This window comes from Lactuca sativa, chromosome 6 (genome assembly GCF_002870075.4).
Source record: "Lactuca sativa cultivar Salinas chromosome 6, Lsat_Salinas_v11, whole genome shotgun sequence".
Lineage (NCBI taxonomy): Eukaryota > Viridiplantae > Streptophyta > Magnoliopsida > Asterales > Asteraceae > Lactuca > Lactuca sativa.
In genome coordinates, this window is record NC_056628.2 from 206,204,887 (window position 1) to 206,276,975 (window position 72,089).

Sequence of the window (72,089 nt, forward strand, 5' to 3'; positions counted from 1 at the left end):
AATTAATTAAAGTGTATAATTAAAAGTGATTTAATAAACCCATAAAGTTTTTGGTTTACATTTAATTAAATTAAAAGTATAATTTACTAAGTTAAACCACCTAGTATTTTAAAAGTGTAAAATACACCCTATACTATATATAACATTAAAAGTCTAATATTATATATGTATGAGTAAACAGTCAGTCTTACCGTTAGTAGGCCTCATTCACGAAGCTGGTCTATAAGGGGTGTTTAAGGAAATTGCCTATAAAATGGCGATTGAATGGGTATCCACTCTTACCCACCGCACTCTTGACTAGTGGAGGGTCGTTAGCCGAACGGGTAGGATAGGACAGAAACATTCCATTATAAGTATAATGAAGTGCAAAGTAACTAAATGCTTTTTCAAATTCCCAAATCATAGTTACTTTAGGAAAAATGTGAAATTGTATGCTAATCCATAGAATTGCACTTCGTACCCCTGTCAAACGTAAGTGGAGCGTGTGTGGTTAACCGGCACACTAATTTGGGGATGACATTGGTAGCGAAGGGTGACTCGATGTTTGTCATAGATCAATGGAGCGTGTGTGGCTAACCGGCACATTGATTAGGTGATAGTAGCATTGAGTGCACCACGTGATTCGTATGGTTATTCACACCTTGTTTGTGATCCTCGGCATCCTAGTAACAAATAGTAGGGCATAATCGAGATTAAACATGCCATTGAAAAGTTCAATGAATCTCAAAAGATCTAGGAGTTTCAATTCATTTAAAACTTAATCTTCCTTTACGTTTTTCATGGTGGAAATTGGTAAATCGTCATTTACCTACCTTCAAATATTCTGCAACTAGATTACGGCATCCCTTTTCTAGGTTGTAGAATATTGTGTTGGATCCTAGCTTGAGGTTTCATTTGGGTGTTACATCAAGAATTCTAATCAACATAACTTGAATTTTCTCCCGTTTTGTAGATGTATGAATCTTACAATGGTCTTCCCAAATCCTTTGGAACAAGCTTTCCAAATGAAGATGACGTTCCGAGATACGATCAAGGAAATGAGAGTCATGCTTCACTTCCTCCACCTCCTCCAATTTTTCTCCCTGACCCACAAGTTCAAAGGCTTGAAAAGTTCAAGCTCACTCAAGCCCTTTTGACAAGTAAACACGAAGATGGGAAACCTGTGTGTGCGCACGTCTTAGAGATGAAGTCACACATTGATAGGTTAAACATGTTGGGTGTCGAGATTTCAAGTGAGTTGGCTGTTGAATGGGTTCTTCAGTCACTTCCTGAATCATATAGTGAGTTCGTTAGAGAGTACTATATGATGGACCACGACGTGACCCTAATTGATCTCACCTATTTGCTTATAGCTGCTGAATCAGCAATGATTTGGCGTGCTAGTCAAGAAAATTTGTCTGGTGAATCAAACTCTCAAACTTCAATGGACACTGGCAACATTGGAAGTCCAGAAAGAACTAAGTCTGTGATTTTCCGATGTGCTGTACCAAAGGAGTCCATTTGTTTTTATTGCCAAGAGAAGGGGCATTGGAGACGAAGCTGCCCTAACTACCTGACAGATCTAAGAGATGGGAGAGTCAAGACGTATGGCTCTGCTTCAGGTAAAATCCATTATCTAACTCTTTTGAGTTCTTATTCTAGATTCTTAATACATGATGTGATAAGATTACATTTTGATGTTTTGTAGGATCGAAGAAAAGAGAGGAAGCTTGAGGAAAGAAGTGAGTTGAATCTAATCATGAAGAAATGGATTTCGATCGCATTACTTGAAGAATGGATTCTTGAGCTACTACTTGGAGTTAGAATAGATTGTTAAGAAATATGTAATAACATAGTTTTTCAATTGAATTGCATTATAAGGACAAAAATTTTTCCGCAATAAAATGAATTTTGATTTTATCTTATTTATTTATCCTTGCAATGGCATGTATGAAAAATTGATGTTTGAATGTTTCTATTATTACCAATAATGGATTTGATTCTTAATTATATTATTTGTGGAAATGTCAAAAGTTTACCAAATAGGGAGAGTTTCTCATCGCCCAAATTTCAATTGGACTGAAACTTGGAATCATGCAATGTGTATTGTATGATGAATGAAAAACTTTCACATTTGGGAAACTTAGACTGATTCTTCGACAAAGTGTCAATTGAAGGACTAGGAGATCAAGTATACTAGGTTGTGCGTTGATCAAGTCCACCACAAGAGTGACAAAAATATTCGTCATGATTTGCTAAAGATTAGTAAATATAAATATACTTATAAGATTAAGTGTAATTCTAAGTTTATTGAAAGAGTTTCAATGAATAGTAGAACGAATAAAGAAGAATCAAGTAGGCAGAAAGATAAAAGTTTCTCTTTTCTAAGAAGAAGGGAGAGTACCTTTTATTGTGAGTCTTAAAGATTAAGAACCATGTCTCAATAGATCCTCTAAGTGAGTCTTAGTGCAATTACATGTCTAAGAAGAGGAATCGAGTATTGGAGAAATGGTTAAATCAATAAGTCAATCATACTTCGTTCCAATATCAAGTCTTAGAGTCAAGATTGTGACATTGAGTGAAAAGTCTTAAGTAGGTTTATAACACTCATCAAATGTGGAATTTGGAAAACTTTTCTTATTCTTGCACATTCGAAATTGGTAAGTTGTGATGTCTTGGATAAGACAAAGACCAACTAGGACCAATTTGTGAAGTGTTTTGTCTTGATAAGAACTACACTAACTCTTGAATATTTGCTTTGTCAAGAAATGTTTCTTGATAAAAGAATCTTATATGTCAAGGAGTCAGTGGGAGTCTTAATGGTCTTGAAAGGTTTCAAGAACAAATCAAGAATAAACCTTATAGATCATCACTAGCACACGACTTGAGGTTTACAACCTGTCGTACTAACATTATCTTGTTTCTATGCCATTCCAATAGAGTTAATTGCGTATATGAGTTCTATGAGTTCTCATTTGAATGCATACTAGAGCCTTAGTCGATGGAAAGTACATTGATATGTAAGGACAAGTTACTAAACTACTTGGAAGACATGGTGGGCACTCGTGTTACCATAGGGTAAGAAATCAAGATTAAGAAAGTTCAGTCCATATGAGTTTGGATTTGTCGCAAACCTTGGTTTTGGCAAATTCACATGGATAGGAACTCATACACCATAAAATCTAAGTGTCGTAAGATTCCCTCCTTCATGAAAATGACTGTGAGGAAATGTTTTCACTAAAAGAGATTTTAAGAAGATAGCGATTGTGAAAATTGTATTCTCAAAATTCGATTATGGTTACGGCATCCCTTTCCATAGTTCGAATTATGAGATTTAGCAATTAGTTTCAACATTTGGAACTTAGTAACATAAGTTCTGAATTGTTTAAACACACATATGAGCTATCTAAGACAAAGGTGTATAAGGTTAAGGAGCCTAGATAAAGGCTTATCGAAGCATCTGGTATTAGAAATATGAATTTCAGAAATTCAATAGGCATTGTTTTCTGAAAGTTCATTTGTTTTCTGAATACATGTCAAAGCTAGTGGGAGCATAAGTGTTATGCTTATATGATAATAATCATCATGATAGTGGGAGCATAAGTTTTATGCTTGTATGATTATTATGGCGAGTATTGCAAGTTAGCAATATTAATTATAGAAAAACAAAGATTCAATTTGCAAAGTTGCATGGGTTGAAAAGTTGTTTTAATATAATTAAGGGAGAGAATATTATACTTCGTTTCAAAATCTAAAGCTTAGATTGAGAAATTTTAATAGTTTCAGTCAAAGGATACATTGTGAGTTCTTAAAATTCGATTATGATTATGGCATCCCTATTCATAATTCGAATTGTGAGAATGTGGCACATAAAATATTATGGAAGAAGATTGATAAAGTATCATATCTTTATGTAAGACATTATGCATCGTGTCCCATACGCTTCGGGTATAGGATCGACTGCAAATGCTATAATATTTTACCATTCTAAAAATTCTCCATATGTCTAGCGCATTAAGAGGGAAAAAGGACTAGAATTGGTTTTGACTAAAATAATTAAACAACTATCAAAGGATGATCCAAAGTTCGCTGAGGATTGGTCGCTTGTGAGTAGTTGGAAGTATGGTATGGGATGGATCATATCGACATTATTATGAATAGATAAGATTCTATTAAGAATGAGTTGTCATATGGCAAATGTGGAAATGTTTCTATATTGGGAGTTGGATATTGAGAGTCTATGCCTAGATTAGAAACTTTTATGCAAGAAGGATATTCAAAGAAATGTACTTTGAATGTGAGACTTCACGTCTATGGAATTGTCTTGTAACAATTTCTGATAGAGTACTTTGTAGTTTCATTAGCCAAGTCTTGGTGACTTTTGTGCTATGACTTTACGAAAGGATCGTTACGTAAAATGTTAGAATCTAGCATATTCTAGTAGTGGCGAGAACCTTGTATTCTTACACTAATAATAGGGATTAAGGAATTGTGAAATGAGCATCGTTGAAAAGGTTTTTCAATTGATCTATTTCGCAAAGCATGGACCATAGGAAACAAAGTGTGCATGCTTAGATCATGGGACAATTGTTGTTGTAATTCAAGTAATGAGTTGACTATCCGAAACGTTAAACGATAATAATAAGTAATCAATATGGTGGTTAAATAGAAGTGTTTTACTTACTCTCACACGTTTGAGGCCATATAGAATTAAGTATTATTGTTATGTTTCAATTTGCATGTTTTGACTTCCAGAATAACTAGGTTATTCAAACATCCACAGTTGGTCATACGTTGGGAGTAGGTATGAATAAAGACTATCATGAATCTGTCTGTAGATTGTCTGAAGTGTTTAGACATGGCACAAGTTTGCTGCAGAGTTCGTGAGTGCTTTGATAAGATTAGAGTATTGGATTAAACCCACGCTCACTTGGATCACTTCATGGTTTTATCACGAGTGATTAGTGAGACGATAATATTATATATTCTTAAAACCGAGACGTGTGAGTTGTTATTTGTTGGTCGGTTGCACATTGATAATAAGTAAACGCACCAGTAACTTGGTATTATAAAACTTATTGTTGTGTGTGATTTGATCAGAAAATGCAAGCGAGCATTTGAGTTGAAGTTTATCCATTCCTTTTACCCAAAGTGGGATAAAAGCGATATATGTGGGTCCCTCGATGATTTAGTGATGACACCTAAGCGCTTGGCCAAGCCGGGACTAAGTTGATGTGTTCAATTGTAGTCTGTTATCAGTCATCATAAATCAGAAGTCGGGAAACAGTATAGAGAGAATGATTGAAATTCATGTCTTATGTCTATAAGATATCTTGAGAATGGAGGAATATATAATCCCTTATCTAAAGGACACGCTATCTGATAAGATCAGAGTTGACAGCGACTTTTGAAAGCTACGATTGCTGATCAGGTTCTGAAGTCATACGGAAAATAGTTATTAGACTTATCCAAGTGGGAGACTGTTGGATTAGTGTCTAAGTCCATAACTATTTTGGTATGTACTTGACCCGATTATGAGCATGGTCCTTTTGGGTTGCCTTCACCATAGCAATATGTAGGATGATTTAAGGAGAGAAAAGTTTAAATATGATTTATTGATATATTATGAGAATAATATATTAAAGGAGAAATCATATTGTTTAATTAATATTAGTCAAGAATTAATTGATAATTAATTTTGTGGCTAAAAGAGATTAATTAAATTCAGGGTACTGGACTGCAATTATTGGATAATTGAGTTATTGGGCTAAGGAATGCTAAAGGAACAAGGGGTGAACGAAATTATGATGGAAACCCATCATATTTTCGTCCATGGCCTTATCCAGAAGGTTCCATGGGCTGCTTAGAGTTTAAGCTGTCCATTAGGGTTTTGACTGAAACCCTAGCAGCCCATACAAGTATATAAAGGACCCCTTAGGCTCCAAAAACGTGGACAACACTTCCATTAGGGTTTCCAGCCGTTTTTGGTGCCTCCCCTCTCTTTCCTCTTCATCCAAGTTGCATAAGGTGTTTGTGACTCCATTAGAGGTGCAGCACTTGAGGCACTAAGCTTTCTAAGGCCAATCCAAGCAAGGAATTGATTGTTATTGCTATATAACAATCAAAGGTAATTCTCTAAACCCTAATTCAGTTTATAATATGATAGATCTAAGTTTATTAGTCTTGGATTCAAAGCATGTACAATAGAGAAACCTAGATCCAAGCATTAGGGTTTGTATGAGCACATAGGATTGTTTTTATGATACAAAACAGTTTGTGGTAATGATCCTAATCTAATTCAGGCTAAAAAAAACCCGAAAAACTGCCATCTGATGATCCAAATCGTCGAACCAGGCTATGGACTCGTCGAGTTCAAGACAAAAATCATCCAAATCATCAAGTCCAACAATGGACTCGTCGAGTTCATGCTGCAACAACAGTTTTTCAATTTGCTTCAACTTTGAACAATTAGCCATGCATGAATATAACAGAAAACGGTTAATGTCTCTAATACCACTATTGGGTTTTGTGTACTATAACAATCTTATGGTGTACATACAACCCTAATAGTTTTGGATCGAAATTTTCTCTAGTTATACATGCAATAAAATTTCCAAAGCATGAAGCCTACAACTAGCATACAATTTTGACATATAATTAATAAAATAAAGTTAGAAGAATACCTCTTTATTGTAGCTTGTAGTTTTGGCCTTTCAAGAGCTTAGCACCTCAAGCGTGATGCCTCAAATGGTTCACAAACACCATGAACAAAGGAAAACTTTGAGAGAGAGGCTAGACACTCCAAAATTAGCTATATCTCTTCCTAGAAGACTTAGGGGGGCTATTTTAGGCTAAGGGATAACACGTATATAATGTAGGATTCCAAGGGTCATGTGTAAACCCTAATCCGTACACATAGGATTATGATCCATAACTCATGTGGACTAACTCTTCATGGAATCTTGCATAAACTTAGTCCATCATGGATCAAAAGCCCAAAACCATATGTATCACTAATAAACATAATTAGTCCTCGTTAATTTAATTAGTCTCTTTTGATCACTAAATTAATTCCAAATGAATTCTTAATCAATACTAATTAAATATTATGATTTCTGAATTAATATATTAGAACTTATAATATATTAATAAATCATATATAACCTTCTCTCAAGAGTCCATCCTAACAAATTGTCCTGGTGTTATGCAACCCAAATGGACCATGCTACTCTCGGGTCAAGTACATACCAATTATAGTTATGGGCTTAGACACCTAATCCAATACTATTCCTCTGATGGAGACGCCTTGTCTCCTCCATATGATGGTCTAACATCATTTGCATCATCGCCTGAACTCTAGCCATCATGTTTAGCTCAGGTGCAGTTGCTACTTCTAGTGCACGCTCAATCACTCGTGGCTTAGGCTGCTAGTCACCGTTGACGTTTCCTAATCCACTGCGTGTTCTAACCATGACGTTCTATACACCAAATCAGACGTTCAATTTATAGTGATGAGAATATAGATGGAGAAAGATTCTATAGACAATAGACGTACAATCCTCCTTATCACTCCGAAATATTATATGCTAGTTCTAATACCGCGCTTATACGTTTAAAAATCTGAACACATAAATTTGCAGATCCGGTCGGCAATAGACCATAGATCTGAACATCCTAAAGCATCTAAGGGCATCATATAAATCAATTAGCACATAAAAGCAATTTTAGGCATCTTTCCTTGATAAGCTAGTGCTAGTGTCTATTCAGGCATACTTCATAAATATAGCAGACAGTCATCTCACGATCATCGCTTAGCATTCTAAGTTTAAGTCTAGAAATAAATCCTTACTCCTAGTTCGCTTAAACTAATTCTCTGATACCAACTGTGACATGCCCATTTTTACGGCCAAAAAAGACCGATTTTGTTTATGCTTAATAAATCAGAGTATCCTTTTAAAAAGATTTACCTTGCGGAATTTTTCCCAAAAACATGATAGTAATATCATCAAGACATTTCCAAGAAATGTAGTTTATTTATAAAACTCGGGATGTCATCATCAATGTAAGAAACATAAGCATAAACGAAGACTTACAACATTTCTTTACACTAATAGTCTACATCTCCTTGAATCTCTCAGCAGATACATATATCATCATATATAATTTCCTATGATATAAAAAACTGAGTGGGTCAGGTTGGGACTAAGTCCGTAGTTGCCGATGTTTAACGAATAGACACTAAGTCCATATATGTCGACGTTTAACTAATAGGCACTAAGTCCATAGCTGCCAATGTTTATAGGCACGAATTCCATCGCTACTAGTGTTCTACGGGATTGTCATCAATCAGCCAGGTAGTCATATCACCAATATAACATCACCTACTTCTCATCATCCGTCACCACCCAATTTATGTTATAAGTGTAAAATACTTATATAATTAAATCAATTAAATATCATTTGATATTATTTTATCTAACACATATCACATTCGACAAAGATAATAATCACATAAGCATGTAATTATCTAGATACTTGATATCTATGTGCAAGATGAAAGGGACCATGCACTCACTCGATAAAATGGGTGACTGGTGATATAGGTAGAGCTTCGTCTAACACCTCAGATATTCCTTGATGTGACCTAAGTATATTTACTACAGAGTTTTAGTCTGATGATCCTGGAGACTAAGAACAATCTAGATCATCACTAATCCCAATGTCTACATCAAGATCTATCAAGTACGGATCAGCCATGCAGGATAGTTGGGAGGCATGATCATTTCGGCATAATAGCTTTACTGAAATCCAACAACCAAGCCAACATGACCATTCTAGACACCTATACCGTAAGTAGATCAATCAGTATAATAACATGGAATTACTAATAAATCTTATTTATAGGTTCATAACGACAACTTATGACTATAAATATAAGTTACACATAAAAGACTAGAGTGTAGCTTAACTTACAAAGGTTCTTCCTAACAAACATTAGGAAATTGAACTGGCAGAGCTTCTACTCGCTAGCTACTACTTCTTCAGGGATCGCAGGGCTTCCCCGAAGGCTAGAACTAAGGGAAATGGGCTAAAATCGAGAGAATTTCGAGAGAATAGTAGGATGGGGAGTGAGGAAGCAAATGAGTAGCCAAAGTATATTTATAGCACAACTGGGCGCCACACCTAGTGTATGCGTCGTGCACACCTGAGACGTCGCTCCTCCCATTTTTCCACCATGTGTCGAAAATATGGTGATACATGCCTTACCTTCTGAAAGGTGCACGCTGTGTAACCCACCTGTGCGTGGTGCTTCCCAGAATAATTCAGAAATTCATATATTCTTCATACGATCTTTATTTTCGATATTTTTATATTCCCGAAAAGCTCTTGTCGAAATCTACAACTTTTTTTTAGACTCTGTCGGCTAATTTTTGTGACAACCCGATATTTCAACTCTTTGTAATGACCTAAAAAGTCAAGTATTGTAACCACCTTTGAGTTAATAAAATTAACTTTGATAATAAAATGTCCAAAAAGTTTCTATTTAAATTCCTTCTATGTTTAATGTCATTAAACCATGATCGTACGTAAAAAGAATGCCCAAATCCGGCTTCATATATTGAAGTTATGATTTTTTTTCCAAAGTTCGGCTTAGCAACAAACATCCAAAAACTCGAATTGGAGATCGAGAGACTTTTGGCCGGAATGACCAAAACGAGAATCGAAGGTTTCGACAATGGTAATTTAGCGGTAAAAAGTCTGGCAAAAACCGACGTTAGATAAAGAAGTTATGAATTTTTAGAGAAAATTCCTTAAACACGACATTTTAAAAATAAATAATAAAAATAATTTATTAATTTTCCGACGGAGTCTAAATGAAAGTTATAGAGCGTAGTCTCACCTACGCGTGGATATAAAGACCATCGAAAACGGAATTCATATGAAGAAGATATGAATTTTAGAAGTTTATTAATTAAATTAAATATAAATTTAATTATAAATGTTTGGTATTGTCCGAAGGGAGTCAGCAGATAGGGCCGAAGTACGCCCTGCGTACCCTCGTACGCCCCGTGTACTCAAGGCCTAGGCCTCGGATCGTCCACGTCCCGGTCTATGCGAAGCTAGCTTGTCCCATCCGAAGTCCGAGGCAGTCGAGGACTCGGTTATGCATGACGTACACGTACGCCCAGCGTACCGAGGCGGTTCCAGCCCCTATAAAAGGGATGCGAGGGTTCCGAAGAAAGGGCTCCATTTCTCTCCTTTCTTTTGCGTTCTTGCCTCGTTTTCCGTGCCCGTTCTAACCCGAAGCCCCGGTCATTTTGCTCAAGTCCCGAAGGTCGATTTTACTCCCGAGATTCCCGAGAATCCCGAGAAAAATCCGTTTCCCGAGACGAAATTCTACTCAGTTTCCATCTCGCCTTCTTCAAACTTTCAAGTGAGTTCATACCCCTTAATTAACCTTTTAAATGTTCTATAAATGCTTTTATATGCTTTCAAGGGGGGGGGGGATACAAGTAAAACACACGAGTATCATCGTGTGTTATATAAAGAATTATTATATGCTTTTATTTAACCAAATCATATGTGATTTGTAAACTTTATAGGGAACTCTCGTATATAAAATATGTTACAATAGCATTCTATCTTTTGGAATATAAATTGTTTTAATGCATGTATAAACTAAACATTTTCTTAGATTATATGTATACTTGTCTATCTTAGGCTCTACAAAAATCTATACTTTCATAAACAAGTGATTCCTTTTCTAGGTATTTCTAAACAAACGAGACACACTTTTAGAAAACTCTAATAGGTATAGTTTTATGAGGATATTGCTAACTTTTACATACTAGAAACACGATTTTCAAGAAGTCACTTTCATATACAAGAACAAACGAACATTTTAACACGTAAATCTGTTTTTATACCACAGTTTGTGAGACATTAACTTCACGTACGTTCGAGTACACATTTCAAGTCCTGTATTATATACCAGAATCCCTTGGAGGGGTAGCATGGTGTTTGTGTATAGATCTATACGGGCTTGACAACCCGCGCCTTGATTGTTAGCTACAGTCCATCATTTGTGGTGACAAACGTCATAACATTCCAACGCCTGAAGAACGTTGTGTATAGGCATTCCGAGTCAATAGTATGGTTATAAAACTCACATGGCTTATTAAAAATGCATTGATTTACGAGGTTTTCAAACATATTGGTTATTTTACACTTACATACATTTTAGAAACAAACATTGGTCTTGAGAGAAGGCTACTTTTATACTAGTAGAAAATATAGTATTTTCTAGAAACAAACAAACAAGGACAAAACATTTCATTTCATACAAACCTTTCTCATTTAATACTTATGAAACTCACCAGCTTAAATGCTGATCTACTCTTTCAAAATTACTTGTATGTCCCAGGGATTCAGTAATTTCAGGTATCAATATGCTTTTGAAGAAGGGATGCTGCGGCGGCAGCTTAATCTCATATTTTGACATCATATTGTAATTGGTTTTGAACATGTAATTTTTGACAAATGTAAACTTTCATTTATATATATGATGGTTGTATTGCTTTCTTTACTATGTATACATTTGTTACGTACCACATGAAGTCATCCGCCCCCGAACGTTTCCGCCGTTCAGGTTTGGGGGTGTGACAGATTGGTATCAGAGCAATGTTTATAGTGAACTAAGTATATCGAACCACATAAGATATACAAACTATAAATGCTTAAGGGACTAATACTCTCTGACAAAACATTTTTCTTTTGTTTTTACGCTTAAGCAGCGTTACGTTTAACTTAAATTGTTAGTTCATTTAAGTACAAATACATGCATACAACAAATTATTTTCATGATTATTAACTATACAACAAGTATTTAGACAAGTTGACACTACGATTAAGACTTGATATATGTAATCAGATTTGGGACAAATATAGCGTGATCAACTATATTTGCCCGAGATTGGACCAACGTATATCGAGGAATGCTCGTAGTAAGCAACAAGTCAAACTTACCAAAACATCACAAGAATCAAACACAAGAAATTAAATACTATAGGCGTATTTGCTACATAAACTAGTTTAACTTACATGTTTAATCCTGCATGTTTCAACTTTATTTAATTCTTATAACCCTCTTATAACCCTATTTCTCGTACAGTCAAATGGCTGGATTTCACCACCCTGGCGACCCCTACTTTCCCAACCAAGGCAACGGAGGATGGGTCGAAGATGATCCCGAAGAGGACGAGGAACCCATAGAAGTGAATGATGACTCCAGTACCGACTCAGAGCCGGAAGTGATCAACCCACCACCCGTACAACCTCCCGTCTTCGTAAGGAACTTTCAAGGACCGACTCCCGTCTGGGGAAGTCACCTTCACCATTGGAGCCAACAACAAAACCTACGCCCTCCCTACGGCATGTGCCAGGACTTCTACGATGTCCGTGGCGGAGGTTCAGCTGATCGGGCACTCCCAGTAATGGTGGGCAAGCTAGCCAATCAATCCTATCAATCCGGAGTTCAAGCTAGCCGGCTTTGGGATGTCAATGTGGAAGTACAGGTTCACACTTCCAACATCCGTAGGCTGGACAGAATGCAAGACAATGCTCAACTCCAAACCGAGGCATTCCAAGCGCAAATGATTGCAGCCCTCGCCGAATTGAGGGAACAACAAGCCGCTTTTGATAGGCTTCTAATGGAGTCAAAGCAATCGGATGCAGAGTCAAGCTCCAAGCGCAACCTACGTCGCAAGTAGTGCTTGCAAAAATCTCAAATTTTGTTATAAGTTAGGACCTCGGCTAAAAGTCTTTAAATTTCTTAAACTTTGTAACCGGAGACCCTTATAGGGGTCAAATTTTTGTGATCATTGTATCGACTATTATAATATAAGTGGCACTATTATTACTATGTTGAGTATTTCATTAAATCCTTGAAAAGTCATCGAGAAACCAAATGCTTGATTCATATTTTCAGTCATACAAATAACTTTCATTCTTCTATTTTTAAGACTCATACTATCATCTGTTGTCGAACTATAGCAATTTGGTTCATTAGCCACATTCAGTTTCTATACTAAGTAATTCTTATAGTTATCTTTTCAACCTTTAGTTGAAGGATGCCTCACCGTAGGAACCCAAGGCGAAACAAAGGTGGGGAAGCACCTATACCACCACCGCCACCTCCACCACCTCAATTTGATGCTATCATGTTCCAAGCAGCAGTCACCGCAGCGGTAGCAGCTGCCATGTCACAAATCAATAACTCGAGTACTACTGGCTCGGGAACTGGCACACACCTATCTAACCATGGAGAGAGTCATGGGCAACCCCGAGAATGCACCTATAAGGACTTTACTAATGCCAAGCCCCGGATGTTTTATGGAACTGGTGGTGTGATAGCTCTGAGGCAGTGGATTGAAAGGACAGAATCAGTCTTTGAAATCTGCTCCTGTCCCGAGCACAGCAAAGTCAAGTTTGCAACTTTCACCCTTATTGATAGAGCTTTAACTTGGTGGAATGGACACGTTAAGGTACTTACCCTGATAGTGGAAAACTCCATAAGTTGGGAAAGCTTGAAAGTCATGCTGATGAGAGAATACTGTCCACGAGGAGAGATTCAAAAACTCGAGCACGAACTCTGGACTCTTGGAATGGTTGGTAACGACATCGCGACTTATACCAACAGGTTCTGCGATCTGGCAATACTTTGCCCAGATATGACTACTCCTGAGAGCAAGAAAATAGAGAGATACATTTGGGGACTATCGCCCCAAATTAGGTCAAGCGTGTTAGCTTCAAAACCTGAGACTTTTGAAAGTGCCAAGGAACTGGCACAATCTCTTGTTGATTATGGAGGTCATCAGAACTCAACGGTTGCTACACCAGAACAACAAAAGGGAAACAACAACAACAACAACAACAACAATAACAACAACAAGAAGAGGATATGGAATAAAGGGAAGGGTGGGTCTTCCCAAGAATTCGCGAAGAAACAACTGGTTTTAGTGAATGCTGCCACTATACCTACTACAGTCCCTACAAATCCCTACCCAACAAAGACTTATGGGGGTAATCTTCCAAAGTGCACCAAATGCACTTACCACCATCATGGACCTTGTCGGGAAATGCAGTGCTCCAACTGCAACAAAAAGGGACACACTGTCCGTTTCTGCAAGGATCCCGCGAAGTCGATCACTCAAGTTCCTAGCGCGGGTATAGGCCAAACTTGCTACGGTTGTGGCGAGGTGGGCCACTACAGGAGGAACTGCCCAAAGGCAGCAAATACCGGCGGGGTGGGACGAGTTTTGGCGAGAAGCCACGATGAAGCTGTAGCTGATCCGACTGTAGTTGCTGGTATGTTCCTTCTAGATATTTTATATGCATGCATATTATTCGATAGTGGAGCGGAGAGAAGCTTCATGAGTCAAAACTTTATTCACTTACTTAAACCTAAACCTAGCAAGTTAGAAAAATCATTCACTGTAGAGATGGCCAATGGAAAAACCAAAAATACCAACTGCATATACATGGGCTGTACGTTAACTTTAGACGGTCATTCTTTCCCAATCAATCTCATGCCGGTCCAAATTAAAAGTTTCGACGTCATAGTCGGCATGGATTGGTTGAGTCTTCTTTGTGCCGGCATCATGTGCTTTGAGAAAGCAGTTCGTCTTAATCTCCCTAACAACAAAACATTAGTGATTTACAGCGACAAATCAAGTACAAACCTTCGCATCATTTCGTGCATCCAAGCTCGAAAGTGTTTACGGAAGGATTGTCGAGCATTCCTAGCGCACATCGTCGGTACAAGTCAGGAACCGAAGGACATCAAGAACATTCCAGAAGTAAGCAACATTCCCGATATCTTTCCAGAAGAACTACCGGGATTACCACCACAACGCCAAGTCGAGTTCAGGATCGACTTAGTTCCAGGGGCTACCCCAGTAGCGAAATCGCCTTATCGTCTAGCAAGCAGAGATGCAAGAACTTTCCAGTCAACTTAACGAACTCCTTCAAAAAGGATTCATAAGACCAAGTTTCTCACCTTGGGGAGCACCGGTCTTGTTCGTAAAGAAGAAAGATGGATTGTTCCATATGTGCATTGACTACAGAGAACTGAACAAACTTACTGTCAAAAACCGTTATCCTCTACCCCGTATTGACGATCTATTTGATCAAATTCAAGGACCAAACTACTTCTAAAAGATAGATCTACGATCCGGATATCACCAATTACGAGTACTAGAGGGGGATATTCCCAAGACAGCTTTCCGAACTCGTTATGGACACTACGAATTTGTAGTGATGCCGTTCGGACTAACCAACGCACCCGCAGTATTTATGGACCTAATGAATAGGGTGTGTCGTCCTTACTTGGATCAGTTCATCATCGTCTTTATCGATGATATACTTATCTACTCCCGAAGTAAGGAAGAGCATAGTCAGCACCTACGAAAAGTCTTAGAAACACTGCGATCGGAAAAACTCTATGCGAAGTTCTCTAAATGCGAATTTTGGATTCGAAGAGTCGAATTTTTGGGCCATGTTGTTAGCGAGAAAGGGATACACGTGGACCCCTCCAAAATTAAGGCCATTGAGAACTGGTCGGCACCAAAGACACCTACAGAGATTCGTCAATTTCTAGGTCTCGCCGGCTACTATCGCAGGTTCATAAAGAACTTCTCTAGCATTGCGAAACCTCTTACTACATTAACCCAGAAAGGCGTGTCCTTTAACTGGGAAGCGAAACTAGAGAAGGCATTCCAAACGCTGAAACAGGCCTTGTGCACCGCACCGATACTATCCCTCCCCGAAGGGATAGAAGATTTCGTAGTGTATTGCGATGCATCAAACCAAGGACTTGGTTGTGTTCTTATGAAGAGAGGGAAGGTTATTGCTTGTGCCTCCCGACAGCTTAAGACACACGAAGTGAACTATATGACCCACGGTCTTGAGTTAGGAGCAGTGGTATTTGCTCTGAAGATCTGGAGACACTACTTATACGGAACAAAGAGTACTATTTTCACCGATCACAAGAGCCTTCAACACATTTTTAATCAGAAGGAACTCAACATGCGACAACGACGATGGGTTGAGTTACTCAATGACTACGAATGTGAAATTCGTTATCATCCTGGTAAGGCCAACGTGGTGGCTGACGCCCTCAGTCGAAAGGAATACACTGGTCGGAGGGTCAAATCTCTGACTATGACTATCCATTCCCACTTATCCACACAAATTAAGGAGGCACAAATGGAAGCTTTGCAACCTGAAAATGTGGCGGGTGAATCCCTGCGAGGAATGGAATAGAATCTAGAAGTCAAGGGTGGCGGAGCATATTATCTCATGGACCGAATCTAGACACCGAAACATGGTGGTTTCAGAGACGTAGTCATGACCGAAGCACACAACACAAGATATTCCGTTCACCCAGGTTCAGATAAAATGTATCTGGATCTTAAGAAACAGTACTGGTGGCCTAACATGAAAGCAGAAATTGCTACCTTCGTAAGTAAATGCCCTACTTGCGCCAAGGTTAAGGTCGAGTATCAAAAACCGTCAGGACTACTACAACAACCGGAGATACCAGAATGGAAATGGGAATGGATTACTATGGACTTCATAACCAAGTTGCCCAAGACGACGAGTGAACTTGATACCATATGGGTCATAGTCGATAGATTGACCAAATCCGCGCATTTCCTACCAATCAAGGAGACTGACAAAATGGAAAAGCTTACAAGAACTTACATAAGGGAAGTAGTGCGACTGCACGGTGTTCCGATATCCATTATCTCCGATAGAGATAGTAGATTCACTTCAAGCTTCTGGCAGTCACTACAAATTTCCCTGGGGACTAGGCTAGATATGAGTACAGCCTACCACCCACAAATAGACGAGCAAAGTGAGAGAACGATACAAGAATAAAGGCTGCTCCGTTTGAAGCCCTCTATGGTCGAAAGTGCAGATCCCCTTGTCGAATTTTCATACAACAATAGTTATCATACAAGAATAAAGGCTGCTCCGTTTGAAGCCCTCTATGGTCGAAAGTGCAGATCCCCTCTGTGCTGGACTGAAGTTGGCGATACCCAGTTAGCTAGAGGACGAGTTCCTGAAAGCACTCTTACCGGTCCGGAAATCATACGAGAAACGACGGAGAAGATCGTTCAAATTCGTGAACGGTTGAAAGCCTCCAGAGACCGACAGAAAAGCTACGCTGACCAAAGGAGGAAACCTTTGGAATTCCAGGTAGGAGACCACATTTTATTGAAGGTCTCACCATGGAATGGTTTAATACGCTTTGGGAAGCGTGGGAAACTAAATCCAAGATACATAGGGCCTTTCGAGATTCTTGCTAGGATCGGCCCTGTGGCTTACAAACTTAACCTACCGCGTGAACTTAGTAACATACATCCAACCTTCCATGTCTCAAACTTGAAAAAGTGTCTGTCCGATGAGACTCTTGTTATTCCACTCGACGAGATCGAGATCAATGAGAGCCTCAACTTTGTGGAAGAACCGGTAGAAATCATGGATCGAGAGGTCAAACAAACAATACAAAGTCGCATACCCATCGTGAAGGTTCGCTGGAACGCCAAGCGGGGACCTGAATTCATGTGGGAACGCGAAGATCAGATGAAACAAAAGTACCCTCATCTTTTTCTCTGATCCACTAGTATCTTTACTACTTTAAATTTCGGGACGACATTCCCTCTAACGGGAGGAAGATGTGACAACCCGATATTTCAACTCTTTGTAATGACCTAAAAAGTCAAGTATTGTAACCACCTTTGAGTTAATAAAATTAACTTTGATAATAAAATGTCCAAAAACTTTCTATTTAAATTCCTTCTATGTTTAATGTCATTAAACCATGATCGTACGTAAAAAGAATGCCCAAATCCGGCTTCGTATATTGAAGTCATGATTTTTTTTCCACAGTTCGGCTTAGCAACAAACAGCCAAAAACTCGAATCGGAGATCGAGCGACTTTTGGCCGGAATGACCAAAACGAGAATCGATGGTCTCGACAATGGTAATTCAGCGGTAAAAAGTATGGCAAAAACCGACGTCAGATAAAGAAGTTATGAATTTTTAGAGAAAATTCCTTAAACACGACATTTTAAAAATAAATAATAGAAATAATTTATTAATTTGCCGACGGAATCTAAACGAAAGTTGTAGAGCGTAGTCTCACCTACACGTGGATATAAAGACCATCGAAAACGGAATTCGTATGAAGAAGATATGAATTTTAGAAGTTTATTAATTAAATTAAATATAAATTTAATTATAAATGTTTGGTATTATCCGAAGGGAGTCAGCAGATAGGGCCGAAGTACGCCCTGCGTACCCTCGTACGCCCCGCGTACTCAAGTCCTAGGCCTCGGATCGTCCACGTCCCGGTCTATGCGAAGCTAGCTTGTCCCATCCGAAGTCCGAGGCAGTCGAGGACTCGGTCATGACGTACGCGTACGCCCCGCGTACCCTCGTACGCCCCGCGTACCGAGGCGGTTCCAGCCCCTATAAAAGGGATGCGAGGGTTCCGAAGAAAGGGCTCCATTTCTCTCCTTTCTTTTGCGTTCTTGCCTCGTTTTCCGTGCCCGTTCTAACCCGAAGCCCCGGTCATTTTGCTCAACTCCCGAAGGTTGATTTTACTCCCGAGATTCCCGAGAATCACGAGAAAAATCCGTTTCCCGAGACGAAATTCTGCTCAGTTTCCATCTCGCCTTCTTCAAACTTTCAAGTGAGTTCATACCCCTTAATTAACCTTTTAGATGTCCTATAAATGCTTTTATATGCTTTCAAGGGGGGGGGGGGGGAATACAAGTAAAACACACGAGTATCATCGTGTGTTATATAAAGAATTATTATATGCTTTTATTTAACCAAATCATATGTGATTTGTAAACTTTATAGGGAACTCTCGTATATAAAATATGTTACAGTACCATTCTATCTTTTGGAATATAAATTGTTGTAATGCATGTATAAACTAAACATTTTCTTAGATTATATGTATACTTGTCTATCTTAGGCTCTACAAAAATCTATACTTTCATAAACAAGTGATTCCTTTTCTAGGTATTTCTAAACAAACGAGACACACTTTTAGAAAACTATAACAGGTATAGTTTTATGAGGATATTGCTAACTTTTACATACTAGAAACACGATTTTCAAGAAGTCACTTTCATATACAAGAACATACAAACATTTTAACACGTAAATATTTTTTTATGCCACGGTTTGTGAGACATTAACTTCACGTACGTTCGACTACACATTTCAAGTCCTATATTATATACCAGAATCCCTTGGAGGGGGAGCATGGTGTTTGTGTATAGATCTATACGGGCTTGACAACCCGCGCCTTGACTGTTAGCTACAGTCCATCATTTGGGGTGACAAACGTCATAACATTCCAATGCCTGAAGAACGTTGTGTATAGGCATTCCGAGTCAATAGTATGGTTATAAAACTCACATGGGGTATTAAAAATGCATTGATTTATGAGGTTTTCAAACATATTGGTTATTTTACACTTACATACATTTTAGAAACAAACATTGGTCTTGAGAGAAGGCTACTTTTATACTAGTAGAAAATATAGGATTTTCTAGAAACAAACAAACAAGGACAAAACATTTCACTTCATACAAACCTTTGTCATTCAATACTTATGAAACTCACCAGCTTAAATGCTGATCTACGCTTTCAAAATTACTTGTATGTCCTAGGGATTCAGTAGTTTCAGGTATCAATATGCTTTTGAAGAAGGGATGCTGTGGCGCCAGCTTAATCTCGTATTTTGACATCATATTGTAAGTGGTTTTGAACATGTAACTTTTGACATATGTAAACTTTCAATTATATATATGATGGTTGTATTGCTTTCTTTACTATGTATTCATTTGTTATGTACCACATGAAGTCATCCGCCCCCGAACGTTTCCGCCGTTCAGGTTTGGGGGTGTGACAATTTTGACTTTATTTTTAAAGCTATATTTTTAATAGGCTTAGACAGTTAAAGTCCATTAAAAATTCATAACTTCCTCATATGATATCTGTTCTTGATTGTCTTTATATCAACGGAACCATATGGACGAGATCTTCAACCCTCTTCTAGATTGCTTTTCCTAACAATCAACTGATTTATAGTTCGGTTTCTGAGTCGTATACTACTACTCTGAAACTTCTAAAAATCCTAACTTCATCTTACGAAGTCAGATTTAGATGATATCTATATGCACGAATTCATGTTTACGATATTTACGACTCTTGTTTAGATTACTAAAGCTAATAAGCAACCTATCTCCAACTCACTATTTACGATATAATGTTTGAACGTGAAACTTCGGAAGGTTGTAACTTCTTCACTCGAAGTCGGATTTGGGCGTTCTTTATATGTACGAAATCCTCATCACATATACTATAATTTGGTTAGGATTATTTATCGTATATAGTCCCTCTTTACAATACATTATTTTGGATGATAATAACTTTAATGCCTAGCCCAAATATGAGGGTGTTACATTTTTAGTCTAAGATATCTAGATAACGTTATGGGGCTCTTCAATACCTTTTCTTGGATATAAAGGTCGTCGGAAATGGAGTTGGAACGAAGAAGTTATGACCGTTTGAAGTTAGGAAGGTTTTGGGCTTAGTTTAGTACGTTGGGTGTACAGGATGGATGTTGGGCGTACTAGGCATATCTAGAATACGTTGGGCGTACAATATGTACGTTAGGCGTACTAGGCATACCTGGAGTATGTTGGGTGCATGTGATCAGTGCCTAGACCCTATTTTTGTGGGTTGAGCCCTATTTAAGCTCCTTAACTTCCCCAAACCCATTCCATTCTCAACCTCCACCTCTCTAACACCCTCCCTTGAAATCCTAACCCTAGTTTGAGCCTTATGAGCAAAAAGAAGGTGTTTTTTAAGTGATTTGGAGTGTTCTTGTTTCATCTTGGAGAAAAAGGAGCTCATTGGGAAGTGTTGGTTACATTGGAGCATGTAGATCCAAACTTTGTTCACCTTGATCTTTCTTCTAGAGGTATAAAACTTGAAACTTGATGATACATTTATTAGATCTAGCTAGTTTTGGATGTTATGATCTTTTGATCATTTTAGTGCATAAAGTTACGATCTTAAAAGTTTGTGACCTTGTTATGGATAAATTTGGAAACTTTATCCATCTAAATATCATTTTGATTCAGATCTAAAGGTCGGAGACTTGGACTTAATGGATTAAGTTGAAAAAGATGCACTTTTGGTCCCTTTGTGACTTAAAGACTAGATATTGGTTGTTTGGACCATTCTAATGGATAAAGTTGGAAACTTTATCCATTATGGTGTTATTAGGAACCATAAAAATGTAATCTTGGACATTAGTTTCCCTCCATGAATGATCTAGGATGTCTTAATGGGTTAAGTAGTTAGAGTTTTTGTGTTTGGGCACTTAATTGCCATGTAAGTCCATAAAGTTTGAAACTTATTGATTAAGGACGTTATTTTAAGGCTAGATCTGGAATATAGACAAAAGAGATTAAGGGTTAAGCTCTAAGTAAGAAGAAAAAGACCATATTGTGTATGTTGGGCGTTACCCATGTATGTTGGGTATACGAGTTCAACCCAACACGTTTTGGTCAAGCCTTGTGTACGTCGTGCGTACCAGTTGAGTACATTAGGCTTACTTAGCACTATTGACCAAGTTTGACTTTTGAGTTTTTGGAAATTTGACCAAGTTTGACCAAAGGGTATTTTGGGTATTTAGAGTGATAAATGAGATTGGTCATTATTTAATAAATAGGTGATTAGTTGAGCTGACATTCGGAGTCGTGTCCTGTTTAGAGATCTTTCAGACCGAGAAGTGAGTTTTCCTCAGTGTACTCGTGGGTCGAAGGCACCAATGCCATCCCACTAGGTTATATATCCTGGTATATAGGATTATGCTATGTTGTAGTAATCTGTTAGATCTGTAACCTGGTATTCAGGATGTTGCTATGTGGTAGTGATCTGTGGACAAGGTTCTAAATGGCGTGAGGCGTGGCGTGGTGGCAAGGTCAAGCCTCAAGCTTAACGAGCCATGGCGATTTTTGTCACACCCCAAAACCGAAACGACGGAAATGTTCGGGGGTGGAGGACGTCATATTTAGTATCACGAGATATGTATATGGTAAGCAAGTAATGAACAACCATTTCATTTAGAAAGAAAGTGTTTATAATGTGTGTGTTCACAAAACATAGAAGTCATAAACAAATAATAAAACAAGACTTGAAGCTATAATGCTCCATCTTCAGAATCCCCAGCACTAGCACCTGTCTAATAGTCTCCTGAGAATACAACTTATTTGAAAGAGTTGATCAACAATTAAGCTGGTGAGTTCATAAGATTTTAGTGATGTGAGTAAGCTGTAAAATGTGTTTGAAAATGCGTATGTACATGTGATGTAAACTGTAATTTCTGTGTTAAAAAGTTCGTCTGTTCCTCTAGAAAATCATATATTTCCTACTTGAATGAAAGTTAAGTAAAATGACACTACAAGCCTTTCTATGCATACTAAGTGGGTACAAGTTATATATACTCAGAGTAAATAAACAATCGATTGTGCGCATCTGCCCTAAGCTCACAACCCAACAGGGAACAGAAAGTAAGGCGGATAGCACACATTCCATTGGTTACTAGATCGTTGTCATATATAACCCTGGTGTAATCACTTGTTACTCATGGAATTATTTGTAATGTTTCCTTTATATCTAACGAAAATTTCTTTTAAGAGAACCTATATTTCTTATAGTAAATAATAAATACAGTGACTACTTTTATAATAGCTTTGTTTATACTGCTATATATAATCTGATATCGGGTAGAAAGTTAATTGGGTGAATCTGCCCTAAGTCCACAACCCAACGAGGACAGGAAGTAAGGCGGAAAACACACATTTAACTATCTATTGGGTACTAGTTTTATATCATGGTGTATAAAATAAGGTATTGTACAGTTACTCACCTAAAGTCTTTAAGTGTATACTGGCTTAATAAAATGAATTAAGCCCTTATCTGGGAAATTTCTAGTTTTGTATACCAAAAGTACTGACTTTGATAAGTATGCTTTGTACTAGAAAAGCTGTGCGTTGACTCTGTGTCCTATAACCTGATCCATACCTAGTACCCTTATGATGACTTAATGTATACTAAGCATAAATATATATAGAATCGAGTAGATAATAGATTGGGTGAATCCGCTCCAAGCCCACAACCCAACGAGGACAAGAAATGAAGAGGAGAGCACACATCCTATTAGATGTCGGAACCTATTGGTATATATGTATCCTATAGTGTGTACATTAAGGAATCATAAGATTAGCATTATGGTCCTAACTTTTTAGAAGTAGCCTTCTACCAAGACCCGACTGTTTTCAAAGTAGCCTTCTACCAAGACCCGTCTGTACGACTATTATTAATTAAGTCTAACTTACCTCATCGATTATGTGAATATGACACAGGGTAAAGGTATTAATAATATTGACACTGGAATTTATATCCTTTTGTAATTGTCGTATTGACAGTGTAAGTACTGTAGTATTTGTAATAAGTGACTACTTTTAGTACTATTTTGCCTTAATTGAGGGTTAAGGCATAATGTGATGGCTAGATCCTATGCTAAACGCTCCCTAGTCAAGGGATTCTAGGAACTACACACGACCCCTACATGAGTGCATGCTACGAACATCCACATTACTATGATCATGTATACCCAATATAAGTATCACAATGCGTTGTGATTCATTGGTATAGTTAGATCCTGAACTTGTTCCATGCTAAAGCACCTTATTATGTTCTGTTCTGTTATCGTATATTGATATCGTATTTATGTAAATGTATTCATGTAAGCGCATCTATGTAAACGTATTGCGTTAGTATAGACTCATGAACTGTACTGACTCTTTGTGTGCTTCATTGTACTAGAAGTAATGAATAGCATTCTCCTAAACTATACCTATAATAGTTTACTAATGCTCTACTTGGACTGTTACTGAAAAGACTCATTTCTCTACTAAGTTATGCTTGTACTTTAAAAACGGAGTTTTGTATAACTATAAAGTAACATAACCTTTAAAAGAGTTTTGAAATGTTTTGGCAACTTATAAATAACATAAGTAACATTTTGAAAGATGTTTATAACAAACATTTACACAATTATCATTGTGTTCAACTTGTATTCCCCCCCTTAAAACAGTTAAAAAGGTTAAAAGATTCATTACAAGGTATGAACTCACCTGATGTAGGTGATTCAAACGGGTATGCGCGTACGGATGAGAAGTCCCACGAATGAAGCCCCGAGACACAAAAAGTCCTAAATGACATATAAGGACACATATTGACACGAATATAATGTTTATAAACAACTATATGAAAGGAAACACCTTCCGGGACTAGGAAACACCTTGATTAAGTGTTGGAATCACATGTGATTCATCAAAGGGAAGTGAAATGGCATCTAAGGGTTTTTACGGTTTTGTAACCAACTCCACTTGAGTTTACGGTTGAAAACCCACGAGTTTACGGTCGTAAACTCATGGTACTTTGACCATTTTGAGATTTCAAGCCTTACAAGTCATTCTAAGCATTCCTACTTCATGTTTAAGCCATAGGAAGTGATTAGGGCCACATATCACCCCTTTATGGGGTTTACGGTTTTTGGACCATTTGCCTTTGGGTTTACGGTCGTAAACCCAAATGGTTTATGGTCAAATGATGTTTTCAAGTCTTAAACACTTCAAGGTAAATGTCTAGGCTAGTTTCTAGGATTAAGGAAGAAATATGGGGCATCAAAACACACCTTGGGGTTTTACGGCTTTGAGAGATCCCCAAACTGTAAACACATATAAATGAGACATTTTGGTGGATTTTATGTGCTAAACACATCAAAGGAAGGTTCTAGATTTGTTTCTAAGGTTTGGCAAGAGAATAGGGACACTTTAGCACCCTTTTTAGGGTTTACGGTCCAAGAACATCTTGTACCGTAACCACCTTTGATCATGGCTTTATTGGGTGTTTTCTTGATGGTTAGAAGTGTAAGAAGGCTTATAATACTTTAGGATAGAAGCACTTACAAGGTAGAAGCTTGAAAAGGTGCTAAAAGTCCAAGAACACTAGTGTGTGTTCTTGGTGAAACTTGAAGATCTACACTTTTGGAATGATTTCACGGATGAAATCATGTTAGATCACTAGATTAAGGTAGATATCAACTTATTAGGGCTTAAAAATACTTACAAGTTGAAGATCTTTAAGAACAATGGGATGATACTTGAGAGAGAAATGGCTTTAGTCTTGGAAATGTGAAAAAAATGAGAAAAATATCTAAGTCTTACTTATATAGCCTTTAGGGTTTACGGTCCCAATACCATTTTGGACCATAAACTCCAAAATCTTGAAGTTTTGGGTACTTATTGCTACATAATAAACCCTAGGGTATCCACTCTCTTGATATCTTCTGAAGCAATAACTTTAAAACACTCAAACTTATTCCAAAAAGCTTGAAAGTTAGCAGAAATAGTTTTGACTTCAATAGAAGTTGATGGTTGTACAGAATGGAAATTTTTGGGTTGTCACATCATCCCCCCGTTAGAATGAATTTGTCCCGAAATTAACTTTCTTAACATTAGTACTGGGGTTGAGCTCTTCTGCTTTGTAGAATACTCACTCGTAGACCTAGCAACTTTGCCCTGGTGTTCCTGATAGGATTCATACTTGGTCCATCTATCATTACCTCATGTATACAAGTCGTATATAATTAGGGTTAGTAAGAGGTCAGATGTGCGACTCTGCCCCAGGTCCACAACCCAACGAGGATAGGAGATAGGGCATAAACACACATACTAGATCTGCGTAATCATAATCATATACTACCCTCGCGTATACACTAATTAATATTAGGTGGGCTGTATTCGTCCATAGCCTTTATGCTCGAACTTGGTCTGCTGGACGAGTGGTATTTCATGTTGGTCTGCGGACGTCTGACGATAAGGCTTCGGAGAACAAAGTACTCTTCGCACGAGTACTGCGGGGTTTAAAATATGAAAGATAAAACTGAGGTTTAGGTCGGACTTTCGATACGAAGGACGAAAGTTTCGAGAACTTGCCGATCGAGGAGATAGAAACTTATGAACTCAGTATGGTGAGGATCACGCCAATTCATGACGAAAGAATACAACAGACTCTATACTGAACAAAGTTTTGGTCAAATGAAAGAAACATCTGATAAACGACGATGTATCCCTTGTATGCTTGGTACTGTACTCCTAGTATGTTCAACAATGTACTCTTTGTAACTGTTCTCGTGTTTCCTGTCTTCTATATGAAGTTAACACTCCTATGTATTGTACCGCTATGTGCGCACACATACAAATAAAAGTGCTTTACTAACTGAAGGGATACTTTTATACCATGATCCCCCATGGTACCACTACCATCGCCCGTCATATATAAGTTACGAATAATTAAGATGAGCCAGGCCGTCGACTGAGTATCTCTGCCTCAAATCCTCAACCAATTAAGGAAAGGGAACCTAAGCGGAGTCACTCACTCTAATTCTGCAACATCTTAGTTGCGCACAACTCTGATGTATATGGTGAGCCATAAGAGCTTCTCTAAAGGATCCTTTAGTTCTCTTGAATATTACGACCTATTTCAACATGTGAGTTGTTATAGTTACTTTTAAGTGTCATCCACAAATTTTAAATCTTATATGAATATAAATAAATTTTAAAAGTAATTACTATTTTGAAAACGTACCACTACTCGTCGACGACTCCGCGGTAGATTCCCCTGTGGTGATCATCAGAATACGTCCATCTGCGCCTGAGTTCCTGATTATCGGTGTAACACCGTGATTTCCAAAAACAAAATTTTCATTTAAATAATCAATTTAATATTAAAACACTTGTTTAAAATCTTATTCACATTCGAATTACAAAACATAGTTTCATTTTCGTTATAGTAGAAAACCAGGATCCTCCAAAACACAACTCTTTCTTCGGTGTGTACAATCGAACCGTTGCCATCCCGCGTTACTGTAAGAACCTATAACAACATAACATAAACAACGTAAGCACGAAGCTTAGTGAGTTCCCCAATATACCTTACGCACATACGCCTTCCGGCCCGGACCTTTCGGTCCACATAACATATCGCCTTCCGGCCCGGACCTTTCGGTCCACATAACATATCGCCTTCCGGCCCGGATCTTTCGATCCACATAACATTGCCTTCCGGCCCGGATCATTCGATCCACATAACATATCGCCTTCCGGCCCGGACCTTTCGGTCCACATAACATATCAAACATAACACATGTAACATAACGCACATAGCACATAAATCATACATCATACCGTTCTTTCTGTCACATAAAGTCTCGCCTTCCGGCCCGTATAAGCATACCTCACATATAAAGCATCTACCTCCCTAGCCATAGCATAAATATAACACATACGACCTTCCGGTCTCACAATCAAACCCTTCCGGGTAAAGTATAGTGAGAAGACTCACCTCGCGGACACTGGAAGATAGCAACTCCTAAAATCCCTTGCACTTGATCCTCCGAGCTACAAGCTCCCTGTAACATCATATATCCCTTAATAATACTTCTATCTCCCACATTAACTGACCCTAAGAAATCACATCGGTCAACTCTGGTCAACAGACCAATGTCAGCTCGACTGGACTCGGCGAGTTCCCTGGCGACTCGGCGAGTCTGGTCGTCCTTCAGTCCTCTAAGATTCCCCTTCTACTCGTCGAGTATCCTCTTTGACTCGACGTGTCACTCCTGGAAGAATCGCGGGGCCACCCCGACTCCACTCGCCGAGTCTGAAGAACAACTCGGCGAGTCCCAGTGAATCTTCAAGCTACTCGCCGAGTCTGATCATCCGACTCGGCGAGTCCACGCCATGCAGTCGATCAACTGCTTCCTGAGATACATATTTTCTCGAATAACCAAACATGGGACCTTCTGGACCTCTAAGGGTCCTAATACAAGGTTATAAATGTTGAATAACAACACAACAATCCATCTAGACTCCAAATGGGTTCCATAAACCCTAAATTTATATACACATCAAAATAACAGGAATGATCCGAAACATAACCTGAAAACGTACTCTCTGTGTCCCCAACCTCAGAACTCGATCCCCTTGATCTTCCTTTGGCCAAAATCCTTCCTCTTCTTGCACCACAATTTCTTCAAAGTCAATAATGGCCTCCAAGCTTGCTCTAGATGCCACAGTCGTTTAGGGTTCTCCTCAATCGGCCAAAAGACGAACAATGACGGCATAAGATCCCTTTTATACGTCCCAACTGAACGGCTAGGGTTTTCCACTGAACAGCGTCGACTCGCCGAGTCCATACCTGGACTCGTCGAGTCCAGTCGCGAACCCGCGACCCAAGCTGCGACCCCACTCGGCGAGTCTAGCTCCAACTCGCCGAGTCTCCCCTCTAAAACACCCCAAAATGCAATTAGATAATACTTGAGATTTTGGGCTGTTACAATTCTCCCCCACTAGAATTAGACTTCGCCCTCGAAGTCTCACTCTGAAAATAGTTCTGGCTGCTGCTCCCGCATCTCACGTTTCGGCTTCCTTAGACACTACCGATCTCTCCCATGGCCGTTACTGAACCAATACCAGAGGTACCTCCTTGTTCCTCAGAACCTTGATCTTCCGATCTCCGACGGCCACTGGCCTCTCGACGTATCACAGGCTCGTATCCACCTAATCGTTCTCTAGAAGAACCACTGCTGACTTATCCGTTATACACCTCTTCAATTGCGACACATACAAGTGTCATGGACCCGTCCCAATCCCGTTGGCAGCTCCAACGATAGGTCACCCTTCCTATCAACATACCGGGGCCCCCCCATTTACCCCTCTTCCTAAATTGAAACACCCCTTACAGAAATACGAAGTCGTCGACCGGAATCACATGCTCGTAACGACGTCTGCCTGCATAACTTTCCTGTTAACTCTAGACGATCACTAGCTCTCTTTAACCTGCTGATTCTGCCCTGCCAACCAAAGTACGAACTCTAAACTGCTCATCACCCCTTGTAATCGGAAATTACCCAAGATGCACTCTGCTCTAAATCTCAACGATCACTCAACCCATATGGGTTAGGATACCCCGAACCACCGGATCCCCGATCCAAAGCCCACTTTGTCCATTCCGGACCGAATGAGAGATCCATTCTCACTCTCAAATCAACTCTCGCAAGTTCCCTCTTGCTATCACATACACATACTAAACTAGTCCCAACACCCGCAGGTGGAAAGACCCGATACTCTGATGATATCCTCGAACATCTCCCAAGACGAACCACTACATCCACCCTACGCTCTGATCAGATTCACACTGAGAATTTAAAATTCTCTCTCTCCATGCATCCCGGATGGGTTCCTACTCCACTGCCGCGAACACGATGCTCAAAACCATCCTCGAAATACTCTAACTATAACTCTGCTCTGCAGCTTTCACTTTCGTGAACTTGCACCCCCTTCGGAGTTACACACCTTCCTCTTTTCCCTTTTTTCCAAGGAACCCTCTTGGCCATAATGCCACTCCAACCGGTGCCACGGTGCTCGCCCCAGGCGACACCACCCTTTTTGCATAACCGCTATCCACATACTCTGATTCTCATTGCAGAGGCTCTCAATCTCATGTACTCTCTCCACTCATCAAAATCACTGCCTCCGCTAAACAAGATAAATAACCCGGGGCCAGACCTTCCAATGCAATCACACTGCAACATACGCGATCCGCAAATCTCAAACTAATCCAGCAATACCAACAGAGTCTCCAGTATGACTGGACCGACTCTCATAACACATACTAGCCACTCGAGGCTATATCTCTGTGGGTCCGTACACCCAACTCTGCGAACCCTCAGGTTCTAACTCTGGAACCTTCCGGTTCCAGCTCTAGAAACATGCACAACATAATCCCGTGGGATTAATGCAGTACAACCCATCACGTACCTCAGACGTACCAATACTCTGATCGCAAAATTCCGATTACTTACTCAAGCTTGATTCCGGCCTCCTCCCAGGCCTCCACAATCGAATACCCTAGGTCTGTATCCCGCCCCGCATGCTCAACACCCGCTCTCGACGGCCTATACTTTGTGCTGACAAACGCTGCTGAATCCCGGCAGCTAAGCACCCTCACATACTCATCGATCTCCCGGAGAATTTTCTAATTCTCCCCCACTAAAACACTGACTAACTGCCACCGATCGTTCTCAACGACCTTACAGAACAATCCTGTACCAAGAGAACAATTACACACTGACTGCTTCCCACAAGCACCAGCAACCCTCAGCAAAACACATCTCCTCCCTGATCAACCCACTCACAAGAACCTAGTCCTTCAATCTTCCACTCCACGACTGTAGATGCTACCCGACAATCAGCCCAGTGCCGCATCTCCCCTAACAACCCCCACGAACGATAACCAAAGGAATCCTCGACAATAACCCATAACCAAACTCACAACCTGCCCAAAGGATGAACACCACATCGGAAGCCGCACAAGACTACTGACACTAAAACACCAATTATGACCATACCCAACCATCAGGGTATAACGAATGCCAAAGCGAAAACCTGAAGCACCAATCCATAACCATGCCAGACCCGCTAAACAACGAATACCGCATCGAAATCCATACAAGATACCAGCACAAACAATACGCCAAATCGATGCAAGACAATTAAGACATCATGAAAGCATCATACCCGCAGCTGTCTCCGACACTGCTCCGTCTCCCTCTGTCGTACGCAGATAAACACGACCCTGAGCCCTCTGGGGCTCCGCTCCATCCTGTCCTCCTCAAGTCCCGAGTTGGCACTGACTGCCAACAATCCCGTGCACAGTGCCCCTCCTTTCCGCACTTGCGGCATGCACCACCGGACCCGCAAGCTCCGATGTAACCCCTTTTTACTCGATCATCGACACCTATGGTCTCATGCTTTCCTACTGCATCTATATACTCCCTTTATTACTACTCCTGACAATTCTTGCTTTCTTACGTACTGCACCCGGTTCTCCCCCACTAGGGTTCGAACCAACACCCATTAGTATACAATCAACCCACGACCATCTTTCACCAGCGAAATCGTACCTGCCCCAGCAAAGTGCTGTGCAACACCCGATAGTCCCTCCCCTCATGAAGTCAATCAATCCCCTATACTCTGAACCTCTAGCTAACTCTCCAAGAACTTCTCATCACGGCTGCCTCCAATCGTTCCAAATCCCTTACTGATCTAATACTAAGCACCTGCACTGCTCGATAACATATCTGGCTCGCAGACTGCACCGCAGCATCATCGTTCCTCTCATCTCAGCCCATCAACCCGTATCCAACGCCGGATTTGTCCCAAGGACAGGGACTTACTCACAACATAGACGACAACTCTCCGCACTGCTAAACTCGTCTGAACTCTTCACTGCTACCACTATAACCCAACCTGTTATTCTCAATTAGGTGTGGTGTGGTTCTCGACTACCTCAGCCCCAACTGACTGTCTGTTCACGGTAAATCTCTGTCTCGCGGTACACCCGCTACCTGATGCTCTGAGGGAAGTCATTATCGATAACTACCTGCAGGGTGTATTCCCAAATCCAGAACTGAAACACCAGACCTCTCGCATCTTGCACACGAGCATAAATGACACTACCCACCCAAAAGGTGACCTCTCCTTTGTCGTCCGATTGCTCGACTCAACTGAAATTCTCCCCTGTCTTTGACTCTTACCACAATACTCTGATAGGCACTCGCCTTTCCCCTCGAGGAACGCCTCTCTGTACTCAATCATGGTCTACAGGCCTGAAACCCATAGCGTCAAATCTCTACCTCATCGGTCATAACCGGATAACAAGATAGCCACAAGCATCATCCACTACGAACCATGGTACTCATCCCATGACATCCCTCCTCAACATGCTTCAGTGTATGGTACCTGAACCATAGCACCACTCCTCTATCTGCTCCAATATATATCACTCGGACCACAACATCTGTCTCAATCTGTTCCGATGTATGGTGCCCGGACCATAACATCACTCTGTATCCGCTCCGATGTATGGTATCCGAACCATAACATCACCCCTCAATCTGTTCCTTAGGACCTTTAGGATGCTCCCTGTATCAAGTATGGGTCCTCTGCTTTCAGTAGTACGGGCCCATACTACCTGCCACATCTACCCATACTTTCCACACGGACCATCCCAGAGTTCCTAAATAACTGATCGACCTGCTCTTTTTCACCAATCCCATCTTGCATGCTCGCTTCCCAGCGAAATCCTCTACTCTACCCGCGCACCCATCTTGGCTAGGTTTAAGCTCTAGCCCATTCCGCCGTCCCCCCACTTCTTTGCTATCAGCTGCTGAAGAGCTCCTGATGATGCCAAACATCTACCTCCTGAGTATCGTCATACTCACTTAGTAGCTGTCTCCCATCATCGAGAACTCCACAAAGCACGAAGCAAGCAGCATTCGAGCATCGAAGCATACATAGGACTCCTTAGCTGTGGTAGCTCCACCTTCTCGGCTCATCCTCGGAAGTACCTCCGTACTCCGTAGCTTTACCCCTTGTGCGTTCTAACTAGATACTCTCACTCATCACATACACACAAAAGCATAACGCACATATAACAGCAAACCCTAGACTAAGGCATCACAAATCAGGCCACTCTAGTCCTAAGATGTGAAATACCTAGCCTGTCTCTAGCATGCAATAATGTCTCATAACGTGCATAATAGATATTTCATAATACAAAAGTAAGGGTATTTTGGGAAATCACCGTCTGGCTCTGGCTGATTGTACACACTGCTCTTTCTTGCTTTCCCTTTGAACTCTTATTCACTTTTAGAAAACCATTTATTTGGAAAACTTTTTCTTACTTCCTCAGTTTGAGTCCAGATTTACCCGTAGGCGCGTCCGAATCCCTCAAACCAAGGCTCTGATACCAATTTGTAACACCGTGATTTCCAAAAACAAAATTTTCATTTAAATAATCAATTTAATATTAAAACACTTGTTTAAAATCTTATTCACATTCGAATTACAAAACATAGTTTCATTTTCGTTATAGTAGAAAACCAGGATCCTCCAAAACACAACTCTTTCTTCGGTGTGTACAATCGAACCGTTGCCATCCCGCGTTACTGTAAGAACCTGTAACAACATAACATAAACAACGTAAGCACGAAGCTTAGTGAGTTCCCCAATATACCTTACGCACATACGCCTTCCGGCCCGGACCTTTCGGTCCACATAACATATCGCCTTCCGGCCCGGACCTTTCGGTCCACATAACATATCGCCTTCCGGCCCGGATCTTTCGATCCACATAACATTGCCTTCCGGCCCGGATCATTCGATCCACATAACATATCGCCTTCCGGCCCGGACCTTTCGGTCCACATAACATATCAAACATAACACATGTAACATAACGCACATAGCACATAAATCATACATCATACCGTTCTTTCTGTCACATAAAGTCTCGCCTTCCGGCCCGTATAAGCATACCTCACATATAAAGCATCTACCTCCCTAGCCATAGCATAAATATAACACATACGACCTTCCGGTCTCACAATCAAACCCTTCCGGGTAAAGTATAGTGAGAAGACTCACCTCGCGGACACTGGAAGATAGCAACTCCTAAAATCCCTTGCACTTGATCCTCCGAGCTACAAGCTCCCTGTAACATCATATATCCCTTAATAATACTTCTATCTCCCACATTAACTGACCCTAAGAAATCACATCGGTCAACTCTGGTCAACAGACCAATGTCAGCTCGACTGGACTCGGCGAGTTCCCTGGCGACTCGGCGAGTCTGGTCGTCCTTCAGTCCTCTAAGATTCCCCTTCTACTCGTCGAGTATCCTCTTTGACTCGACGTGTCACTCCTGGAAGAATCGCGGGGCCACCCCGACTCCACTCGCCGAGTCTGAAGAACAACTCGGCGAGTCCCAGTGAATCTTCAAGCTACTCGCCGAGTCTGATCATCCGACTCGGCGAGTCCACGCCATGCAGTCGATCAACTGCTTCCTGAGATACATATTTTCTCGAATAACCAAACATGGGACCTTCTGGACCTCTAAGGGTCCTAATACAAGGTTATAAATGTTGAATAACAACACAACAATCCATCTAGACTCCAAATGGGTTCCATAAACCCTAAATTTATATACACATCAAAATAACAGGAATGATCCGAAACATAACCTGAAAACGTACTCTCTGTGTCCCCAACCTCAGAACTCGATCCCCTTGATCTTCCTTTGGCCAAAATCCTTCCTCTTCTTGCACCACAATTTCTTCAAAGTCAATAATGGCCTCCAAGCTTGCTCTAGATGCCACAGTCGTTTAGGGTTCTCCTCAATCGGCCAAAAGACGAACAATGACGGCATAAGATCCCTTTTATACGTCCCAACTGAACGGCTAGGGTTTTCCACTGAACAGCGTCGACTCGCCGAGTCCATACCTGGACTCGTCGAGTCCAGTCGCGAACCCGCGACCCAAGCTGCGACCCCACTCGGCGAGTCTAGCTCCAACTCGCCGAGTCTCCCCTCTAAAACACCCCAAAATGCAATTAGATAATACTTGAGATTTTGGGCTGTTACAATCGGGCAGTTCCTCTGATTGTGTCCATTCTCACCACAGCCATAGCAGGCTTGGTTTTCTTTAGCTCCGAGGACTTGGGAGATCGGTTGAGCCGATGCCCTACAGTAACGGACTGTGTGTCCCTTTCTGTGGCAGTTCAGACACAACATTTGCCGGCATACTCCGGTGTGGTGAAAGTTGCACTTTCCACACTTCGGAAGGTTTCCAGTATAACGACTGGCAGGTGCTGAAGCAGTAGGCCTCGTAGCAGCGTACATAGTACTCGCTCGTTGCTCTTGTGGGGTGTCTTGTGTTGTTTGCTTCTTCTTCCTCTTGTTCCCCGACTTCTGATTATAGTCCTCTTCCCTCGATGGCTCGGGAATAGGGACTTTTACGCTGTGGCGGACTCCATGATCGATGAGTCGCTGAGCCAAGCGTTAGCACTATCAAATGTGGCTGGGTTAGAAGACAACATGTTTTCTTGGGTCAGAGCAGTCAGACCCCAAATGTATGTTTCTATCCTCTTCTTCTCCGAGGTAATCATCCCGGGGCATAGAGCTGTATGTTCGTTGAACCGATCAGTGTAGGTCACTATGTCTGAGCCGACCATAGTGATATCCCACAACTCTTGTTCCAGTTTTTTAATCTCGCCTAACGGGCAGTATTCCTCCCGCATTAACTCTTTTAGGTTTTCCCAACCTATTGAGTTAGCCACTGCTAGGGTCAGTGACTTACCATGGCTGTTCCACCATGTTAGGGCCTTGCCAGAGAAGGTGCAGGCAGCAAACATCACCTAGCTTCCTTCTGGGCATAAACATATTTCGAAAACCAACTCTGTTTTCTTGAACCATTGCATATGGGCAATGACTCCTTCAGTCCCATTAAAGGACAATGCTGGCATCGGGTGAAGTCCTTGTAGGAGAACTTTCCCTGGCGCACCGGGGCTTCACTTTGAGTAAAATCAGTAAGCGTATCACCTCCACCTGTACTGGCGGGGTGATATTTAGCCATGGTTGTTGCCATAGCCACGACCACTGCAACGTTCAGAGTTGTTGCATCGATTTGTGGAAAAGGTATTGGAGTTATCGGGGTAGCGTGTTTGGGTGATCTGCGAGGAGGCATCTTTGCTAGAAGAAAACAAAGACGAGACGGAATAAGTCTATAGCAATGGACACAAGCCGAAAGCTGAAAAGACAAGGTTATCCTAGTTCTGGATGTATCGGGTCCTGAATTCTACAGGGTTCTAGAAACAATTCATAAATGAGTCTATACCTAATAAACTCTATGAATTTGAAATAACTATCCTTGAATGAATATCTGTTTCCTGAATAACTGTTACCAGCTGCATGCAAGAAAATAATCCTAACATATGTAATGTGAGCAATGTTTCCACTCGCTCGACCAATTAACAAGATTAATATTTATTAGTGTGACATGTAAGACGTTTTGATTACTCCGGCTGATCCTTCCTTGAAAACTTCTCATGAACTTGACCTTGTTCCTCCTGGACTCTTCTGTTGTATACTATGAGGAAGTGGTTACATCTATCTGGGCTTGTCGTGCGAGAATGAAAGTGACTAAAGAACCTATGAGCTTTAAGGTAACTTTATGGGGTGATCCTTACAGAATCCTCCTATAATTGTACAAGGTACACAAGTTTGTATATAATTGAAGATCAAATAGACTTTCGAATAGTTGATCCCACCTCAACACTACATCCTTAATAGGATTGGATAGCGAAGTGTAGGCCATAGATTCTATGTCTATAAGGTCGTGATTATATATAAAACTTTAGGAATATACCTTGCAATATTATAGGCTTATCCGTAAGAGTCCTTTAAATTCTCACATAAGTTATTTATCTGGACTACAATACTCCTATAGTATTCTAACTCTGAATGTACTTGTTCTGGCGTTCTGGTAAGTTTTAACACTATTGCAACACCACATCATTCCCAAACACATGTAGGTAACATCTCGAATGAATATAGTTGATCAGGCTATATTGATCCTAGTTATGATTACATAACTGTTCAGGTTGACGACAGTTTCCAACACTTAAATACTTTAGTTTTGTTCTCTTCGTGACACTAGTTCTATTATGTACATGTATGAGCAAGTAGGTATATTTTTATAACTTGTGGTTATACTCTAAAATATATCATTATCCAGAGCACTTAAGCCCCATTGTATTTATAGTTGTATATCTTCTATTGGTTGATATACTTAGTTCACTATAAACAATGCTTTGATACCAATCTGTCACACCCCAAAACCGGAACGACGAAAACGTTCGGGGCTGGAGGGGAGGACATCATGTTTAGTATCACGAGATATGTATATGGTAAGCAAGTAATTAACAACCATTTCATTTAGAAAGAAAGTGTTTATAATGTGTGTGTTCACAAAACATAGAAGTCATAAACAAATAATAAAACAAGACTTGAAGCTATAATGCTCCATCTTCTAAATCCCCAGCACGAGCACCTGTCTAATAGTCTCCTGAGAATACAAGTTATTTGAAAGGTTGATCTAAAATTAAGCTGGTGAGTTCATAAGATTTTAGTGATGTGAGTAAGCTGTAAAATGTGTTTGAAAATGTATATGTACATGTGATGTAAACTGGAAGTTCTGTGTTGAAAAGTTCGCCTGTTCCTCTAGAAAATCATATATTTCCTACTTGAATGAAAGTTAAGTAAAATGACACTACAAGCCTTTCTATGCGTACTAAGTGGGTACAAGTTATATATACTCAGAGTAAATAAACAATCGATTGTGCGCATCTTCCCTAAGCTCACAACCCAACAGGGAACAGGAAGTAAGGCGGATAGCACACATTCCATTGGTTACTAGATTGTTGTCATATATAACCCTGGTGTAATCACTTGTTACTCATGGAATTATTTATAATGCTTCCTTTATATCTAACGAAAATTTCTTTTAAGAAAACCTATATTTCTTATAGTAAAATATTGACTACAATGACTACTTTTATAATAGCTTTGTTTATACTGCTATATATAATCTGATATCGGGTAGAAAGTTAATTGGGTGAATCTGCCATAAGTCCACAACCCAACGAGGACAGGAAGTAAGGCGGAAAACACACATTTAACTATCTATTGGGTATTAGTTTTATATATAAACATGATGTATAAACTAAGGTATTGTAGAGTTACTCACCTAAAGTCTTTAAGTGTATACTGGCTTAATAAAATGAATTAAGCCCTTATCTGGGAAATTTCTAGTTTTGTATACCAAAAGTATTGGCTTTGATAAGTATGCTTTGTACTAGAAAAGCTGTGCGTTGACTCTGTGTCCTATAACCTGATCGATACTTGGTACCCTTATGATGACTTAATGTATACTAAGCATAAATATATATATATATATATATATATATATATATATATATATATATATATATATATATATATATATATAATCGGGTAGATAATTGATTGGGTGAATCCGCTCCAAGCCCACAACCCAACGAGGACAGGAAATGAAGCGGAGAGCACACCTCCTATTAGCTGTTGGAACCTATTGGTATATATGTATCCTATAGTGTATATATTAAGGAATCATAAGATTAGCATTATGGTCCTAGCTTTTTAGAAGTAGCCTTCTACCAAGACCCGACTGTTTTGAAAGTAGCCTTCTACCAAAACCCGCTTGTACGACTATTATTAATTAAGTCTAACTTACCTCATCGATTATGTGAATATGACACATGGTAAAGGTATTAATAATATTGACACTGGAATTTTATATCCTTCTGTAATTGTCGTATTGACAGTGTAAGTACTGTAGTATCTGTAATAAGTGACTACTTTTAGTACTATTTTTCCTTAATTGAGAGTTAAGGCATAATGTGATGGCTAGATCCTATGCTAAACGCTCCCTTGTCAAGGGATTCTAGGAACTACGCACGACCCCTACATGAGTGCATGCTACGAACATCCACATTACTATGATCATGTATACCCAATATAACTATCACAATGCGTTGTGATTCATTGGTATAGTTAGATCCTGAACTTGTTCCATGCTAAAGCACCTTATTATGTTCTGTTCTGTTATTGTATATTGATATCGTATTTATGTAAATGTATTCATGTAAGCGCATCTATGTAAACGTATTTATGTAAACGTATTTATGTAAACGTATTGCGTTAGTATAGACTCATGAACTGGACTGACTCTTTGTGTGCTTCATTGTACTAGAAGTAATGAATAGCATTCTCCTAAACTATACCTATAATAGTTTACTGATGCTCTACTTGGACTGTTACCGAAAAGACTCGTTTCTCTACTAAGTTATGCTTGTACTTTAAAAACGGAGTTTTGTATAACTATAAAGTAACATAACCTTTAAAAGAGTTTTGAAATGTTTTGACAACTTATAAATAACATAAGTAACATTTTGAAAGATTTTTATAACAAACATTTACACAATTATCATTGTGTTCAACTTGTATTCCCCCCTTAAAACAGTTAAAATAGTTAAAAGATTCATTACGGGGTATGAACTCACCTGATGTAGGTGATTCAAACGGGTATGCACGTACGGATGAAAAGTCCCACGAATGAAGTCCCGAGACACAAGTCCTAAATGACATATAAGGACACATATTGACATGAATATTGTGTTTATAAACAACTATATCAAAGGAAACACCTTCCGGGACTAGGAAACACCTTGATTAAGTCTTGGAATCACATGTGATTCATCAAAGGGAAGTGAAATGGCATCTAAGGGTGTTTATGGATTTGTAACCAACTCCACTTGAGTTTACGGTTGTAAACCCATGAGTTTATGGGCATAAACTCATGGTACTTTGACCATTTTGAGATTTCAAGCCTTACAAGTCATTCTAAGCATTCCTACTTCATGTTTAAGCCTTAGGGAGTGATTAGGGTAACATATCACCCCTTTATGGGGTTTACGGTTTTCAGACCATTTGCCTTTGGGTTTACGGTCGTAAACCCAAATGGTTTATGGTTAAATGATGTTTTCAAGTCTTAAACACTTCAAGGTAAATGTCTAGGCTAGTTTCTAGGATTAAGGAAGAAATATGGTGCATCAAAACACACCTTGGGGTGTTTACGGTTTTGAGAGATCCCCAAACTGTAAACACATATAAATGGGACATTTTGGTGGATTTTATGTGCTAAACACATCAAAGGAAGGTTCTATATTTGTTTCCAAGGTTTGGCAAGAGAATAGGGACACTTTAGCACCCTTTTTAGGGTTTACGGTCCAAGAACATCTTGTACCGTAACCACCTTTGATCATGGCTTTCTTGGGTGTTTTCTTGATGTTTAGAAGTGTAAGAAGGCTTATAATACTTTAGGATAGAAGCACTTACAAGGTAGAAGCTTGAAAAGGTGCTAAAAGTCCAAGAACACTAGTGTGCGTTCTTGGTGAAACTTGAAGATCTACACTTTTGGAATGATTTCACGGATGAAATCTTGTTAGATCACTAGATTAAGGTAGATATCAACTTATTAGGGCTTAGAAATACTTACAAGTTGAAGATGTTTAAGAACAATGGGATGATATTTGAGAGAGAAATGGCTCTAGTCTTGGAAATGTGAAAAAAAAATGAGAAAAATATCTAAGTCTTACTTATATAGCCTTTAGGGTTTACGATCCCAATACCATTTTGGACCATAAACTCCAAACTCTTGAAGTTTTGGGCACTTATTGCTACATAATAAACCCTAGGGTATCCACTCTCTTGATATCTTCTGAAGCAATAACTTTAAAACACTCAAACTTATTCCAAAAAGCTTGAAAGTTAGCAGAAATAGTTTTGACTTCAATAGAAGTTGATGGTTGTACAGAATGGAAATTTTTGGGTTGTCCCAATTTTCAAGGCATGATGTAAGGCAGCGATTTTGTATTAATTTAAAATTATATTACCACATAAATATAAATTTATATTAAATATAACTACTTTTTATAAGTGTTAGATCAATAACTAGTAACAAAAATTTAAGGGAAACCACAATACCTGTATCTCCGATTAGAAATGAACATAACAAAGAGCAAAAAACCGTGCCTCAAACGAAAAAACACGCGCCATAACACGCCATAATGTGCCATGGCACGCAATATCAAGCCTTGCCACGTGTCATGCCTAATAGCGACGTTATGAGGCTTTTCGTAACGGCGGAGCCACGCCTCACGCCATGGCGCACCTTTTAGAACACTGTTTGTAGACATACCTGTTTATCTGTTTATTAGATATATATTTATCTGCTTCATATGTCGACATAGTATGGTTAGGTTGAGACCGTACTGCTTTGTGCCACCAGTCAACAAACCCGTTATGGTAAGGTTGAGGCCATGTGCCAACAAACCTGGATTGTTGGGTTGAGGCAATGTGCTAATAAACCCGATATGGTTGGGTTAAGACTGGAGGTCAACAAACTCGATATTGTAAGGTTGAGGCCACGTGCCAAAAATCTGGATTGTTGGGTTGAGGCCATGTGCCAACAAAACCTGGATGGGTTGAGCTCAAGACCAACAAGCCCTTTATGCATTCTTGTTGTATATTTCTATGTTGTGTTGTGGTACTTTGGGGAAACTCATTAATCTTCGTGCTTACAGTTGTTTGTTATGATTTTAGGTACTTCAGATTATCGGGAAAAGCAAAGGCATGATTGTGCATATTGTTTAGATTTTTTGTTATTGGATTTTGGGATACTCTGATTTACAAACTATACTTTTGAAACAACGGTTTTGTAAACAATTATTGACTTGTGGTTGTTTTGGAAAAATGAAAATTTTACTTTGATTTTTGGGATGTTACAATTTAAGTGTTTGATTTTGTGTATTAAGATTTATTGACCTCTAATTTGTGGTTGTCATCACCACCACTAAAGTTGACGGATTTTTTTTACCACCACAGTACCATGACAACACCCCCACAACACCACCACAATTCTGATTTTGTTCCACCATAGGTTCTATTTCATTTCATGAAGTATTCTAATCTAGTTCTTCTTATTATATGCATTATGTATGTATGTAATGTGTATGATGTAAGTATATGCAATAGAATGCATATATGTATGCAATGTGTATATATTGGTATATAATGTGTGCATATATGTATGGAAAAAATGAAAAAAGCATGATGCTATAATGAATATGTAATATGTGTAGGAAGCATGTTTAAGTGTATTTGTAGCTATAATGTGTGTATTTATGTATGTAATGTGTGTATATATGTATCAATTGCTTTCTTAGAAAGTACAATGCTATAATAGAAAAAATGAAAAAAAAAACTAGGATTCTATAATGCATATGTAATATGTGTAGGATGTATGTTTAAGTGTATTTGTCTATATTGTAATGTGTATGATGTTTGAAAAAATGTGTGTATAATGAATAAGTGTATGGAAAATTTTGAAAAACAGTAGGATGAAATAATGGAAAAAATGAAAAAAAAAATGTATGATGCTTTAATATGTAATATGTGTAGGAAGCATGTTTAAGTATATGTGTATGTATAATGTGTGCATTAATGTACGTAATGTGTGTATATATGTATCAAGGGTTTTTTTGGAAAGTACAATGCTATATTGGAAAAAAAATAGTTATGCAGTTTGGAAAGTACAATGCTATAATGGAAAAAATGAAAAAAAAAGTTTGTATATTTGTATGCAACTTGGAAAGAACAATGCTATAATGGAAAAAATGAAAAAAAAATAGTTTTTACTTTACAAACTATTCTTTTTATTTTTTCTATTATAGCATTGTACGTTCCAAATTACATGCAAATACATAAACTTTTTTTAATTTTTTTTTTCAATTACACCATTCTACTTTACAAAAGTATTGTAAAGTACAATGCTATAATAGGATAAAATATGATACTATAAATAAAAAATATATGTAAAAGTACAATGCTCAAATAGAAAAACAATATAATATTTAAAGTACAATGTTATTATAGAAAACTTAAAATAAAAACAAATTCCATATATAAAAAAATATTGTATAGTACAATGCTATAATAGGATAAATTATGATATTATAAATAATAATATATATTGAAAAGTACAATGCTTAAATAGAATAAACAATATAATATTTAAAGTACAATGCTATTGTAGAAAACTTAAAACAAAATCATATGTCAGAAATAACAAAAATATACAAAAGTAAGATGCTATAAATGATAAAAAAAATTATTCCAAATTCTGTTAATTTGCATGTGTTCTTTGTAATCATCACGAGCGTAGAAATACCCCCCGAAATTGATTAATAAATTAATTTCGGGATGTCCCCATTTTGGGACTTCATTTTGAATACTTTATCTCATTTAGAATGCAAACACGTATTACATGATTGTTTGTTTAAGAAAGATTCAGTTGTCATTTTCTCTTTGATCCTTGGATATATATATATATATATATATATATATATATATATATATATATATATATATATATACACACACACACACACACACACACACAAACACTTGGGAGCTAAGGGGAATTGTTGCCGGATTTTTCTTAAATAGACAATCATGTAATACACATTCACATATGAGATAAGGTATTTAAAAACTGAGTTTAGAAGCCTACCTTTGTGAATACTCTAGCCGTTTCTGATTATTTGTTCCCGTGTTCCCATGTTGGCGATACTTTTGAATCACCGACTTTATGAATACTTTACTTGATTTTTGTTACGAAACGTAGATATATCACAGTGAACCTTTAATTCCTCCGGTTGTAGATGTCGTAGTTCCAAGTAATGAGCTGGTTGATGTTATCGATGATGTTATGAGGGGGTCAAGAGAAAACGAAACCAAACTCGATGAAGGAACCTGAAATACAAGGAGTAGTAGTGGCGATGATGATTTTGAACAGTTGTTAGAGGTAATCGAAACCAAGTTATCTCTTGGTTGTATATTTTCCATCCTCGATTTTTTAGCAAACCTGATGCATATCAAGGTCAACAACAAATGGGTTGATAGTTCATTTGATCAAATCCTTGAGTTGTTGAATTCAACATTTCCACAAGAAGACAAGGTTCCCCATTCATATTATCTAGCCAAAAAGAAACTGAAGAAGATAGATTTGGGGTACGAGTCAAACATGTATGCAAAAACGATTGTTTTCCCTTTTGGAAGGAACACATGTCATTGCGGATTTTTCCAGTTTTTAAAGAGAGTCGGTGGATTGATAAAAACACCAAGAGTAAGAAGGCAAGTCATAAGGTGTTACAGTACTTTCCAGTAACCCCTAGACTACAATGTTTGTACTGTTCAAGGTACACTTCCAAAAAGATGATATAGCATAGTAGTGGGAGATCAGAAGATGGTGTGATGCATCATCCGTTGATGGAGAGTCATGGAAAAAATTTGATGAAGATTACCCTGACTTCTCGAGTGAACCTCACAATGCATGCCTAAGGTTGGGAGCTGATGAATTTAATGAATTTGGTAAAATGTGTAATCCGTATAGAACATGGTCTGTCGTACTCACCACATATAATTTTCCACCATGTCTTTGTATGAAGGAGTCACGATTCATGTTGGCCTTGTTGAATCCCGGTCCCAACGCACATGGAAAGGACATAGATGTTTTCCTTAGGCTTTTAGTGGAAGAGCTTAAGTTTTTGTGGCACTCTGGCATACGTATTAAAGATACATCGACTAACACATTCCTGACGATGAAAGGTATGTTGTTATGGAAAATAAATAACTTTCCAACTCATAGTAGTTTATCGGGTTGGAGCGGACAAGGGTATAGATCATGCCCGACTTGTAATGAAGACACTCCCTCGTACTTTGTACAGTACAAGAAAAATGCGATTTTGCTAAGGAAGGGCGCTATGGAACGTATTTTTGTTGTTAATCTGCAACGGATTGTGCTATGGAATGGCGTTCCATAGCAAGATTGCTACCACATTGTATATGTAATTTATTTTCGGTAACGAGCATGGGACTTGATAGGGAAAATGCTAACGATTCCATATCCGTTGGTATGATGTTACCGATATTTCTATGGAAAAAACATTCGTAGCAATTTTCCAACAAAATTTTTTACGAAATTAGTTTCCGTTGTACTACTGCTATATGCAACAGACTTTTTCAGCGGAAACCAATTCCATAGTTGCTTTCCTATAGACTTTGATTTACTTTGCTTGTTTTACTATGGAACAAAAAGCCTTAGCTAATTTGTGACAACATTTGTTACGAAATTATATTCCATAAGACAGTTAATAAGGAGTAGTTCAAATTCATAGATTTTTAACTATGGAAATTTGCAACGGCAATAAAACTTGTGGAACTTTTAGTAGTTAGCAATTATATGTTGAAACTTTTGTTACCAATTTTGCTAGGAATTAATTTTTTGTAAAGTATTTTACATTAGTTATAGTATTTTACAACTTTTGGTAACTTAAATATATACATTAATATTTTTTGTACAATACATTTTATATAACAAAAACTCAAACTCAATTTTCCATTTCTAAATAGCATTTGGAGAGTTTGGATATTTATTCCCCCCAAATCCACATTTGGCCCTTGCAACGAAAGATGGAGATGCACGTGATGATCCAGCTTGTCCGTTATTGGGCTTTGTCTTGCTTTTTCCTCATTGCAGTTGACAACTTGACTCTCAAATCTAAACTATTTCAGTCATATACTCAATAGTCTTCATTTTAAGCTATTTAATTATCAGACCCGATTTCTTTCTTGCAGGCCTAAAATTATAGAAGCTTTAACCTTATACATTTCTGATTTATAAAACAAGTTCATGTTACTATTTAAAAAAAAATGAATAACCCATTAAAATGACATTTTAAAAAAATATTTTACAAATTAACCCTAAAATAAGAATTTACTTTCAAAGTACATTGCTAAATTTGACATAATTCATTTTTGTTCTTATTAAAGCAACCTAAATAGAATCTGTTTGTTTTTAGGAATTATGTTAAAGCAACCTACTTTAATCGTGTGTGTGTGTGTGTGTGTGTTTTTGTAAAGTACATTACTATTAATGTAAAATTTCTTCTCCTTTATCCATTACTAATACATTTAGATATTTACCATTATGTGTGTTGTGTGTGTTTGTTCTAGAATTAAAATATAGAAAATGTCCATATGATAAAAAGTTAGATAAATAATCTTTTTTTTTTAAAATAAATTACAAAAATTTTTTGGTATTATAAAAACAAAAAGGATAGTCACTAATTATCAAGGTTGCAGAAATCGTTCGACGGTAGCTCGGCGGTGGACTGGGGTCAAGGGATTAATTGGCTAGGCGGGGATTAATCGGGGACCATTAATTATTAAAAAATTAATAAATAAAACATTAATCCTAAGAATATAAGATTATATCTATTTAAAACTTTCTAAAAATTAATAAATATAACATTATAACATGATACTATGATTACAAAAACCCTTTTGATCCCTAATACATCAGATCGAAATAACCAACAATTGCAATTGGATCCAAGTCTACATAAAATGGGGAGAAAAAAGTGTTATGAACAATGGGTTCCAATAGCATCAGGAAGAGATGTGGACCTGCAACCTGTTGTCTACTGCATTTGGAACTTTGTGAATGTTGAGGGAGTTCAATAGCAGGAGGCTGTGGATATGTTGGAATTCCATGATCGATGATTCCATCCTGATTATTGCTATATAACTATATAACACACAAGATGTAACACCCATAAAATTCAAGCCAAATTTAAACTTTTTAATACATTTTAAAACCATTAAGTTATTACAGTTTGTTTTCAAAATGGTTCAGAAATCAGAGTATCCCCAGAATCAATCATGAAAATATGAGGAGGTGCACGATCACGCCTTCGCTTTCCCGCGATCATCAGAAATACCAGAAATGAAATCAACAACTGTAAGCCCGAAGTTTAGTGAGTTTCCCCAAAATACCAACGCCATACAAACATAACAATATCATATAACCAATACATAACAATATGCATAATGAGTTATCAGCCTGACTGGACCGCCTCATAGGCCTTCAGTCTATCTGGACTGCTCTTTGAGCCTTCGGAACGTCTGTACCACCACGCAGGGCCTACAGCCTATCCGGACCGCTCGTCGGGTATGTTGGCCTACAACACAAAGCATGACCGCCTCAAACCAACCCCCAATCAAACAAACATGTGCATATAAATATCATACGCTAGCTCATTTCATATAACAGTCAAACTGATCTAACAGATCACCAATCATAGCAACATTCCAATAACCGGGATACAGACCTAACCGGTCACTAAAATAGCATCATCCTACAACCAAGACAATCATGTGCACATAGACATCATATAACACTAGCATGCATATATAACAGTCAAACCGATCTAACAGATCACAAAGCATAACAACAATCCTATAACCAGGATATCGACCTAACATGTCACTAACATATCGCCATCCTATATACCAGGATACCGACCCAACCGGGTCACTAAAGCATAGCATATCACCATCCTAACTACCAGGATATAAATTAGTAAGCATAACATGCAATAATCCGAATAAAATCCATAAAGGGTCAACCTTGGTGCCTTAGACCCTGTTGATATAGTGAGGAGAACTCACCTGGCACTGCTGAAGTCCCGCAGGTACGCTCCAGCTGCTGATTGACAGATTCCCGAACTGTCAACATCAAACAATACCCAATTAATAATTGGGTTCCAAGCTCAAAGTCCAACTCACACTACAAAAGCCCAAAGGTCAAGTAATGGGCCAAGGCCCAACATATGGCCCAATCATCCAAATTGGGCCCAAGTCCTTACATGGGCCTTATCCTAAAGCCCATCTAATTACTTTGGTCCATTAACTTGTTCTTGGATGGTCCGTCAATAGTCTAACCATCAAAACCCTATAGGAAGGCCCAAGTAAAATTAGGGTTTCACATAAAATAACAACTAGGGTTAAGTGTTTCTCACTTAACCCATTAAGGAATTAATCCATTAAGTCCCTCACTTTAGTAAATAAGTCATATGGTGTGTTTGGGCTTAATACACAATTCCTTTCCAATCGCCCAAATGTGGGTCCCGATAAGTCCAAGCCCATAATCCCAAAATTAGGGTTTTCACATGAAATGATGATTAGGGTTAAGTGTTTCTTACTTAACCCATTAAGGACTTAATCCAATAATGACTCAATCCGACAAGGACTTAACCCATTAAGTCCATTATTTCCATAGATTAATTTTCCAATGATTATTATTTAATATCTCAAGTTATTAAATAATTCCCGCATGTGTGTGTGCCGATTGATTTCCACAATTTAGGGTTTTATGCTATTAGGGTTTTCCAACCCAATACTAGTTCATTAGTCCATTGGTTGGGCCTTTAGGTCACATTGGGCCTTATTGGGCCCATAGGGTTGTAGTAGATCAATTATGGTTTCCTTGGACCCATTAGGGCTTCCTTGGGCCCACTTTGGCCAAGAATTCCCCAAACGAGTCAATCACAACAAAGCAAGCACACTGCCACCCGACACGGCGGCCGGTGACGGCAGGAGGCGGCAGCCACCACCTCATGGTGGTGGTTAGGGTTTCTTTTCATTAACACAAATTCTAGTTACACTTTACAAAGGCTGAATTTCAAATAAACACACACACAACCACTAAGAAACACACACCCATGGTGGTGCATGGCGGCAACCACCACCTTACGGAGGTGGTGGTGGTTCTTCTTGGTTTTTACTAGCCAACATATCCTTACAAAAAAAAACCATACACCTACATGCTATTTATTTGCTCAAAAGGTCCATCCACGATCCCCTCTGCGGCTCACGGCAGCGACAGCAACACCAAAACGACAGTAGCAGCGGCGGCGTCGAAGATAGCCACCACCTCGCTGTGGTGGCGGCGTTTCCACCTGATCCCAACCCAGCATCACATCCACTCACACGATTACACGCCATACTTGAGTCCAAACATATCCACCTCTGTGGTGGTGCCTGAAAATCGAGGGAAATGAATAAGCAACCCCTCCCGATGGCGAAACCCGACTCCCATCGTCTTTCACGACGACCTTCTGTTTACCCTCGACCTCCGGCAATGAGGTGGTGATGGCGATGCTCAAACCCAACCGGCAGAGATGCAATCCTCCCTACTCGCGACTGAAATGGCACACCCCATCGATTTCCGTCTTCAGCCTCCACTAAAAGATGACGGCAGTGGTTGTTGACATGGCGGTGGCTACGGTGGTTCTGACTTCGACGCCAGCGATGCAGCAATGGATCTGAGCTTGCGGTGGTTCACCATTAACGGCGGCTAGAGAGGGGGGTGTAAGGATGGTGAAGTTGGCGGCTGAAGTATTAAGGTAGGGTTAGGGTTTTAGGTGGTGACGGGTAAAGAGATTAAATACCCGATCCATTGAACAAATTTCCATAATAACACATTTAGTCCCTCTGTTCCTTTTTCTTTCAAAACAAAACCCTAATTTACCCTTTAAACCCTTGTTTCCAATAATCCTTTTCATTACAAGTCCAACATTTACATGACAAACCCTCCCTCTAAAAAATATTCTCAATTAAGATACGTAAATTACCATTTAACCCTTCCTTCTGAAGATCCTTACAATCCATGTCCAAAATGTTACCAATCAGCCCTTGACTTATGAAAATCTTTACAAATTAAGTCCCACAATCACACTTTAACCCCTAGAGATTCAAATCTTGTCGTTTGGCTTCCCGAAAACCAACTCTCAGCTAATTATTATTTCTCGAGGTTCACAAGTTTATTATTTAAATCCCTATATTTTAAACGGGATGTTACAACTCTCCCCCACTTAAATTTTATTTCGTCCTCGAAATCGTCTCTTATCACTTACTACCCACCAGACAACTTGACTTACATGGCCACCACTACAAGAATACCTAGCCTTCCCACGACAACCGAATCCAACCTTCGAAGGGTTTCGAAACCTGAAGATAAACGAATTCCTTATAAATGATCACATCTATCCAATCCAAAATCTGAAGTCTGGGGATGGTGTAGCTCCCTGGCAAACTGCTCATACTAAATAATCTGTAACATCCCCCTATGGCACGTATCACAATATTGTCTGCTTTGTGTCCCCGGTGTGAAAACTGAAATCATAGACCCAATTATCCCTGCAGGTCACTTAGCATCACCCAAGCAATCTATTATTCCTTCTATATTTGCAACCCAACACAAATACCAATACTGCCCAAAAGTGGAAACTGCCCGCACACTGATTTGCCTGAAGCAATATGCTGCCACATGACTGATTTCCAAAATCTACTGAGACCTACTTGGCCTCATCTCGTTCGCCAATCATCTGAAATACCGTGCCCGGACCCGGTCGCGGAGCTAAAGGACTCCCACATAGTTGCCTCACACGACCTCTGAACGAAATCCTTCCTTGGAGCTAGTCACCACTAGTTATCATGTCACTGCTGATGGGTTTTAGCCATAAGAACTTTCCTATGTGCGCATGCAAAACCCTAATGCTTGGATCTAGGCTTTCTAATTAAACATGCTTTGAATCCAAGACTTCTAATGACTATTTAGTTGTAATAACAATATTGAAACAGATCTAGAATCATACCTTTGAATTCCTTGTTGATCTTGTTGTCTTGGAGCTTCTAGAGTCACAATTGTCACTCCTCTAATGGCTTACAAACACCAAATAGCAAGGAGGATGATTTGGGAGAGAGGAGAGGGGAGGAAATCGGCCAGGAATTCTCTACTTTAGGTTAGGTACCGATTTCCTTATGCCATAGGGTCTATTTATACTTGTAGACTCCTTAAGGGCTACAACCTAAACCCTAATTGGATAATCTTCTCTTAAGGCTATCCAAATCCATTCCTTAGATAACTTTTGGGTGATTTGAAGCAATCCTTAGCTTCTAGAATCCGCCCAATCCATATCTATATGGATTTATAGTCTAAAGTTTAACTATCAAACAATTGACAGTTTATACCCTCTTATTTAATTAATCTCTTTAAGTCACCAAATTAATTCCAATTAATTCTATGACTTATATTAATCAAATAACAATATTATTATTCTTTATATTATTCTCATAATATATTAATAATATTTACTCTCTCTTAATAAATCATCCTATCAAGTTGCTATGGTGAAGGCAACCCAAAAGGACCATGCACAACCGGGTCAAATACTTGCCTAATATAGTTTCAGCCTTAGACACTATTCCAAAAGTCTCCCACTTGGATAAGTCTAACTATATGCACAAGTACAATTCGGTTTGCAATCGTAGCTCTCAAATACGCTGTCAAACTCTGATCTAATCAATCTTGTGCTTTAGATAAGGGATCGTACAGTCCTCTATTAGATATCATGCTGACAATCCTATGGAATGGTTAGTCTAGCATTTAGGTTTCTCGATCTCTGATTTATTTGACATAGAAATTAATCGAACACATCAATTCAGTTCTGACCGGGCCTGGCACATAAGTCAAAACAAATCATCGAGCGACCGAGATATCGCTTTTACCTTCTTAGATAAAAGTTACAGATAAACTTCGACTTATATGCATTTACTTATTCATTAACCAACTATACACAACAATGTGTTTTATAACACCGAGTTACTGATGCGTTTTTGCATTATCAATGTACAATCAATTAACAAATAACAAACCATATATCTAGGTTTTAAGACTATATGATATTATCGTCTTGCGATCACCCTTTTTATATCTTATTCCATAAGGTGATTCCAGCAAGCACGGGTTTTTTCCAATGCTCAAAACTAGTTCATAAGCACTCATGAACGTTGCAGCAACCCTTTGCTATGTCTAACACCATTTAGACAATCTACACACCAATTCATGACAATCTTCATTCATATCTACTTCCAACATATGAACGATTGTGGACAATTTGAACAATTCGATTATTCCTAATAAACTCAATTATTCTGGAAGTCAAAACATGCAAAGTGAAACAATAGTTAAACAATTAACATAAGATAGTAACATTACTCATAAATAAAACTCCTTTATTTAATCATCAAATGTTAATTACATTTATCTATTACACGTTTCTAATACTATCTAATCTATGCTAATATCATCCTTCAGCCCAATACTCCTAGCATGCTGCAAGTGCTTGACCCTACTCAGTCCCTTCGTAAGCGGATCTGTTGGGTTATCTTCTGATGATATCCTCTTCACTATGAGTTGTCCTTCTTCTACACGATGTCTAATGAAGTGATATTTTCTGTCGATATGTCTTGATCTACCATGATCCCTCGGTTCCTTGGTCAAGGCAACCGCTCCTTCGTTATCACAGAAAATCTCCATGGGCTCCTTTATGGCAGGTACAACTCCAAGATCACCGATGAAGTTCTTTAGCCATATTGCCTCCTTCAACGCTTCGCTCGCTGCAATGTACTCTGATTTGCACATTGAATCAGCTACGGTTTCCTACTTGGAACTCTTCCATGTCACTGCTCCTCCATTTAGGGTAAAGACCCAGCCCGACTGCGAACGGTAGTTGTCCCTGTCGGTCTGAAAACTGGCGTCAGTATACCCTCGCACCTTCAAGTCATCACTCCCTCCGAGGACTAAGAACCATTCCTTCGTCCTCCGAAGGTGCTTAAGGATATTCTTCACCGCAATCCAATGTGCTCTGCCAGGATTCCCTTGATATCGGCTAACCATGCTCAAAGCGAAAGCTACATCTGGGCGAGTACAAGTCATAGCGTACATGATTGAGCCAACTGCGGAAGCGTATGGTACTCGGCTCATTTCTGCTATTTCAGCTTCGGTACTCAGACTTTGAGTCTTACTCAACTTGGCATTACTTTGTATCGGTAATTCTCCCTTCTTCGAGTTTTCCATACTAAAACGTTTTAGTACCTTCTCTAAGTAAGTATTTTGACTAAGTCCAATTAGTCTCTTACTTCTTTCTCTTACTATCCTTATTCCCAAAATGTAAGAAGCCTCTCCGAGGTCCTTCAAAGCGAAGCACTTCCCGAGCCAAGACTTAACCTCCTGCAAAGTCGGGATGTCGTTTCCTATGAGTAATATGTCATCGACATATAGAACAAGGAAGCTTACTATACTCCCACTGGCTTTGACATATACACATGATTCGTTTTCGCTTCGTACAAATCCAAAATCTTTGACTTTCTCATCGAAACAAAGATTCACTCTGCGAGACGCTTGCTTAAGTCCATAAAAGGACTTCTCAAGCTTACACACTCTATTCGGATGCTTCGGATCCACAAACCTCTCTGGCTGAGCCATGTAAACATCCTCAGCCAACTTTCCGTTAAGGAAAGCGGTCTTGACATCCATTTGCCAAATCTCATAATCATGAAATGTGGCAATCGCTAGCATCACTCTAATAGATTTAATCTTCGCAACTGGTGAGAAGGTCTCATCATAGTCAACTCCGGGAGTTTTAGTAAAGCCCTTCGCTACCAATCGCGCTTTATATGTGTGCACGTTTCCATCCACGTCGGTCTTCTTCTTGAAGATCCATTTGCACCCAACGGTCTTACGTCCGGGCACATAATCAACCAAATTCCAAACTTGGTTATCATACATGGATTGGATCTTGCTATCCATTGCCTCTTTCCATTTCGCAGACTCCGGGCCTGCCATGGCTTCCTTATAGCTATTAGGTTCATCAAGATTTATTAGTGTACCATCACTAATATACGTGTCCCCTTCGGTAGTAATATGAAAACCATAAAACTGGGGATGAACTCTAACTCTATCGGAACGTCTAAGGGGTAAGGACTCGTCAATCGGTTCAACCGGAGTTTCCTCCTCGGGTTGAGTGCCAGCGGTATAGGTTCCTTCATCTATCGACTCTTGAATCTCTTCAAGCTCGATTTGCCTCCCACTGTCTCCTTGGCCTATGAGTTCTCGCTCTCGGAAAACTCCTCTCCTCGCAACAAAGACAACATTGTCCTTCGGTCTATAGAAGAGATATCCAAAGGATGTCTGCGGGTAGCCGATGAGAATACATCGCTCACTTCGAGGTTCGAGCTTGTCGTGAGTATCTCGTCTTACGAAAGCCTCGCAACCCCAAACCTTGATATGAGCCAACGAGGGAGCTTTCCCTGTCCACATCTCGTGAGGTGTTTTGGCAACCTTCTTAGTAGGGACTCGGTTAAGGATATGGGCGGCAGTCTCTAAGGCATACCCCCAAAAAGAGATCAGTAGTGAAGCACGACTCATCATAGAGCGAACCATATCCAATAAGGTTCGATTACGCCTTTCTGCCACACCATTCAACTGTGGTGTCCTGGGAGGCGTTAATTGCAAAACTATTCCACACTCCTTGAGATAATTGTGGAATTCAAGACTTAGGTACTCTCCTCCTCGATCGGATCGAAGCATCTTGATTTTTCTGCCCAATTGATTCTCCACTTCATTTTTGAACTCTTTGAACTTTTCAAAGGTTTCTGACTTTTGCTTGATTAAATAGATATACCCATATTTACTATAATCATCGGTAAAGGTCACATAGAACCCATTCCCATCCTTCGTGGTTGATCTAAACGGTCCACATACATCGGTATGTATTAGGTCCAATAGACCCTCACCCCTTTCACATGTACTCATGAAGGGTGACTTAGTCATCTTTCCAAGTAAACAAGACTTGCACGTGTCATCTTCCCTAAGGTCGAATGACTCCAACACTCCATCCTTTTGGAGTTGGGCTATGCGTTTTTTGTTGACATGTCCAAGAAGACAATGCCACAAGGATGCCTTATCCATACTAGTGGAAGAATCTATATTCAAAACATCGTTTCCTAAGTTATCAACAATCATAACAGTTTCATAAATTCCATTACATGGTATAGCTTCAAAGTAAAAGACACCATTTAGATAAGCCAAAATAGAACCATTCTAATTATTAAAAGAAAATCTAAAACCTTGTCTAAACAAACCATGAAATGAAATGATGTTTCTAGCCATTTCTGGCGAATAGCAACAATTGTTCAAATCTAAACATAAATTATTCTTAAGTACTAAAGAATACACTCCAATCTTGGTCACAGGCGATGATCTTCTGTTCCCCATGATTAGATTGATCCTTGCTTGCTCCACATCCCTACTTCTTCTTAGTCCCTGCACATTAGAACAAATGTGATAACCACAACCGGTATCAAGAACCCAAGAAATAGCATGATTAGAATCGTTAGATTTAATTGTGTATATACCTGTGAAAGATGGCTTGATCTTTCCTTCCTTGATGGCTTGCAGGTACTCTGGGCAGCTTCTCTTCCAATGTCCTATCTTGTGGCAGTGGTGGCACTCTGCCTCCTTCGAGTTAGGGCAGGGCTTAGTAGGATCAACTTTGGTCCCACTAGAAGAGGCACCATCTCGGGCTTTAACCTTGCGATAGTTCTTAGACGAAACCTTCCTCTTCTTTCCCTTTCCTTGACCAATAGCCAAGACAGGAGCAATAGGTGGATTGGGAGTTGGTGCAACAAACTTGTCTTTGAAGTTGCTCTCAGCGACCCTCAATAGACCTTGGAGTTTGCTTAGGGTGACCTCTTCTTTGTTCATGTGGTAGGTCATCCTAAATTGATTGTACATCGGAGGCAAAGAGTGAAGCACCATGTCGATCGCCAAGTCTTCCCCAAAGTCAACATTTAACTTGCGAAGGCGGTCGACATACCTTTGCATCTTTTACAGGTGCACGGTAAGAGATTCTCCATGACCCATCTTAGCGGAAATCATGTTAGTGAAAATCTCATAACGCTCTTGTCTCGCGTTTTGGTGGTATCTCTCCAATAAGTCTTGATGCATCTCGTACGGGTACATGTCCTCGTAGGACTTTTGGAATTCGGAGTTCATGGTGGCTATCATGATGCAATGTACCTTCGTTGCATCTCGCTCATGAGTTTCAAAAGCGGTGATTTCAGCCAGAGTAGCAATTTCAGGGTTGATCTTTTCGAGCTTCTCATCGAGGACATACTCCTTATCCTCATAGCGAGCAATGGTGTGAATGTATCTTATCCATTCGCTAAAGTTCGATCCATCGAAGGTGACCTTTTGACAAAGGCTCATCAACGTGAAAGAACTATCAGCAGCGTTGTTAGCGTTCGACATCTACAAAAGGAAAAAGGACAAAGATAGATTAGAATAAGAATCCCTAATTATCACCCAATAAGAAAAAATTAGGGCTAGGATCCAACAACAACATTTACATATTAGAAAAGGGATGCCGTAATCTAACATGCAAATAAATTGAAGGTAAGTGAATGATGATTCACTAATTCTCCATCATAAAACTAACTATAAGCCTAAATGTATTGAGAATTCCTAGATTCGGATGAGATTCATTGAAACTATTCAATGTCATGTTTAAATCTCGATATGCCCCTCTTGTTTGTGACTGGGATACTGAGGATCACAAAGCGGGTGTGAATTACCATGCAAATTCACATGATGCCTTCATTGTAACGATCACCTATTCGATGTGCCGGTAAACCACACACGCTCCGTCGAACTATGATAAACAGTGAATCACCCTTTGCCACCTTTGCTTAGAACTAATTAGTGTGCCGGTAAACCACACACGCTCCAATAACTTCTTAGCAAGGGTGCAAAGTGTAATTTCATGGGATTGCATCAATTCACTTTTCCTAAAGTAACTAAGATTGGGAAATTTTAAAAATGTGTAGTTACTTTGTATTACTTATTATACTTTTAATGAGAGGATGAGGTTGCCCTATCCTACCCGTTCGGCTAACGACCCTCCACCGATCAAGCAAGCGGTGGGCGTGAGTGTACACCCATCAAGCGCCATTTTATAGGCCGCAACCTTATACCCACCTTATAGATCGGCTTCGTGAATGAGGCCTACTAACGGTAAGACTAGCATTTTAGTCATACACATATATATATATATATATATATATATATATATATATATATATATATATATCTATATATATTATTCTTGTAATATTATATTAGTATAGGGTTGTATTTTAAACCTTTTAAAATCTAGGGTTTGAAATTTAAATTGTCTAAATTAAAACTTTTAATCACAAAATATAAATTTCAAAACTTGAGGACAAGTTTTAAACATTTAAAACATGGAGGATCAAATAACAAATAATTCCAATTAACAATTAATATCCTAATTATCTATATTTGATTTATTCAAGATTTCTTTCAAGATAATTACCAAAATAATCAAAATAATTAATTAATTATCATATAAGGAAATTAAATATTTTATTAGTTGATAAATATCTTTAATTAGATCAAGATTATAGTCATATATATCAAAAAATCGGATTAGGGTTGATCTAATATGATTAAGGTAAGTTTCCATAAGATAGTCATGAAGAAATCCCGAATCTGGCCATTCCTGACACTTGGACTCGCCGAGTGCACAAAGGGACTCGCCGAGTCAGGCCAACTCGCCGAGTCCACTTTGGAACTCGCTGAGTCCATGACTCAGAAACATAAAATCGAATTTTGCAGTTTAGTTTCAAACAATTAAGCAACAATTTAATGAAAACCAAGCTAGACTCTGATACCACTGATGGGTTTTAGCCATAAGAACTTTCCTATGTGCGCATGCAAAAACCTAATGCTTGGATCTAGGCTTTCTAATTAAACATGCTTTGAATCCAATACTTCTAATGACTATTTAGGTGTAATAACAATATTGAAACAGATCTAGAATCATACCTTTGAATTCCTTGTTGATCTTGTTGTCTTGGAGCTTCTAGAGTCACAATTGTCACTCCTCTAATGGCTTACAAACACCAAATAGCAAGGAGGATGATTTGGGAGAGAGGAGAGGGGAGGAAATCGGCCAGGGCTTCTCTACTTTAGGTTAGGTACCGATTTCCTTATGCCATAGGGTCTATTTATACTTGTAGACTCCTTAAGGGTTACAACCTAAACCCTAATTGGATAATCTTCTCTTAAGGCTATCCAAATCCATTCCTTAGATAACTTTTGGACGATTTGAAGCAATCCTTAGCTTCTAGAATCCGCCCAATCCATATCTATATGGATTTACAGTCTAAATTTTAACTATCAAACAATTGACAGTTTATACCCTCTTATTTAATTAACCTCTTTAAGTCAACAAATTAATTCTATGACTTATATTAATCAAATAACAATATTATTATTCTTTATATTATTCTCATAATATATTAATAATATTTACTCTCTCTTAATAAATCATCCTATCAAGTTGCTATGGTGAAGGCAACCCAAAAGGACCATGCACAACCGGGTCAAATACTTGCCTAATATAGTTTCAGCCTTAGACACTATTCCAACAACTGCGACTCTAACAACCTCCTGATCCAACCGATCGGATCCATGCATCAAATCCCGTTGCTACCAACCCATGGCTAAAAGCGATTGCTACATGACCAATGACAGCCTTACATCACACGTAAACTTAAGCAATCCATTGCTTCCTTGGTCTCATGACTGTAGTGGCATTCCTACAGTCTTATCACTAGCTTAACCAGGTTTAACCCGATTCCCTGAACCTGAATGACAGAACATTATAAACCCAAGCCTTCCTGAAATTGAAGGATACCCATTCATATCTACTCTCGGTCCCCAAGTGGATTATTACCCGATCTAAGCATATTAATCCTTTGAAACACTCCAAACTGATGAGATCACCAAGATCCTCTGTACCCCCATCCGATTTGTAATGATAACTTCCGATCAAACCAAAAATACACTGGAGTCTTCAGCCTACTCCAGCAACATGTTCAATACTTGAGAACATATCCACTGGTTGATACAACATAGTAGCATACTCAATACTCGCATATAAATCTAGAAACACATACAGAGTCTTCAGCATGATTGGACCGCCTCACTAGGCCTTCAGTCATCTGGACCACTCTAAACGGTTTAGCATCTCCTTGGGACCACCCCTGGTGATCTTTCCCATGCAGACTGCTCTCACCCACTTAGGGTTCCGAACTCCTGACCCATTTCGTGGACTCTAACCCCGGCCTAACCCTAGGCCTCATGTCGATCATCCATCCTCTCAGAAATCCGTGGTCTGTTCCCTGACCCGTGTGTCTACCATGTACGCTAATAACCTGCACACCCGTGTTGAATGTACTGTCAAGCCCTGGCCGCTAACAGAACCCTCAATCTATCAATCAAAAACCTTCAGAGTCGAGCACACCCTCGACCGAATACATCGAACTGAACTTGATTCATGACTAGAACTCCAACCTGGTTTCTCGACTTCTGCTATCAAGCACCAGGAAAACGTGATACACATGCTCGGGATTTTTACCGAACTCCCAATTCACACAACCCACAAACCAAACAGCCACTTAGTTTGTCCTCCTTCATGACAACGATGCGAAACTTATCCTATTTCCAAAACCAATCCTGCCTCTATATCAATGGACAATTATCCCCCACTTAAATTTGACCAAGTCTTCACAATACTTGAAAATTGGAAAATTTCCAATCTTTCTCACTACCCACGATCGATACAAATACAACCACCATCTTACCAATTAGTGCTCCATTACTAGCCAATCCCCAGTGATCACACACTTCTAGTAACTAGCTACACACTTTCTGAATCCCAGGGACACCAATAGTCCCCAATGCTCGAATGATCCCACTTCCAAATCTTAAAGTCCAAAGATATATACTCCAACTAATGTCTCAACAACGAGCTATTTCCCTTTGTGGTTTCCTCCGCCAATCAATAATGCTTACTAAAACCACTGAATCCTAACAATGCTGAATAATCATCATGTGGGACCCTGTCCGCAGACCTATGATATAATACCCTTCTTCCCAAGGTGTTCCAACAAATCTCCCGCTCTCGGCTCTAGAAATCATATCATTCAAGGTCTCACACCCTGACTCACTCACCAGCTCGATCATCCACCTCTGAACTGCAGTAACTGAAACAACCTTTTCCCTAAACCGGGCCACAACTACACCCAAGACATAGTCTTTAATCCCGAAAGTGCAATAGATCGGACAATCAATCCTTACCGTCCGAAGAGATCCAAGGCGAAATGGACCTCCAAAATACTTATGCCACATCGACCCACCCGCGCTTACCAACGCTAAACTACTGTCGCCAATCCCGGCGACCAATTAACCTAGAGCTGGAATACAACTTGATCCTGGGGTCACAATCCTGCTCAATCCTTCGATCTCATAAACTTAAAGGGCACATTCCTTGCCCTAGAAAACAACATTCCAACCCTATCAATTAACCATTCTAATTCTAGATGCATAACTCCACCTGAACATAATCATTACTCCTTTCCGGAGTCCCCGCGACTCACATTCCGGTCTCGAGGAAAATCCCCGAAGCCTCAATCTAGAATGCATGTACCAGACTCTCTCGCTTAACCCGGAGAATGTAACAAGTACAAAACATCTTCTTGATCCCAGATAATTGCAGTCCTCTGCTCATCAGAATATGTGCCAATAACAAGTCCCGATACTGGAAAGCTCGACCAGCTCCTCCCCCTGCCGTCGTTACAACTGTTGAAGCTGTTGCAGCAGCCATCTCAACAATGGCTACATAGCACTCATCAAGGTATTCAATCATGGCGGTCTTGATAGACCCAACATCTCCGGAATCTGACCCCGGACAAATCTCGATCACCTCCTCCCGAATGATCTCACCGACACGATCCACTGACAATGCTGGCCTATCCTGGCTGCCAGCTCCTGATCCTAACTCGAATCTGCTCTCAAGACGTCTCGTAACCACCATTCTGGTAACACACCGGAAAGGTCTCTGATAACCCATATAATGACAAAGAGCCAATTCCCAACCAAACCCTAGGGGTTGTGACTTCCTTGCTACGCGTATGGGTCCTGTTCTTTTAGTAGTACGGGACCATACTACCTTCCACACCTACCCATATTTGTCTCAAGTATCATCACAACGCCCTAACAATATACATAAACATAGCGAGCGCTCAATCCTCACTCCTAGAGGAATGTTAAATATCTCATAACTGGCCTCCCGGCCTCACACAACCCACCCATCCATGAAACTTCCATCAACCCTTCAGCACTAGTGTATGCTAGCCATACATAACGCTGGACCCCCTAGACTTTTGAATATTCGATCCTACCCTAAGCCCTAATCAAAAGAATAGAACATAAGGCCAAATAAAACACTCTCAGGCTATAAGATCTTAATTATATACAGCCGTGATGCATACACAAGTAACTACAGTAATGATGTCAATCTCATATAAAAAAACCCTAGGCTAGCATGCATCATGTAATCAGGCAATTCTATCATGCAATTCCTGAAGATCCCTATCCTAGTACTAGCATGTTGTTCTAACATATCACATAATCAAATAACTGTATCGTATTTTGGGGTCTACTTACTGGCTCTGGCTGATCGTACACCCCGCATCCTCCTTTACTTATTTTGAAAACCATTTAAAAATTCATTTTAAAATCCTTTCCTTGATTTGAGACTGGATTCACACGAGTGTTCCTCCAATTCACTCAAACCAAGGCTCTGATACCAACTTGTAACACCCATAAAATTCAAGCCAAATTTAAACTTTTTAATACATTTTAAAACCATTAAGTTATTACAGTTTGTTGTCAAAATGGTTCAGAAATCAGAGTATCCCCAGAATCAATCATGAAAATATGAGGAGGTGCACGATCACGCCTTCGCTTTCCCGCGATCATCAGAAATACCTGAAATGAAATCAACAACTGTAAGCCCGAAGCTTAGTGAGGTTCCCCAAAATACCAACGCCATACAAACATAACAATATCATATAACCAATACATAACAATATGCATAATGAGTTATCAGCCTGACTGGACCGCCTCACAGGCCTTCAGTCTATCAGGATTGCTCTTCCAGCCTTCGGCACGTCTGTACCGCCACGCAGGGCCTACAGCCTATCCGGACCGCTCGTCGGGTATGTTGTCCTACAACACAAAGCAGGACCGCCTCAACCCAACCCCCAATCAAACAAACATGTCACATAAATATCATACGCTAGCTCATTTCATATAACAGTCAAACTGATCTAACAGATCACCAATCATAACAACATTCCAATAACCGGGATACAGACCTAACCGGTCACTAAAATAGCATCATCCTACAACCAGGACAATCATGTGCATGTAGACATCATATAACACTAGTATGCATATATAACAGTCAAACCGATCTAACAGATCACAAAGCATAACAACAATCCTATAACCAGGATATCGACCTAACATGTCACTAACATATCGCCATCCTATATACCAGGATACCGACCCAACCGGGTCACTAAAGCATAGCATATCACCATCCTAACTACCAGGATATAAATCAGTAAGCATAATATGCAATAATCCGAATACAATCCATAAAGGGTCGACCTTTGTGCCTTAGACCCTGTTGATATAGTGAGGAGAACTCACCTGGCACTGCTGAAGTCCCGCAGGTACGCTCCAGTTGCTGATTGACAGATTCCCGAACTGTCAACATCAAACAATACCCAATTAATAATTGGGTTCCAAGCTCAAAGTCCAACTCACACTACAAAAGCCCAAAGGTCAAGTAATGGGCCAAGGCCCAACATATGGCCCAATCATCCAAATTGGGCCCAAGTCCTTACATGGGCTTTATCCTAAAGCCCATCTAATTACTTTGGTCCATTAACTTGTTCCTGGATGGTCCGTCAATATTCTAACCATCAAAACCCTATAGGAAGGCCTAAGTGAAATTAGGGTTTCACATAAAATGACAACTAGGGTTAAGTGTTTCTCACTTAACCCATTAAGGACTTAATCCATTAAGTCCCTCACTTTACTAAATAAGTCATATGGTGTGTTTAGGCTTAATACACAATTCCTTTCCATTCGCCCAAATGTGGGTCCCGATAAGTCCAAGCCCATAATCCCAAAATTAGGGTTTTCACATGAAATGATGATTAGGGTTAAGTGTTTCTTACTTAACCCATTAAGGACTTAATCCAATAATGACTCAATTCGACAAGGACTTAATCCATTAAGTCCATTATTGCCATAGATTAATTTTCCAATGATTATTATTTAATATCTTAAGTTATTAAATAATTCCCGCGTGTATGTGTGCCGATCGATTTCCATAATTTAGGGTTTTATGCTATTAGGGTTTTCCAACCCAATACTAGTTCATTAGTCCATTGGTTGGGCCTTTAGGTCACATTGGGCCTTATTGGGCCCATTAGGGTTGTAGTAGATCAATTATGGTTTCCTTGGACCCATTAGGGCTTCATTGAGCCCACTTTGGCCAAGCATTCCCCAAACGGGTCAATCACAACAAAGCAAGCACACCGCCACCTGACACGGCGGCGGGTGGCAGCAGGAGGCGGCAGCTACCACCTCACGGTGGTGGTTAGGGTTTCTTTTCATTAACACAAATTCTAGTTACACTTTACAAAGGCTGAATTTCAAATAAACACACACAACCACTAAGAAACACACACCCATGGTGGTGCATGGCGACAACCACCACCTCATGGAGGTGGTGGTGGTTGTTCTTGGTTTTTCCCAGCCAACAAATCCTTACACAACAAAACCATACACCTACATGCTCTTTATTTGCTCAAAAGGTCCATCCACCATCCCCCCGCGGCTCATGGCAGCAACAGCAACACCAAAACGACAGTAGCAGCGGTGACGACGACGATAGCCACCACCTCGCTGTGGTGGCGGCGTTTCCACCTGCTCCCAACCCATCAGCACATCCACTCACACGATTACACGCCGGGCTTGAGTCCTAACACAACCACCTCCACAGTGGTGCCTGAAAATCAGGGGAAATGAAGAAGCAATCCCTCCCGATGGCGAAAGCCGACTCTCGTTGTCTTTCACGACGGCCTTCTGTTTACCCTCGACCTCCGGCAACGAGGTGGTGATGGCGATGCTCAAACCCAACCGACAGAGACACAATCCTCCCTACTCATGACTGAAATGGCGCACCCCATTGATTTCCGTCTTCAGCCTCCACTAAAAGATGACGGCAGTGGTTGTTGACATGGCGGTGGCTACGGTGGTTCTGACTTCGACGCCAACGATGCAGCAATGGATCCGAGCTTGTGGTGGTTCACCATTAACGGCGACTAGAGAGAGGGGTGTAAGGATGGTGAAGTTGGCGGCTGAAGTATTAAGGTAGGGTTAGGGTTTTAGGTGGTGAAGGGTAAAGAGATTAAATACCCGATCCATTGAACAAATTTCCATAATAACATATTTAGTCCCTCTCTTCCTTTTTTTTCAAAACAAAACCCTAATTTACCCTTTAAACCCTTGTTTCTAATAATCCTTTTCATTACAAGTCCAACATTTACAAGACAACCCCTCCCTCTAAAAAATATTCTCAATTAAGATCCGTAAATTACCATTTAACCCCTCCTTCTGAAGATCCTTACAATCCAAGTCCAAAATGTTACCAATCAGCCCTTGACTTATGAAAATCTTTACAAATTACGTCCCACAATCACACTTTAACCCCTAGAGATTCAAATCTTGTCGTTTGGCTTCCCGAAACCAACTCTCAGCTAGTTATTATTTCTCGGGGTTCCCGAGTTTATTATTTAAATCCATATATTTTAAACGGGATGTTACATAGGAGGCAGCGACTGTTGTAGAAGCTTCAAAAGGCGAAGACTGGTTTAGCTTCGAGGATGACGATTGACAGACTGCGACGACATGAATGGAAGAAAAAGACGGTGTCAGATGAGGGACAGATGACATCGAAGAAGAAGATGGCGTCGTTTTAGAAGCTTCAGTTCATGCTTTCTTTCATTCCTTCAGACTACAGAGAGAATTTTAAAAAAGAAAAGAAATGAATGCGATGGAGTGAGAAGAACCTTAGTAGCAATTCTAACAATTTGACACTTTTGCCCATAAAGTTTTTTTTATATACCGATTAGGGCGCCTAGGCCCGCCTACACCCGATAATCTCCGTCTTTGACCGATTTTGACCACGTCCGATAATAGGGTCCGATTAGCTATAAACGTCAACGGTGGAGGACCGCCAAGCGCCTAGGCGCCGATTAATCGGCCGCCTAGGCCGATATTTGCAACACTGCTAATTATGATAAAAAAAACCTACATTGAATGCAAATAATCAATAACTAACATGTTTAAGCCTTGCACACGGTCTATAGCCATGATACTTCACTACCCCTATCCATGATGTTACAAATAAGCTACAAATTAACTCCACCAGAGCTATCTAGACACAAAATAGTCAAAATACTAGTGTGATTTGTTTTAGGATATGAAATTTTATAAAGTTAGTGAATATGTAAAAACATTCCAGAAATAAAATAAATTCATAGTATACCTCTAGCCTTTTTCTTAACTTATCATGCCCTTTAATAGCAAATACCAGTGTTCTAAAAGGCGCACCATGGCGCGCGCCAAGGCGCGCCATGGCGTGAGGCGTGGCTTCGCCGTTACGAAAAGCTTCATAACGTTGCTGTTAGGCGTAACGCGTGGCAAGGCGTGATATGGCGCGCCATGGCGCGTTATGGCGTGTTATCGCGCGTGTTTTTTCATTTGAGACACAATTTTTTTTTCTCTTCGTTATGTCTTTTCAAATCGGAGATACAAGTATTGTGGTTTTTGTTGACTTTTTGTTATTAGTTATTGATCTAACACTTCTAATAAGTAGTTATATTTAATATAAATTTATATTTATGTGGTAATATAATTTTAAATTAATACAAAATCGCCGCCTTACATCACGCCTTGAAAAACGCCGTGGCTCGCCATGGCTCGTAAACTTGAGGCTTGGCCTTGCCGCCACGCCACGCCTCACGCCATTTAGAACCTTGGCAAATACAAAGGTATATAACATGATAGGAAGACTATCCAACAAAAATAAATATATATTCTAGTTCCAAGGCTCTTGAGGATTTGATTTGAAGCATATTGTGAAAGAATGTTGCTCATGCAGATGGAATTTAGTTAGACACAACTAAAATCAAGAATCATCATCACTAGGGAACAAACAAAAATGACTCAAATGTGTAAAATGTTAGCATTCACAGTGTAGAAAGTACACAAGACACAATTGTAACAACTTTTTTTCGGATTATAAAACTTCTAGTAGATCGGACGAGTTAATTCACACGAATAGAAGAAGAAACGTCAAAAAATCAATCCAAAATTAGAAAGGATAAGAGGAAAAGAACATTTACACCGACAATGGCACCAGTAGCCTCCGTTAACTTCAGGGAGATGTCAAGAAAATCGTCCCAATAAAAAGTGTTGAATCAATCGATCACGCTTTACTAATAACAATATATATATATATATATACACACACACACACACACACACACACACATATATATATATATATATATATATATATATATATATATATATATATATATATAGGCTTAGGTTATTTTGTTTTTAATAACTATTGTGTGCCAGAATGCACAGGTCTGGACCATCGGATGAATAGAATCAACAATTATGATCTGATGGTCTATGATATTACAATAGGGTAGCATGTATCATATAATCACACAAATTTCAGCAAAAGGGTATTTTGGTCAATTAACCTACTTTAAAAAAGGAAATTTTTGGATTTTAAGGGATCATTAATTCCCTTATTTTTAAATAATCTGAAAATTTTAAATTAATTCTAATTAAATTTTAATATTATTTTTACTAATAACCGACTTTATTCTATCAGAATGACAAAAAGTCAACAATAAACTAGTAAATAAATTTGCGGTTTTATTCTGGCAGAATATTGTTTCATTCAAACTTAAATACAAATTCATACATATTTTTACAGACTAAAAGTCTTATACATTTTAATATAATTATACATATTCTAAAAGAATATCAACAAAATTGAATAAAATTCTTAAAAAATAACAACATTCTTAAATCATGAGTATGATCAAAATTTATTCATTCTTCAAATTATTCCTATTATGTCTTCAGCAAATTCTTCCAGCCATTCCTATAAAAAATACAACAAAACTAATAATGGTTAAAAATATGTTACTTGCAATTAACTATCACGTTATATATTCTGGCAGAATATATAGATTTTATTCTGGCAGAATACATTCTGACAGAATACACAGAATACATTCAAAAGTATTATATTTATTGCTAATATAATTTTAGATTCCAAATGAACAATAACGAGGGATAATAGAAATTGGAATTCAAAATCACAAATTGAACCAAAATAATACAGAGACAAATTAATTATCTTTTTAAACAACTACATAAAACATGTGTTGCTAGTAATTCTGACAGAATGCATACCACAATGTTAGATTCTCTAGATTCTCTTTCAGGCATTTCTACAAACACTTGTTAGACATTATCATAAAACAAGCTAAAAGGTTGTGGAAGGCCATATGAGATGAAAATTGAACTTAAAACCCGAGTTTCTGTGTGTCAATGTATTGATATCTGAACGACTCTATTTTTTTATTTTTTATTTTTGTCTTTTTGACCTTGGAAATGCTCCTAATGTCAAAAAAGAATTAGCACAGACTATAAATTTGCAACATCATAAAGGGAGTGACATCTATATAGTTTAAAAATCAATCCCCAAAAGAAAATTGTGAAAATCATTATGAGAAAATCATCTCAGATTAATATCCCAAAAATCACCCCACACAACTTCAACCCATTATTGCAGAAAAATGATGCTTTATATGCAGACTAGAACAAAAAATGGTGATGGTGGGTCACTCTTTTATCGGGAAGTAACAGATGGTCGTGATGACAATAGAGACTTTAGAAAGATGTGGTGAATGGTTGTTTCAATTGTATTTTGGGTAAAGATTAGTTAGAAAAACTTACCTCTAGGATTTTCATGTGCATTTGTATTACACCTCCTGTTCCTGAAATTGGGTGAAACCCGAATCCGAACATCATCTCCTGTTCCTGAAATTGCTTGGATTTCGGAAGCTCCAGATAATCTCGAGAAAACGGGATTGACAGTAGTTGGTGGCGGAACTGAATCAAGGATGAAATCGACATGGAGGTGGAGATCGGAAGTCTGACGACGCCATTGATGCCTTTTTGGGTCCAAGATGGAGGCGGATATGCAATCGACGAGGGGAAAAACAAAGAAGATGGAGGAAGAGAAATAGGTTATGATGCAACTGAATAGAAGGATGCGTATTAGTAGGTTTTTACTAGGTTAAAAAAATAGCCGCCTTAGTTGCCTTCCAATTTCTACCAGGTTTGACTTTGATATCTGGAGATTAAATATATTAATTATATACCATAATTAAATATGCAAAGATTACTATAATACCCTTAAGTGATTTATTTAATTATTTATTTTTTCCTAAATTCCTATTGGTGCATTCATGCACACAATAGTTGTCAAAAACATTTGAACCTCTCTCTCTCTCTCTCTCTTTCTATATATATATATATATATATATATATATATATATATATATATATATTAATGGATACTTGAATGGTTACAAACGAAGCTTGGCATGAGGTTGTTGAATGGAATAGTAAGGAAGGTAATATTCTTTATTGGGGTGATCTAGGTCTAGCTCGATTTGGCGGTCGAGAGATATGTGGGGCGGTAGATGAATTCAACAGGTGATAAATAGTCTGGATAAGTTAGAATTTGGTAGGCAAGGGTAAAGAGGGAAATTTAATTTGGTTAAAATGACATGGAGGGAACTAAAAGTATTTTAGAGATGAGATTAAATTAAAATTTAAAACTTAAAACTTAATATAAGTATTTTATTATTGGATGAATGACTCAATTTTTTGTCATTTTAAACAAAATATAGTACGGTGGAGGAAGACTCGAAATAATAAATATGTTACTATAGAAAAAATTAATATAAAAATATATACTATTATTATCATATAATTTATAAATTAAAAGATATATTTTCCAAATATTTGCAACTAATAAATAAAAACACCAGGGTAAGGTGTGAGTGTAGGATTATAGTGTATGGGTGGAGATGAGGTGGGTGGATATAGAGGGTATTGGTGAGGATAGGATTATAGGGTGTAGGTTGATATATATGGTATTGGTAAGGGTAGGATTATATAAAGTGGGTGGAGATGAGGTGGGGAATGGGTGACACTTAACATTTAAGGGTGGGTTGTGGGTGTATGTGTAGGAGGGAGTACTTTGGTGGGTATGGATAAATGGTGTGTAGTTAGGCGTATGTGGGTGTATGACTTGGGACATGATGTTTATGGCTTATGATGTATGACTTGAGGCATAATGTTTATGGCTTAAGAATTAGGTTTATGGCTTTTGGCTTATGACTTATGACTTATGGTTAGCTTAAGGCCTATACCTAATGGCTTATATGTTGTGATTTATGATTTAGGGATTATGCTTAAGGATCAAAGGTTTCACTTAGGGCTTAGGTTTATGGCTTAGGGATTATGGCTTATGGCTTAATGCTTAAGGCTTATGGATTACGACTTATGGCTTAGGGCTCTTAGCGCTTAGCCATATGGTTTATGCTTATAGCTTATGTCTTATGGATTAAAAATTAAGACTTGTAGATTAAGAGTTATGAATTACAATTTATGGTGTATGGCTTACAATTTATTAATTATACCTTATGCCATATGGCTTATAACTTATGGTTTATGATTTAGTCTTATTCATTATGGCTTATGACATATAACCTACATTGCCCATACACATACACACCTACCCCACATCCATACCCACACTCACACCTACATACCCAAACCTGAAGGGTTTTAAGCATTCTAACACTCCTAAGGTGTACATGCAACCCTAGATATCTTGGATCTATGTTTTCTCTATTATACATGCAAAGTTTCAATTTTCCAAGGTATCACCCTAACTAGCATACTATGGAGTATATACATTACAAAAATAAAGTTAGATGGCTTACCTTTTTTGTAGCTTTGAAACCTTAAGCCTTTAAGAGCCTAGCACCCCAAGTGTGATGCCTCAAATGCATCTCTCAACACCACCAACAATGGAGGAACTTGAGAGGAGGTTACTTGCACTCACAAAATTGGATAACACTCTTGTGTATCTCTTAGGTGCCAATTTTGGTAGCCATGAGGTTCCTTATATAGTGTGACACAACTAGGGTTACACCATGCAAGCCCTCCATAGAGTATCCATGGGTCACCACATGGGTTTAGCCCAACATAAAGAACTAAGGATCATAAGCCCACTTTATAAGAATGAATGATTTTCACAATCAATCCCAGTATATTTAATTAGTCTCTTTTGATCACAAAATTAATTCTTGATCAATACTAATTAAATAATATGATTTCATATTAATATATTAAAACTTATAATATATTAATAAATCAAAAATATCCTATTCCCAAAAGTCCATCCTTACAAATTGTTCTGGTGCCATGCAACCCAAATGTACCATGCTACTCTCGGGTCAAGTACATACAAATTATAGTTATCGGCTTAGACACTAAATCCAACAGTCTCCCACTTGTATAAGTCTAATAACTATAACTGTAAGTAAGACTTAAAACACCGACTAGCAATCGTACCTCTTAAAAGCCTATGTCGAACTGAGACGCTCCATTTCAGATAAGTGATCATATAATCCTCTGTTCTCAAGATATCAGCCGGACAAATATATGGAACAACGTCATACTTATTGTCCAGTGGTTTTTTTCTTGATCTTTGGTTTGTTTGACATAGAACTTAATCGAACACATCAATTAAATTCTGATCGGACTCGACAAATAAGTCAAAAGTAAATCATCGAGGGGCCCAAGATATCGCTTTTAATCCTCCAATGACTAAAAGGAACAGATAAACGTCGACTCATATGCTTGTACTAACTACTCATCAAATTGTGTACAACAACACGTTTTATAGCTTCAAGTTACTGAAGCGGTTTCGTATTGTTAATGCACAACCAAATCATAGTCAATAACTCATATCTCTTGGTTTGAAGACTTATATGATATTATCATCTCACGGTCACTCGAGATAAATTCCATGAAGTGATACAAGTGAATGTGGGTTTAATCTAATACTCAGACCTTATGAGCACTCATGAATATTGCAGCAAACTTTGCTATGTCTAATGCAATTCAGACAAATCTACAAGCTAAATTTATAACAATCTTGCTTTAATACCTACTTCCAACGTATGATCGACTGTGGATTGTTTGAATAATATAATTATTTTCGAAGTCAAAACATGCAAAGTGAAACAATAGTAAATGATTGACATAAGACAGTACCATACTAGTAAATAAAAAACTCCTTTTATTTAAGCATCAAATGTCAATTACATTTCAACTATTACAAGTTTCGAAAGCTATCTAATCATTAAAACTAATACCATCCTTCAGCCCAATATGCCTCACATGCTATAAATGCTTAACCTTACTCAGTACCTTCGTGAGGGGATCTGTTGGTTTTCATCCGATGATACCCTCTTTGCCATGAGGAGTCCTTCTATTCGATGTCTTATAAAGTGATATTTTCTTTCAATGTGCTTGGATTTGCCATGATCCCTTGGTTCCTTGGCTAAGGCAATTGCACTCTCGTTGTCACTGAATATCTCCATATGTTCCTTTATAGTTCGTACAACTCCAAGGTCTCCGATGAAGTTCTTAAGCCATATTGCCTCCTTTGCCGCCTTGCTTGCTGCTATGTACTCTGATTCGCAAGTTAAATCAGCTATAGTCTCCTGCTTGGAACTTTTCCAAGTTATTGCTCCTCCATTCAGAGTAAAGACCCAGCCCAACTGAGAGCGAAAATTATCTCTGTTAGTCTGAAAGTTGGTGTCACTATACCCCACCACTCTCAATTCATCACTCCCACCGAGGGTAAGGACCCAGTCCTTAGTCCTCCGCAGCTACTTGAGAATGTTCTTTACTACAGTCAAGTGAGCCTTGCTAGGATCCCATTGATATCTGGTGACCATGCTCAAAGAAAGGTCCACATCAGGAAGAGTATAATTCATTGCATACATGATCGAGCCAACAACGGAGGCATATGGTTTTCGACTGATCTCACCTATCTCAACCTCTGTACTCGGACTCTGAGTTTTACTCAGTTTGGCATTGTGCTGGATCGGTAAGTTATCTTTCTTGGAATCCTACATGCAAAACTGTGTCAACACCTTTTCCATTTAGGTACTTTGACTAAGTCCAATTAGTCTTTTACTCTTGTCTCTCAATATCCTTATCCCAAGAATATAGGCAGCCTCTCCGAGGTCCTTCATAGTGAAACACTTACCAAGCTAGCACATAACCTCCTGCAAGGTTGGGATGTCATTTCCTATGAGTAGTATGTCATCCACATACAATACCAGAAAGCTAACTATGCTCCCACTAGCATTGAAATATACACAGAACTCGTCCTCTCTTCTCGAAAAACCTAACTCTTTGACTTTCTCATCAAAACAAAGAT